At 37.9% G+C, this 72,089-nt stretch overlaps 1 protein-coding gene and 1 long non-coding RNA gene across 6 annotated transcripts; both read right to left on the bottom strand.

Moving 5' to 3' along the window:
- Positions 1–24,348: 24,348 nt before the first annotated feature.
- LOC135113454 (cytochrome c oxidase assembly factor 8-like) lies at positions 24,349–50,164 on the bottom strand. Of its 5 annotated transcripts, none has more exons than XM_064028721.1 (5): positions 50,060–50,164; positions 35,184–35,295; positions 34,461–34,676; positions 33,606–33,833; positions 24,349–24,553 (listed from the first exon to the last, which is right to left on the bottom strand). In XM_064028721.1, the coding sequence occupies exons 2-4, from the start codon at positions 35,292–35,294 to the stop codon at positions 33,609–33,611; spliced, it is 552 nt and encodes a 183-aa protein (XP_063884791.1). In that variant the 5' UTR covers position 35,295; positions 50,060–50,164; the 3' UTR covers positions 24,349–24,553; positions 33,606–33,608. The 5 variants fall into 5 exon arrangements, with proteins under 5 accessions (XP_063884791.1, XP_063884801.1, XP_063884794.1 ...); XM_064028731.1 differs by lacking the exon at positions 50,060–50,164 and adding an exon at positions 44,897–45,458; XM_064028724.1 differs by lacking the exon at positions 50,060–50,164 and adding an exon at positions 44,947–45,405.
- A 6,083-nt stretch (positions 50,165–56,247) lies between these two features.
- Positions 56,248–66,215, bottom strand: LOC135113510 (uncharacterized). Its single transcript, XR_010274854.1, has 2 exons — positions 66,068–66,215; positions 56,248–59,336 (listed from the first exon to the last, which is right to left on the bottom strand). It is a non-coding gene; the product is annotated as an uncharacterized LOC135113510 (long non-coding RNA).
- Positions 66,216–72,089: the final 5,874 nt, after the last annotated feature.

A 72,089-nucleotide genomic window follows, 5' to 3' on the forward strand; every position in this document is an offset into this window, starting at 1 on the left:
TGAAAGTAAATGGAGAATACTAATAGAAGAATGTAAGGAACTTGATGTAGTGGGAGAGTAGAAACAGGATGACACGGGAACAAGATGGCAAGGAGGAGGATGGTTAGGATTAGGAAGAGGAAGAATGATAGGCAAGAAAAAGAGGATGGAGCTGGAATTATCATATGAGAGAAAAGTGATTGACAGGTTGAATAAATACAGCTGAAATAGGATGGTGATTACTTTGGCAGTGGAAAAGGAGACATTATAACAGTGAAAATCACAGAAAAAAAAAAGTTGGTGGATAACAGTCGTATACATGGATGGTGCAGAAAACAGAGATAGAAATAGAAAGAAATACAAGGCCTTAAAAGAAATTAAAGAGATAATAGCACAAGAAAAATTAATAGTAATGGGTGACTTTAATGGTCACATTGGACTTGGAAATGAAGCTGTAAATGTAAATTGGAAAATGTTGCTGGATTACTGTGAAAAGGAATATGACAATCAAGAACTTGGGATCTGAAAATTTAACCACATGGAAAGAAAATGAAGTAGTCAGTAATAGACTATATGTTAATGAAACCGCAGAGAAAGGAAAATAAAGTTTTTGGTCAAATGAAGGCATTGATATATCAGAGCATATAATGATAGGGCTGGCAGAGGCACAGTAAAAATTAAAACACAAGGAAAGAAGAACCAAAAAGAAATCACAATATGGAACCTAATAAAAGCCAAATCGACTCAGTACAGTGAAGACCTTAATGCCACACTGGAGAGTGAACAAAACATAGCAGGCAGAACAATTAGTAGATGGTGTGGTGTTTGTGCAACTTGTTAAACTCGGTTGTGGGTGTTATCGGTATATTTGTTCGGGGTTCCATTGGTTTAGGGTTCAGTGGTTTAGTTGTTGTTTCACTGTATTCGCTCAATATTGTGTGTGAGCTTTACGAAGCTTCGTCGAAGTTTTCCTCATAGTGCTGGACCATCACCGGAGACAGTTAACTCCAGCTGCTCCACCTGTACATAACTTTGGTTTATTGTTAAGTAAAGCCTTGGAAAGAAGTTGGGTATATTTTACATTTTTTTTTTTATATACCTCAATTTACTTAGCAATACACCAGATGGAGAGGCTATTACGACCTGAACGCTTCGAAGGCTCTGAGGACACTACAACTGTGCAGTGGATGCACTGGGTCTGCACCTTCAACAACTACATACAGGCAATCTCACTGCCACCAGACAAACTGAAGTTACTCGTCAACTACATCTCACCTGAGGCTTACTGCCACATCTCCGATTGCACTACATACGACAAAGCCATCCGACTTCTGGAGTGTGTACGTGAAACCAAAGAATATAATCTTCGCTAGACATCAATTAGCTACACGAAGACAACAGCCCAGTGGATCCATCGACGCTTTCATCCACACCCTGAAGCTACTCTCTAAGGACTGCGAATTCAAGCAAATAAGCGCTGACACATACTGAAGAAGCAGTTCGAGATGCATTCATCACTGGTATAGCCTCTCCCATCATACGTCAATGACTACTGGAGAAAGATTCACTGACCTTAAGTGAAGCCTTACAACTAGCTTGAAGCCTCGACACTGCTCAACGCAACGCTGAAATGTACTTGTTGCCATTAGCTCCAGGGAATCTATCTACTGCTGCCTCAGCTGCTGCATTCTCCAGCTCTGCTCCCAAAACCTCCACTTCTATCTCCAAAGTTGGAACTTGCTACTTTTGTGGAGGCAAGCGGCACCATCGGTCTATTTGTCCTGCTCGAACGTCTGTGTTGCAAGTGTGGCACTTTGCTAACGTCTGCAAATCAGGTTACGGGTGGAAATCAGGAGATCTTCTACCTCAGCTGCTGCAGCGTTCACTCCAACTGAATCGATTACTCAACCATGTGATCACAGTGCTGAGAACCCACCTGCTGACACTCCAGTATTGGCTTCTGTAGTTACACCCCAGTGTTCTACCATGCCTGTAAGTGTTAACAGATTCACAGTAAGTGGCCTTGTGAACAGTGGAAGTACCATCAGCTTCATCCACCCTAAACTTGTAAAGAATTTAAACATCTAAGTATACCACCCTTCACGATCAGATGTCACTCTCACAGCTTCTCAAACTTCCACATCCTTGGGTCACTGCTCTGTAAATTTAACAGTGAAAAACCATCTTTACTCTCGTTTCAAATTGGCTGTACTTCCATGGCTATGTTCAAAGATCATATTAGGTCAAGACTTTATGGAAAATCATCAGTCAGTGGAATTCACATTGAATGGCTTGTTACCTAAATTAATTGTATGCGGTGTAGCCTGTATAACCCTTGATCCACCGTCATTGTTCCCTAATCTCGCCCATGATAAGTTTATCTCAATACCAACACGCAAGTTTTCGAAAAGCTATGAAAATTTTATTCATGAAGAGGTGCTCTCTTTATTACGAGATGGAATAATAGAAAACGGCTAATCTCCATGGAAGGCTCAAGTCCTGGTTACCAGTGACGAAAGACACAAACGATGTATGCTTGTAGACTACTCGAGAACCATAAATTGCTTCACGCAACTTGATGCTTACCCAGTACCTAGAATTCATGACTTGGTGCTTAAGATGGCAAAATATAGAATATTCAGTAAGATTTTTTTTTTTTTTATGTAGGAAGGACACTGGCCAAGGGCAACAAAAATCCAATAAAAAAATATGCCCACTGAAATGCCAGTCCCATAAAAGGATTCATCAATGATCTTCTAAATCAAACTTCTTGTACCCATGCCTACATTGATGATACCACCCTGCACTTTTCCACATCATTTCACAGATGTCCAGTCCTTCAGGAAGTAAACACTTCATGCAGGGAAGCCACAGAACACCTGACTTCTGATCTCTCTAAAATATCTGATTGGGGCAGAACAAACTTGGTATTGTTCAATGCCTCAAAGACTCAATTCCTTCATCTATCAGTTCAACACAACCTTCTAGACAACTATCCCCTCTTCAGTGACACTTAACTGTCCCCCTCTTCTACACTGAACATCCTTGGTCTGAGCTTTTCTTATAATCTAAACTGGAGACTTCACATCTCATCTCTAGCTAAACTATGAAGTTAAGCATTCTGAGACATCTCTGTCAGTTTTTGTCATCCCACAGCTACAAAGAAGGGCCTTGTCTGTCCATATATGGAGTATGCTTCACATATCTAGGAGAATTCCACTCATACTGCTCTTTTAAACAGGATGGAATCGAAGGCTTTTTGTCTCATGAGCTCCTCTCCTCTAACTGACTGTCTTCAGCCTCTTTCTCATTGTCGCAATGTTGCATCTCTTGCTATCTTTTGCCGCTATTTACATGCTAACTGTTCTGATTTTGCTAACTATATGCCTCCCCTCCTCCTGCAGCCTTGCTGCACAAGACTTTCTTCTTTCTCTCACCCCTATTCTGTCCACCTCTCAAATGCAAGAGTTAACCAGTATTATCAATCATTCCCTTTCTCTGGTAAACTCTGGAACTCCTTACTTACTATGAAGTTAGGCATTCTGAGACATCTCTGGAACTCTGGAACTCTGGTAAACTCTGGAACTCCTTACTTACTTCTGTATTTCCATCTTCCTATGACTTGAATTCCTTCAAGAGGGAGGTTTCAAGACGCTTAGCCTTCAGTTTTTTACTATTACTTCGGACCCTGTTTGGGGACTGGCATCTCAGTGGGCTTTTTTATTATTAGATTTTTGTTGCCCTTTGCCTGTGTCCCTCCTACATAAAAAAAAAAAAAGCCAAAGATATTGAGAATAGCATCCATGTTTCACTTATACCTAACACTATTATGTTGTAAACGGGGAAAAAAAAAAAAAAAAAAAAAAAAAAAATATATATATATATATATATATATATATATATATATATATATATATATATATATATATATATATATATATATATATATATAACCTTACTGGATAGAGAGTTGACATTTACACATGCAAAGTGAAGAGAGAGAGAGAGTGAAAAGAGGTAGTTAATCTTGAAAACTGCCACTGCTGTTTAAAGGGTCGTTTGTCTGTGAATGTGTTGCATCAGTAGAACCCTTGGTTACATTTGTACCAGTAGTTGCTAGATGGACAGGAGTGGCTTGAGAGTCAGATGAGGCTTGGGTGGCATTATCATTTGTGGTTGTTGTGTGAGTATTTTGGAATGTGGGATTTGATGAACGCCTCTGAAGTAGTTCCTGCCGCTGCTGATAAGTTAGGTTCCTAGAAGTATAAACATGATCAAAAACTGAATTCTTAAGTGACTTTACTGTGCTAAGAAGAGTTTTCCTGTCAGGGTCCTATCAGGGTCTTATTTCTCTTACCTCATCACAGATGGTTATTCTAAGAGCATCACCACTAGGGAGGAGAGAAGAAGCAGAAGCAGGTTTGGAGAATGACTGTACCAGAGAACTTACTGATTGTTGAAGTTTCCATCTGTGTAGTTAGTGTTTTGACAATTGTGCAGAGAGCAAACACCATTTCAGACATCTGTTTAAATGTATTAGTTTTGTCTGGATTGCTTTGATGGTGGCCATCATTAATATGACACTGTAAGCAAACATACAGAATACTGTCACTTTTAAGTCTAATAATGTCAGAAATGGCATGTTCTGGCAGTCATAAGCACATATCTAAAGGGTGGAACTAGCCCTTGCACCTATCACAGCCTATGGCATCATCACCATGTTGAAATTTACTGGTGGCACATGGATCTTGATCAGTGTCATTACTGCCAGGAGCATGATCAGTTACATTCATAGGAGGATTCAGTGGAGCAGGCACAGCTGTGTAGTTGGGAGGGGGAATACGGATGGTAACAGCCACACAATCCTGGCCTTGCTGGCCTCATGAATTACCCTTACCTTGTGGGATGGCAGGACAAGTACAGCCACCAGGCAAATAAATGTGCTAGAATCGTGGCAGTTGTCAGGATCAAGCAAGGATATGCACAGCAGGGGAATATTGGTAAGATTGGTGATGGAAGAATTAGCAACAAGGACTCAAGTGTACTTATGACAGAGCCCAGCATGGAACATCTACTCCATGCTAAATCATTCGCTAGACTTCAGTGTGAATGTAAAGTTAAGGGTCTAGATTATAAGTGCTGGTAGCCACTGAGGTGGCTACCAGTCAGTTGTCATCAAACCAGAAATTGCGATATAAGAAAACAAAGGCGTGTGGCACCCCAGTTATAATATTAGGAAAAATAAGTGAGTCAGCACTTATAATAGAGCCCACTTGTGATACCAGCAGTAGCGATAGCAGCAATAGTAGCCATAGTGGTAGCAGCAGCAGTAGCTGTAGTGAAAACAGGAGAAGCAGCCATAACACCAGCAGCAGCAGTTGCAGTCTCAATACTAACGGTGGCCTCCCCTTCTGCTTCAGTGGCCACACCAGGCTGAGCACCAACGGGGAAGCAGGGAGTGTAGTTGGTAGCCAGTGTAGTGAAGGGCACTAGCTCAAAGATAGCCCAAGCCTTCAGAGGAGCCTTCAGGGCATGAGAACAGCTACAGCAAAGAGGTGTTGTCATGGCAAAGGTTGAGAGCTGTCTGCCAAAGTGGTGCACCAAACCTCCATCATAAGGTATAAGTGAGTACCATCCACAAGGACACAAGGGGGTGGAGGACGCTGGGAGGCAAGCGAACGAGTACTTGATGACAGCTGTTCAGAGCATTGCTTTGCTGGTGGCTCAGGACATTGTTTCTCTGCCTGGTTGAAGTGTAATTCTGCCACCTGCTCAGAGTGTCACTTTGCCAGCTGGGTGTACAAGGTGGTAGTTGTACACACCCACCCCCTGGAGGGGTAGAGGAGCAGCAGGCTGAGGCATGGACCACAAGTGATTATGATGTAATTGTGGTACCCTTACAAAGGGACAGTTTAATGTCATTGAAGAGGAGGGGATAGCTATTTGAAAAGTTGTGTCAAGTTGATTGGAGAAATTGAGTTTTAGAGGCATTGAACAATACTAAGTTTACTTTACCCCAAGCAGAAATTTTAAAGAGATCAGAAATCAGGTGTTCTGTGATTTCCCTGTGTAAGCTGTTGACTTCCTGAAGGATTGGACATCTATGAAAAGACATGGAAAAGTGCAGTGTGTTATCATCAATAGGAGTGGATAGGACAAGAAGTTTGGTTTAGAAAATCATTGATGAATAATAGGAAGAGAGTGTGTGACAGGACAGAACCCTGAGAATACCACTGTTAATAGACTTAGGAGAAGAACACAGACCATCTGCCCCACCAGCAATAGAATGGTCAGAATGGAAACTTGAGATGAATTTACAGAGAGAAGAGTAGAAGCTGTAGTAGGGTAGTTTGGAAATCAAAGCTTTTTTGCCTGAATCAATCAAAAGCTTTTGATATATCTAAGGCAACAGTGAAAGTTTCACCAAAATCCCTAAAAGAGGATAACCAAGACTTGTTAAGGAAAGCCAGAAGATCACCAGTAGAGAGGCCTTGATGGAACCCATACTGGCGATCATATATGAGGTGCCCAGAGCCAGAGTGACATAAGTGACCTCATGGTTGAAATTATTATTTTATTGCATTGTCTTCAGCCTTCCTACCATGATGGGAGAGAGCATGGATGTCAGAAAAATTCTTCCAAATTAAATTATCGATGGAACCTTCTTGTTGCACATGAGTGATAGCTATCAGTTGCTAGAGCCAGAGAGAACTCCCTCACCATAGCAGCATGGGAAGAGCCAGCCAATGATGGCTCATGCTGTGAGTTATGTGTCACACCTTGAGGGGTGGATAGATTTTGAGTGAACTTAGACCTACACTGGGACACCTCCCCATCACCTCACCCACACACTTCACACTCTCCCTCCCTACAGCCTGCTTGCTACCTGTAAATGATAGGCTGCTGTCTTAATTTTGTTTTTACACAGCATGTAATATTATGGCAAACAACAGTGCACCCACTGAGGAACAAGGATCCTCCAGAGGAAGAAAAGTGGAAGAAAAGTATTGCTAAAAAATGAAGAAGCATTGGGGAAGCTTACATGAGCTTGGAAGTATTGGATGATTTTATTTCTTTATATTCTATTATTCTTTATACCAGTATATTTTCTTAACATATATTGGTTCTTTTGTTTTAGTTTCATCCAGTTTAATTTTTTAAGCTTGTATCATTCTCCTTGTTTGTGTTCATCTTAGGAAGCACTTGTACGTTGCTTCCATTTTTGCTTCGTGAAACTGATAAGTTCACTAAAAAGACTTCTTAATGGTTGTGATTTCCTATTAGTACATAGAAAATAAAACAGCTTGATAGAATAAAGGAAAAAACAGTATGCGGGTGCTAGATACAATTTTAATGTAGCTGTGTGATATCCTTAACAAAATTGTATCAAAGAAAAACAGTCACCTATTTATTTTTAATAGTGTAATTTAATTGTAACTTCATAATGTAATTCAACTAAATAAAGGGGCATAAATAAAGTAAAGGGCATAGGTAAATTACTGAGCATTTTGATACCAATCATTGTTTTCTGTCTCAATCCATTGAAGAGATAGAGCATTTTGAAACTCGCAAAACTTTGACAGCGTTTTTCTCCGTTTTTAATTTTTGGCATTTATGTCACTCTGGCTGTAGGTGCCTCATATAAGGTTGTGAAGTGATAGATGTTTAAAGATCTTCCTGTTGAGGATAGATTCAAAACTTCAGAGAGGCAGAAAATTAAAGCAATATGATGGTAGTTTGAGGGATTAGAGCATCACCCTATTTAGGAGCAGGCTGAATGTAAGCAAACTTCCAGCAAGAAGGAAAGGTAGATATTGATAGATGGAGTTGGAAGAGTTTGACTAGGCAAGGTGTAAGCACAGAGGCACAGTTTTTTTGGAGATGAATAGGAGGGACCCCATCAGGTTCATAAGCCTTCCGTGGGTTGAAGCCAGTGAGGGCATGGAAAACCACTACAAAGGATCTTAATTGGTAGCATGAAGTTGTTGGAAGGTGGAGGAGAGGGAGGAACAAGCCCTGAATCATCCAAAGATTTGAGCAAAGAGTTCAGCTTTATAGATAGATGAGATGGCAGTGGTGCCATCAGGTTGAAATAAAGGAGGGAAATATGAAAAAAAATTATTGGAGATGTTTTTGGCTAGGTGCCAGAAGTCACAAGGGGAGTTAGACCTTGAAGGATTTTGATATTTTTATTGATGGAGTTTTTGGCTAGTTGGAGAAAAGACTTGACATGATTCTGGGTTGTGCAGGCAATTTAAATTTTATGTACACAGAATTCACTCTGATTAATCCATCTTCTTGGCTAATGGTGGATGGCAGATTTTTCCATTGTAGTCTGTCTTCAGATAAAGTAAAACAGTACTTAAATAACCTGGATGCTGTTGAGTATGAACACTGATAGTATTTATCAACTTTATTTTAGTCTTGTCAGCCTATCAAGATTGTCCTCTGTATTTGATTTTTAATAAATTCTAAAACACTGGCTCTCCACCATGAAAGATTTCAAATATTGCTCCTATATTTGTGAAAAGTTTATGCTTCAATTCTTAGAATCATGGCCCAGTTAATTACAAAATTATTATAAAACAGCATTTTCAATAGTACCTGGAAGACAACTTGATTCTGTCTGATTCTTGGCTCCAGATCAGGAAGACATGCATAGGCCAATTATTGTTAATTTACAATGGAATTGCAGAATGGGTATATATGGATGCCATTGTTGACTTTATATTGCTACATTTCTCTAAGGCTTTTCTCACTGTTTGTGACTCTTTTACTGATTAACCTCCAGTGTCTGGATGTTTCAGAAATTTTAGATTTTTTTATTTAGAGATTTTGTAATGAGAAGATCATGTAAGAGGCAGTGAACCATCTAGGCTCTCCCAGGATTGTACTGTCCTTCAGGGCCCAGTTTTAGACATTCTTTTCTTTTAATGTATATTTATCACTTGGCTTAACCTTATGCTGTCAATACAAAATCTTTGCAGATGATCTCAAAAAGCAGTAACTCATTGACTGGATTTCAGCATGATGCTGTGGTAGGTTCTGACTATAATCTAAAATTTGAGTTCATTGCAAATCTTCAGCCATGGATCTGATACATTTTTTAACTACACCACCACAAGAAAGTGTTAAATGAAAATTTCTACAACCACAAACTGCAGCTGCAATCCAGTTTCTAAAATTTTTGTTTTAAAAATCTAATGCAAAAACAAGAATAATGGATGCTACAGTAAAACCATTAAGTGGTGGCCTGGATGAGGTCAGGCATGGGTACAGCGATGCCACTTCTAAAATTATACTGCATTACTTTAGTGATATAGAGCAGATGAGAATGAGAAGCTGACAGATATTTCCATAACTAGGGAGATAGTGGAACAGGAGATAGATAGGCTAAAAAAGTTCAAGACACCAGGACCAGATAAAATATATCCCAGAGTACTTAAGGAATGCAAAGAGATTGTTAGTGAGCCATTAATTTCTGTCTTTAGGAAATCACTGGAGTCGGGTGAGGTACCAGTAATGTGGAGGCAGGCTAATGTAGTACCCATCTTTAAGAAAGGAGATAAAACTTTAGCGTCTAATTATAGACCTGTCAGCTTAACTTCAGCTGTAGGTAAAATATTAGAGTCAATAATAGCGAGGAACATTAGGGAACATTTAGACAAACATAACTTGATAAATCAGTCACAGCATGGCTTCACGAAGGGGAAGTCTTGCCTGACAAACTTGTTAAGTTTTTTACAGTAAAGTGTACAAGGCAGTAGATAATGGTGATAGTTATGATATCTTATATCTGGACTTTAGTAAAGCATTTGACAAGGTACCCCATCAAAGGCTCCTTAGAAAGGTTAGGGCACACAGGATAGATGGGAAGGTGTTAGGCTGGTTAGGGTCATGGATTAGTGACAGGTGACAAAGAGTTGTAATAAATGGCTCGAAATCAGTGGGGTCATGTAATTAGTGGGGTGCCACAAGGATCAGTATCAGGGCCATTGTCATTTCTAATATATATCAATGACTTGGATTGTGGAATTAATAATGATGTTAGTAAATTTGCGGATGACACAAAGATAGGTAGATTAATTAGGTCAGAATCGGATGCCATCACCTTGCAGGCAGATTTAGATAGAATGAATGAATGGACGGATAGATGGCAAATGCAATTTGATATCAATAAATGCACAGTACTTAGCATAGGTAGAGGAAACCCACACAGTAGGTACACATTAAACAACCAAACTCTGATAGGTACAGGATATGAGAAAGATTTAGGAGTTATAGTTAGCTCTGAACTTCGTCTAGGGAAACAATGCATAGAAGCCAGAAACGGCAAATAGGGTACTAGGATTAATTTCTAGGAGTGTTAAAAGTAGAAGGCCGGAAGTAATATTAAAGTTATATATACTTGGCACTGGTCAGACCTCATCTAGACTACGCTGTGCAGTTCTGGTTTTACATTACATTACAGGAGAGATATAGGTCTATTAGAATCAGTACAAAGGAGAATTACTAAAAGGATACAGGGGATGAGGAGTATTCCTTACGAGGTGAGATTGAAGTTGTTAAATTTACATTCTTTAGAAAGACGTAGGTTAAGAGAGGACCTGATAGAAGTCTTTAAGTGGTATAAAGGTTATAACAAGGGGGATGTAGGCAAAATTCTTAGGATCAGCAAACAGGGTAGAACAAGAAATAATGGGTTCAAGCTTGAAAAATTTAGGTTTAGGAAGAAGATAGGAAAAAATTGGTTCTCAAATAGAGTGGTAGATGAGTGGAACTGACTCAGTAATTATGTTGTTAGTGCTAGGACACTAGAGAGCTTTAAGAGAAGATTAGACAAGTTTATGGATGGGGATAATAGAGGGAAATAGGTAGGTATATTTCATACAGGGACTGCCACGTGTAAGACTGGTCGCTTCTTGCAGCTTCCTTTATTTCTTATGTTCTTATGTTCTTATATATATAAAAAAAACATTCCAAACAAGATAGATAATAAATATAATGATGAAAATTTTATATACCCCAAAAAGTAAAGTTATATGTAAATATCTATGGCATAAATATTTTACAGTGTTGCAAAGAAAATGTTATTGTCTTTAAACCTTAAGGTAGGCATGTTATGTATAATTGTATTAAGGAGGCGATTTGAGGAAACATAAATAATATGTTATTTACTTATTGAAAAAAATATGTTTACCTTATGGCAACACATCCACTCAGCCTGACAGAGGCCCTGGTGAGGCAGTGACCTCATCCTGACATGTTGCCTTAATAACTGACTATTGCACAAGGATTAGTGTGGAAAACTATGTTATGTTTAGTAATACTTGTAGAGTAATATAAGTAGGAAATATATAATTTAGCAAAAAATAAACAATAATTAAAACAAAATGTCTATGAACTCTTTGTGAACGTCAAAGTACAGGTGACCTCATTCTGACACGAATCGCTCGCTTTTTATCTCCTGGGAGGCAGTGCTGAACCAACACCCTGACACCACTCTAACCACCACTTTGGATTGGTTGCACTATACACTAGTGGACTTTAGGATTAAGAATTAGTGAGTGATGTGTTACAGTCCATACATTCTCGTATACTGAGCAAACAATGCTTCTGACTGGGATGCATGGGAGACCATGTTGTAGCTTGATATTCAAGCATTATGGAGTATGACTTTGCCTGATCAAACTCTTTGAACTCAGTCTATCAACATTGAGTGGTCCCTCTACCTGGGAGTTTACCTACATTCAGCCAATTGCTAAAAAGCTGTAATCTTTAAAACTACTGAAAAAAAAATGTTTGATAGTGTTGGACATAAAACTTTAATTTCCAAACTAATTTCCTATGGCTTCTATCCTTCTCTATGCAATATCATGAGTTTTCTTTCTGACTGTTCTAATGTTGCTGTGGTAGACAGTCACCGTTCTTCTCCTAAGTCTATTAACAGTGGTGTTCCTTATGTTTCTGTCCTGTCACCTACTTTATATTATTCATCAATGATCTAAAGAAAACTTTGTCACATCCACTCTTATACTGATGAAACCACTCTACACTTTTCTGCATCTTTTCCTAAATACCCAACTCTTCAGGAACCAAACAAGTCATGCAGCAGAGCCACAGAATTCCTTACTTCTGATCCTTATATGAATTCTGATTGGAGCAGAGCAAACTTAGTATTGTTCAATGCCTCAAAAATTCAATAACCTTCATCTACCTACTCAACACAACCTTCCAGATTACTGTCCCCTCTTCTTTAATTTCAATGACACTCAGCTGTCCTCTTTTACACTAAGAGTCCCTAATCAAGAACTATTGATATTTAAAATTTGCGGTGCACCTGATAATTGAGGCACTTCGATTTTACTGTACTGAGTGCCATAGTACCTGAAAGTAAGTTAAATATAGTACTGTCTTCCCCAAACATCCCTCTATCTGGTGAACAAGTCAGAGGTACAGAATGCATGATGCAGTAAGGTAAAAATTCCCATTAAGTAAATGTAACTTTAACCCTTTTGTTGCATGGTCTTGAGCTAAGGCCAGAGCTTGAAAGTATAGATTACCAACCACCTCTTTGAAGGGACCATGTGGTGTAGAGAACTTTCAGCCAATGGGAGCTAGCTATACAAGGCATTTAATGCTGTCGAGCACTTCTAGGCCAATGGGAATATGGCAGACATCCCCTCCTGGCCAATCAGCATCCATGATTATGTCACTGGCAGCAGACTCTGCTTACACTCAAGTGGAGATACAAGCATTATCATATCTGCTATTTTACCACCAAAATACAACCAGTAATAATGCAATAAAACCCAGTTTTCCTCTTGTTTCTTTAACTTAATAAACTTTATTAATACTTTTGCTTTCAATCTTAACATTCTCATTATCACAGTATTCAAATTAATTATTATTACTCTTATTTTAATGAATATGTTAGAATGTGATAGCAGAAACATTGCACAACATTTAAATAAAAAAAACAGTGGAATACATGGAGGTCTGTTATACAAGAAACCGATGGTATGAGATGTGTAAGTTGGGGACTATTTTCTTTATATGAGCTCAAAGATCTGATAGAGCTTCAGTCCAAGGTAAGTAAAATTACAAAGTTTAAAATGTGTGCCTTGCTGCACCCTCCTGCTGACACGTCCAGGTTGCATGGTGATATACAATGATTCAGATGTGCAGAGGCAAGTTTGTGAGCGCTCCCTTCCTTGTCCCCTACCTACCATTCATTGCCCCTGCCCGTCCTCTTTTAAACTGAACTCAGTGTCTCTCAGACTACCACCCTTATGGTCTTACTGCTCATTGTTATACTTGTACTATGTTGTCATTTTGCTTGCAAGCATGATTATAATACAGTGCAAGTACAGTGTACAGTGAATGATTGGTACTTACAATGTTACTGCTGGTGTGTTTTTTCATTCACTGTCTTTGGTGTGGTGTGTGTATGTGACTGACCACATGGTGTATAGATTGTGCCTTATTTTGCCCCAAGTGCTAACTATACCTCCTAAGTGGCTAATGAGTTCTGGTGTGAGTCCCAGCAGTAAGGTTAAGTGAGCCAGAGTACCAATAACACTCACAAAAAAGGTAGAAATTCTTGAGGCACAAGAGTGGTGAATGAGTTATCCTTCCTGATACATTAACTACACTACTCAACACCTGCATAAACACACACACACACACAAAAAAAAAAAAAAAGCAAAAGAAGATTGACAAGTTCCTACACCATGGGAGAAGTGGAAATTAAGAAAACCAAAGAAGAAAAAGACTTGGGAATTACAATCAGTGATAATTTATCACCAGTAAAACATGTAAACAAAATAGTTGGGGAAACCTATGAGTTACTAAGAAAGATGAAAGGGACATTTGCTTACATGGACGAAGAGATGAAAAATTTAATGGAATATGTGATTCGATCAAAACTGGAATATGCCACAATTGTTTGATCACCCCATAATAAAAAGGAAATGAGGAAAATAGAAAGGATCCAAAGAGCTGCAACCAAATTGGTACCAAGTTTGAGAGATTTAACCTGTGAAAAAAGATTAAGGAGATTGAAGCTTCCATCATTACAAGAGAGAAGAGAAAGAGGAAACTTGATTGCTATATACAGAGCTTTAAAGGGTAAGGATCAAGTTGACAAAGAAGACTTATTTGTGTGGGACACAAGAGGACATGGAGTAAAATTGAAGAAAACAGGAAGTAGAAGAGATGTCAAGAAATATGGAACAACTTAGATGAAACAGTGGTACAAGCAAAAAATATTAATGAATTTAAAATTAAGCTGGATGCTTATAGATATGGAGACAGGACAGCACAAGCATAGCTCTTTCCCTGTAAAACAACTAGGTAAACACACACACACACACACACACACACACACACACACACACACAATAAATAAAATTAAAGTTATGTATACAAACATAGATGGATTAGTGTCCAGCCTAAGGGAACTAAGAGATTATTTACATGAAAAGAAACCAGAAGTGGCATGCATTACGGAAACAAAACTAACAAGGGAGATTAATGTTGAATTTGAAGAAGGATATAACATATGGAGAAGAGATAGAAAGAATAAGGGAGGAGGAGGAGTGATGATTCTAGTAAGAAAAAACATCTTGATAGAAACAGTGGAATATGGTGAAGGGAGGTCAGAAACATTGAGTGTGGAGATCAAGATCCAAGGACAAGAAAGCAGAAAAATTATTGTTGCATACATGCCTCCAAAGACCAACACTTGGGTGACTGATGATTATAAGCACATGCAAAGCGAGTTCATAAAAAGTATAGATGACATGCTAAAGATAAGAAACAAGGTGTTACTAGTAGGAGATTTTAATAGCAAAGAGATAAACTGGGGGGAGATGGAGGTGACAGGGATTGCCAGTACATGCAGTGAAGAATTTTTACAGACTATGATGGTAAACACGATGGATCAATGGGTGAAAGAAAATACTAGGTACAGAGGGGAAGATGAACCATCGCTACTAGACTTGGTTTTTACAAAAAAGCCAGAAAATGAACCAAGTATAGAATATTTGTGTCCAGTGGGAAAAAGTGATCATGTGAAGATGGAGATAGAGATCAAAGAAGAAGTGCCAAAATTCAATGAGGAATATAAAAATGAGAGAAAAAATTATGCTAAGGCAGACTTTACAGGGTTAAAGAAATTCTACGGAGAGCTTGATTGGAATAATTTATTAAGAGGTATGGAGGTGCAGAAAAAATATGAAGTGTTTTTAAGCAAGTTTAGAGAAGGTGTTGAAAGGTATGTGCCAAGATATAAGGTAAAAGAAAATAAGAAAGTGTGGTTTAATGCAAAGTGTGCAGAGGCAAAAAAGAAAAAGGAGAGGGCATGGAAAAAAATGAGGGAACAATGGAATGAGATAAATAGAGAAGAATACAGGACAGCTAGAAATGATTATGTTAAAATAAGAAGAGAAGAAGAAAGAAATTTTGAAAGAGATGTAGTTGGAAAGTGTAAAGAAGAACCCAAACTTTTCTATAGATATGTAAATGGAAAAATAAAGCATAGAGATACTATTACAAAGCTGAAGGAAAATGGAGAAATTTATGAAACCACACAAGAGATGGCTGAGATACTGAATAAAAGCTTTAAGTCTGTATTTACAAGAGAAACTGCCTTTGCATCACTGGGAGATGAGGAACAACAGAAAGGAATAGCAAACATACAAGTGGAAAGAAAAGAAATTAAAAGACTACTGGAAGAGCTGGATACTAGGAAGGCGATGGGGCCAGACGAAGTAAATGGATGGATATTGAAAGAATGTAGAGAGGAATTGGAAGAACCAATATGGGAGATAATTAACAATTCTTTAAAGGAAGGAAAAGTACCAAAGGAATGGAAGAGAGCAAATATAGTACCGTTATACAAAGGAGGTAATAAAATGGAACCACTGAATTACAGACCAGTCTCACTCACGAGTATTGTAAGTAAACTCTGTGAAATAGTCATTAAAAACAGATGGGTGCAATATCTTGAACAAGAAAATATAATAACAGAAAAACAATTCGGTTTCAGGAAAGAGAGATCTTGCGTAACAAACTTACTGAGCTTTTATACAAGAGTAATAGATAAACTACAAGAGAGAGATGGTTGGGTTGATGCTGTCTATTTAGATCTGAAAAAAGCTTTTGATACAGTTCCACATAAAAGACTCGTATGGAAACTGGAACATCGAGGAGGGCTAAAAGGAAAAATACTTAAGTGGATGAAGGATTATCTCCAAGGTAGGGAAATGAGTACAGTAATCAGAGATAATAAATCAAGTTGGTGCGAAGTAACAAGCGGAGTACCACAAGGGTCTGTGTTGGCACCTATAATGTTTCAGGTCTATATAAATGATATGACGGTGGGTTTAAATAGCTACATTAATATGTTTGCAGATGATGCAAAATTGATGAAAGTAATAAAGAACCAAGAGGATTGTGAGGAACTACAGAGGGATATTGATAGAATTTATGAATGGAGTAAACGATGGAAATTAGAATTCAATATAAAGAAGTGCCATGTAATGGAGATGGGAAGAAGTAAAAGGAGACCTTCATGGGAGTATAAGATGGGAGGTATCACAATACCAAAGAGCAAAGAAGAAAAAGACTTGGGAGTAATAATTCAAGACACGCTTTCACCAGAAAAACACATCAATGGAATATTTGGCTCTACATATAATTTGCTAGCAAATATCAGGGTGGCATTTAATTACCTAGACAAAGAAATGATGAAGAAAATCATAACACACATGATACGTCCCAAACTGGAATACGCAGCAGTGGTATGGTCTCCACACAAAAAGAAAGATATAAGGAAATTGGAAAGAATACAAAGAACAGCTACGAAAATGATACCTGAATTGGAAGACCTAAGTTACGAGGAAAGACTGGAAGAAATTGGATTACCAACACTGCAAGAAAGAAGGGAAAGAGGAGACCTGATAACAATGTTCAAATTAGTAAATGGCATGGAGAAGATAGACAGAGATGACCTAGTTGTAAAAGTGGAGGAAGGAGATAGACGTACAAGGGGACATATGAAGAAATTAAAGAAGAGTCATTGTTTGGGAGATATTAAGAAATACAGCTTTCCGCATCGAACGGTTGAAATATGGAATAACTTAAAAGAAGAGGTAGTTGCGGCAAAGAGTGTGCACATGTTTAAAGAGAAATTGGACAAATCAGGTATGGAGACAGGACTAATTGAGCTTTGGCTCGGACCCTGTATTATACAACTAGGTAAATACACACACACAGGGGTCAGTGTTGAGACTGATAATGTTTGTAATATAAGTGAACGACATAAATGAAGAAATAGATAGTTATATGAACTTATTTGTGGATGATGCTAAGCTGATGAGAAGGGTAGGAAATGTAAATGACTGTATGGTACTGCAAAATTATTTGAATAAGATAAATAGATGGAGTAAATCTTGGCAAATTGAATTTGATTTAAGTAAATGTAAAGTAATGGAGTTTGGTAACAGTAAAAAGAATACAATACCATTATGAGATGGATGGTGTGAAGTTAAAGAAGTCAAAAGAGGAAGTGGATTTGGGAGTAACAGTTTACTGGAAATTTGACTCCAGGCAGACACCTTGATAAAATTACTGGAGAGATGATGAATTTGTTAAAAAGAGTAAGAATGGCATTCTCATATTTGGATGAAGGAATGATAAAAAAAAGTTGTTGATTTCCATGATAAGACCAAGATTGGAATATGTGGCAGTGGTGTGGTCTCCTCATACAAAGAGGAATGTTGTAAAATTAGAAAGAGTACGAAGAGCAGTCTCTAAGGTGATTCCAGAGTTGAGTAAGTCAAAAATTAGAAAGAGTATGAAGAGCAGTCACTAAGGTGGTTCCGGAGTTGAGTAAGTCAACCTATGAAGAGAGATTAAAAATGTTGGAAATTCCTACCCTTGAAAATAGGAGAGAGAGAGAGAGAGAGAGAGAGGAAATTTAATAAACATCTATAGAATGATAAATGGTATGGAAAGTGTGGACAAAAAATGTTTTATAAATTTAGACACAAAGTACAAGGGGACACAGTAAGAAGTTGAAGAAAGTTAATTGTAGAAGAGACATCAAAAAGTATAGTTTTCCTTATAGAAGTGTGAACAAATGGAATGAACTCAGTGAAGACGTTGCCAATGCTGAAACTATCCATGCTTTTAAGACCAAATTGGATAGGGATACTATGAGATTATTCCCCTCCCGTAAACCACAATTAGATAAATACACACACACACTAAAGGGAGCAACATTGAGATGGGAGGGAAATGAGAACAGTAATCAGACACACTAAATCAAGTTGGCATAGAGTGATAAGTGGGGATCTGTGTTGGCACCTATTATGTTTCAGATATATGTAAATGATATAACAGAAGATCTAAATACTTATATAAACCTGTTTGCTGATGATGCAAAAATAATGAAAATAATAAAGGATGGAAATGATTTGCAAGGAGTTACAAAAGAATATTGACAAGATACATGCATGGAGCCAAAGATGGAAACTAGAATTTAACACCAGAAAATGCCACATGTTGGAAATAGGAAAAGTAAAAAGAGACCTTTGTGGAAGTACAAAATGGGAGGAGAAATAATAATGAAAAGTAATGAAGAAAAGATTTAGGAATAATGATTCGGGACACACTATCACCTGAAAGGAATGGGATATTCGGCTCTACATACAGCTTGTCAACAAATATTAGGGTGGTGTTTAACTGTTTACATAAAGAAATAATGAAGAAAATTATAACAAGCATGACATGACTTAAATTGCAATACACTGCAGTAGTTTCAGGTCCACAGAAAAAAAGATATATGGAAACTGGAAAGAATACAGAAGATAGTGACAAAGATGGTACTAGAATTGAAAGACTTAAGCTATGAAGAAGGACTTGGAGAGATGGGATTACCAACACTACAAGAGAGAAAAGAAAGAGGAGACCTGATAACAATGTATAAATTAGCAAATAATATAGAAAAAATAGACAAATTACTTGGTACAACAGATGGAGGAGGGAGAGAGACTGACAAGGGGTTATGGGAAGTAAATAAAGAAGAGTGGATGTTCAAGTGACGTCAAGAAATACAGCTTCCTGTATAGAACTATTGAAATCTGGAATGATTTGAAGGAAGAGGTGGTTGTGGCAAACAGTGTACACGTGTTCAAAGAGAAACGATAAATATGGTTATGGAGACAGGACAAAATTAGCTTTGGCTTGTGCCCTGTACAATACAACTAGGTAAATGCACACATACGCAGTACAATGTTATGCTCATTTTATGTTTAATTTATATGAAATCATGTTCTTTGTATGCTGTTTTCTCTTTCAGGTTGCTTTATTGACATTTCTGTAATATAAAAATGTTTGTTATGTTTGGTATCATAAGTTTTAGCTTGAAAACTTACCTTTGACAGGGGTCATAGAACCTAACCTCTATTTTGCTATTAGTTATGTGTTCTTTATACAAGAATTTGCTATATGAGCAATTAAAATGGAACCTAATTGTTCATATCATCAGGACCTCTCTGTATCTCTTAGTTCTTGAGATATGCATGCTTAAATGTTGCCAAACTTTGGAGGTAATTTGGACATCACAGTTTTCTAAAGTCCTCAGTGGCCAGCCAAAATGTTTGTGGCTTGCAGGGAATCACACCAAGTGGTTATCATTTCATGCACTTACACTTGCAAAGTATCCACAACAGTGTCCATTCCATGTGCTTGTTGTGAAGAGTAAGTGCCCCCCCCTCTCTCTCTCTCTCTCTCTCTCTCTCTCTCTCTCTCTCTCTCTCTCTCTCTCTCTCTCTCTCTCTCTCTCTCTCTCTCTCTCTCTCTCTCTGCAAGAGGGGCACTGACCTAGAGCAAAAAAAAAAAAAAGGCTCACTGAGGTGCTGGTCCCTAAAGAAATGTCAAAAAGGATAATGAAAATCAAGAATATTGAGTGAAAGTTGTGCATGTACTAGGTGCATGTAGATTTGTGTGAAGGAGGAAAGTTGCTTTTAAAGGGCCCCTTGTGTTGTGAGACACAAAGGGAACATTCAGGGAGGTCTCTGTTGAGACATAGATAACTGTGCTCCATGCAGAAATAAACATGCACTGCAGATTATTATTTGTACTATTACTACTGCCTTTTCCTCCACAGCAAGACTGTTAGCATTTTTCTAGCAACTCTCCTCTTGTGATGCAGCATTTCATGAAATCCTATCAAGTCCTCAGGATTGGTGTGGCTGAGCTGTGCAACAGGATTATCATAAGGTGTTGTAAAGCCAAAGCTTTTGTTTATATTGATGGTGCCACAATAGCCACATGGATAGAGTGTATGTAAATCAAGTTCTAAAATGCCTATATATATTTACGGCAAAATTTTTTTTTTATCAAGGTAAAACAAAAATACATATAATGAGCTCTTTGCAAGTAGATTGTGTTTCAGAACTTTTGCTGAGTATGTGGCTTTTGTGGCAGTGATACAATACCACACTGGTGACAAATCATCTGTTATGCCTTTTTATGTAACAGTTAGCAGCTAGGGGAGGGGTAAGTAAAACTGGCAGAGATGACTCAGAACACCTAATTTCATGGAAGTTGTTTTAGCAAGAGAGGAAATATGAAGTTTCCAGTTTAGATTATTAGTAAAGGACAGACCAAGGATGTTCAGTATAGGAGAGGGGGACATGAGTCATCATTCAAGAAGAGGGGATAGTTATCTGGAAGATTGTATCTGGCTGATAGATGGAAAAATTGGATTTTAGCAAAGAAAAGAAGAGGCCTAGTAGAGGAGAGGTGATGATTCACAGACTGAAAATTAGACACTCAAGGTCAGTACCAGGAGAGCTGTCCAACTTGGAGACATTTGTAGTCTCTTGCAGACAGACACTGCAAGGTTGGAATCGCCATTTCAATTTTGAATTTTGAGTGCAGGATGTGTGTGTATTGGGTGCATATAGAGTTGTGTGAAGAGAGAGAGTTGCCTTTAGAGGGCAGGCTGTGACTGCCTACTTGTATTGTGAGACACAAAGGAAAGTCACAGCATGTTCACAGTACCCACCTAAGCCTCTGCTTGTGACACCTTCCTAAGAATAATTATTGTTTTTGCAGGTGACTACTTCTTCCTGTTTTAAAAAGTTATTTAACCTTGAATTTACCTATTTATAAATAAATTTGTGATCCAGTGAAACTTTAGTCATGGTCATTGGTATCACTATTTAGTACAGAATTCAGACTTTTGTGTGTAGGTGGCATCCATGGAATAAAATGTCTGGTTTCTGGAATTAGTTAAAAGTGGTGTACTTTCACAAGCAGAAGTGCCAGACACACATGAAAGATTGTGAAATATGTGATTGCATGGCTGGAAATGAAAATGGGATGTGGGAAGAAGGGGAAGGAAGGGTGTTGTGTTTTGATCTAGATGAGAGAAACAAGGGAAGATAAAAAGAAGAGTGCATGCTCATATCTCAAACACTAGAAAGGAATAGAGGTACATAGGTGGCAAGGATGTAGGATAGTGTGGACATTGGAAAATTAAATAGGGATAGCTAGGTATGGGTGGATCTGTGTTGTGTATGTACCTGGAAATGCAAGTGAGAAAGGAAGAGAGAAGACAAGGAAATTTTGAATGACAAGTGAGTGTGACTGAGAGGGGGTAGGATAGTGTTAGTTGGAGATATGAATGAAAATATTTGAGGTAATGAGGTAGTATATGTAATAGGAAAATAGGAAATAGAATGAATGAGAATGGAGAATACCTAGTGGAATTGAGTTGAAGAGTTATATCCTGTGGTCATGGACCTAGAAAAAATATGATAGGATGGACAGAAAAAACTTTGGCATGTTCTCAGAATTTATGATGCAGGAGGATAGTTCATGGAATAAATTGGGATTTTTCTACAGAGATGCAAGTGAGTGTGTGAGGGTGGAAGAAGAGCAGGTAGAGTTTCATTATAGGAACAGGAATGAGGCAGGAACATGTGATGTTTTGTGGTTGCAATGTTTTCATGGATGGCTGTATGAAAGAAATAAGAGCTAAAGTAGGAAGTGTACATTGAAATGGAATCGAATAGGATGGGCTGTAGTAGTATGTCTGCTTGCCATTGACATTGTCTTATTAGCAGAAGGTGAAGAGAAACTTCTTAGAGTGGTGGACCAATTTCATACGGTATTTGAGATGAAAACTGAAGATAAATGTTGCAAAAAGTAAAGTGATGGTATTTGAGAGGAGAGAAATGGAGATGTGACTTTAGGATACCTTATAGGATAAGACGCAATGCACCAGCTGTTGGTAGGTTTGAGGTGTTTATGTGAGGAGAGAGTGGAGGAAGTGAGTTGAAGTACATCTGTGGGAACAGTGCTAAGTAAACATGGTGAAGTGGATGGAGAGATAAAAAAGTGTTATGAAAAATAGGTGCCATAGAATTATTTGCAAATCATGAAAGAGGAAACATACCTCTGGATGGAAGGAGAGGTTTAAGGAATAGTATTTTCTTGCCAACATTGACATTTGGATCTGAGACCAGGACAGGGATTAGGACACAATTATCAAGAGTGGAAATGAGTTATCTGTGGCATGTGGAATGAACAGATGAAAGTGTATTATTCAGACTACAAAGCACCTTGCCAAGTGTTATGGGACCGAGTGGGTTAATGCAATATCACAGATGTTAAACAACTTCCCATTGCATTGTGTTTTCAAGTGCCAGGTGATATTCATTAACTTAATTGTGCAGTTATCACCACAGTAATTATTCATTTAGATAGCAGAAGGGCAACAAAATGCATCTTGAATTACTTTAGCTCACATTCTTCAGTTAGGATAATGTCCTTTAGACCTATAGGCCCTTCCACACGAAGGGCAAGTGCTTAACAGCCACTTGAAAATGGGTGGAATTCTGTCCCTTTCTAACATTGTTACCAGATCAACCAGTTTCTAGCAGCTATGGGCTGCACTCCACACCTCTGTTGTGCACCACTGAGCAGAGTGCAGTTCAAGATGCCAAGTTGTGGAATTGTTCAGCCTGGCAGCTAGTGCCTCAACAATGGGCAGAGGCATTTCTATGGCTTGCCTGCAGTTTCCTTGTTTCAAATGTCATAGATGACGCTCAACCACAAAATTGGTAACAGCGTCTGTCCGTCAGGCACTTGTCCTTCATGTGGAAGGGCCTTAATAAATACCTCCAGTGTACTTGTGCTCTTGCATGGCTAAGATCCTCATCCTTTGGGAATCACATACCGTGTTGTTGGCATTGGTGATGGTGTGTAATTGGAGGTGGGAGCTGAGATGAATAGTTTGGCTGATCAGCCAATCATAATTTGATTTTTTTTTTTCTGCCTTGATTTTAGAGGGATCATTTGCTTTTCTCTGTCAGGGGGCAAGGGGCTAAGAGAGTAGTATGAATAAGCATGAATGTTGAAGCTGTGTGCCTTGTCTTGGCTACCTCCCCTTTTTTTTAGAAGGAGACAGTCTTGGTACATGTATGTATGTATTAATTCTTCATGTATAACATTAAAGTGATTGTAAAAATGCATATAGGGTTTTTGTTTATGTAAAGAAATGAAGAGTGATGGGTGTTTATAATGGGGTAGGGAGCAGATGTCAGTGGATTTTCAATATCTACAGCAGCCTCTTATCAAAACCTTAAGGTATGAATGTATAGATGATGAATGCCATTAGTAGAGAGTGGAGTCTGAATCAGCTTTGGGAATGTGTATGCGTGTTGGGTGTTATTCACCATCATGATTTTGAGTATCGCGTGTGACTTGTGATCACATGAGTGTATATAATTGTCTTTGGGTTAAGTTGAAATCTTTCTTGGGCCTCACATTCCCTTCCAGTTGCTCAAAGTGTGTGTGTGTATATATATTTATGTATGGGGGTGCTTGTCTCATCAATTTTTTCTTTGTGGAGATATCAGTCTGGTGTAAAGAATGATGCAGTAACTTGTCATTATTCCAGCAGAGGGCTAAGTCTTCATTAGTTACATAATGTAATAGTTGTTTGTATGTGACACAATGATGGTAATTGTTTTTTGGGTTTAATGTTTGGCCTTTTATCCATCCCATCCCCTCTCCAGTCACTGAAGCATTTCTGCATAATTTGTAGGTTTAATTAATTTGAATATAATTAAGATGGGTTATTTGATAGTGAAATTGCAGTGGGAAGGCATCAGCCTGGGGTTACTATGGAAGGATGCTAGAAATACTTTAACATGATGAGAGTAACAACAGTTGGTAATCATTATTTCTGTATCCCCTTTACCAGTGTCTTGAGGAATTGGGGCACATCAGGATAAACTTAAATTTCTGTTAATATTGAGGAAAGTGTTGTAGGACCTAAAACAAATATACTTTTAAAACTTTATTAGTAAAATCTGCAATTATTTGCAGTCTTAAAGTCTAGAAAAAATGTACATGACTGTTGCATATTGCTACTTGTGTAAAGTTTGTGTTGATTTTGCATCACCGGTGCTGCTGTCTTCAATGCCCACAAGGTGTTTCCTGCATCACTGCAGAAGACTAGACATGGAGGCAAGATTTAAGCCACGTAATTCTGGGGATGGGCGGGGAATAAAAAAGGTTAGTGATTTCTTAACTCACAATTAGTCAGCCTATTTCACAACAGACACCAAAAGGAATCTAATGGATAATAACAATCATCATTAGGTGTAGAATTCTCATTATATGTAATCATACTTTCTGAATATTACAATGTAAATTGTTGGAAGATATGGTATATTAACCTTCCTCTGTCTTTTCAAGAAGTCACAACATAGAGTGTGCAAGGACTTTCAGAGCACAGTATAAGAGAGAGAGAGAGAGAGAGAGAGAGAGAGAGAGAGAGAGAGAGAGAGAGAGAGAGAGAGAGAGAGAGAGAGAGAGAGAGAGAGAGAGAGAGAGAGAGAGAGAGAGAGAGAGAGAGAGAGAGAGAGAGAGAGAGAGAGAGAGAGAGATTATGAAAGGCTGTGGTGAGTGATTGGTTTATAAACATATTGTGGGGGGACATCCTGTGGGTCTGTGGCTGAGAGAGAGAGAGAGAGAGAGAGAGAGAGAGAGAGAGAGAGAGAGAGAGAGAGAGAGAGAGAGAGAGAGAGAGAGAGAGAGAGAGAGAGAGAAAGGGGTGGGTGTCTGTGGTGTGTGTGTGTATATTTGTTTACCTAATTGTGATTTACAGGGCCTGAGCTACACTCGTGGTCCTATCCCCATATCTTGTCTAGCTTTTCCTTAAAGTTGTGCACACTCGTTGCCAATACTACATCCTCACTTAGCTTGTTCCAAACTTCTTTATTTCTCTGTGCAGAAACTGTATTTCTTTGTTATTCAAACATCTTCCTTTTCTTAGTTTATTGTTGTGGCCTTGTGTGTATCTGGTATTTTCTACTTCTCTTAGCAGTAATTTCTCATTATCAATTTCTTCCACTCTATTCCACAATTTATAAATTAATATTAAGTCTTCCCTTCCTCTTCTTTATTCCAATGATGGCAGATTCATTTCCTTTAACCTGTCCATGTTAATTCTTCCAGTTCTGGAACCATCTACTTTGCCATCCTTTGTATCCTTTCTAGTTTTTGACATGTTTCTTCTTGTGGGGAGACCAGCTTTGGTCTAATCATAGTGGTAATTATGTTTCTCATCATATCTTTATCCTTGCAGTGGAATGCTGTTACAATGTTTCTCACCATTTTACAAGTATATGTATCTCTGAACAAGTTTTCTACATGTTTCTCTTACTATTGACTATCCTGTATTATCACTCTCAGATCTTTTCTCTTCTTGTACTTTAATTGTTTCTTCATTTCTCATTTTACACGTCCATTTTGGTTGCTCCACTTTTTTCTATTTCTATTACATGACATTTTTTCAAATTAAATTCCATCTCCTGTTTCTTACAGTCCCAGATTTTATTCAAGTCCACCTGTAGAATTTTGCATTCTCTGCAAACCAACTCTTGTAACTCTTTACTCCTTCAAGCATATAATTTATGTAGGCCAGGAAAAGTATTGGTGCCAGCACCAATCCTTATAGTACTCCACTATCTATGTTTCTCCATTTCAATTTTACATCTTTTACTATACCATTCTCACTTCTCTTCCCTTTAAGTAACTTTCCATCCAGTTTTTTTATTTTTCCATTTAGTCTTGTATTTTCTTCTATAGTAACCTGCTGTGAGGAACTTTGTCAAAAGCTTTTTTTAGATCTAAATACACACAGTCTACCCATCCATCCCTCTCCTGTGTTATATTGGTCACTCGAATAGAAGCTCATCAAATTTGTTACACACGAACGCTTTTGTCTAAAGTCATAGTGTTTTTCTGTTATTATATCATGTTTTTTTTTTTTAGAAATTTTGTCCACTGTTTCTTTTTCACTTTTTCACAGATCTTACATATTATGCTGGTCATAGATACTAGTCTATAGTTTAGAGGTTCTTTCTTTCCACTTTTATAAATTGCACGTCTGCTCTCTTCCATTCCTTAGGCACTCTTCCAGTTGATATTGAACACTTCATTATGTCAATTAACTGTTTCCTGCTCTCTTTTTTAAATGAAACCTGATAATCCAACTGATCATGTTGCTTTTTTCTCTTCCAGTTCCAGTGTAAACTTCTTTGATTACTGTAATTTCCCACATTTGATTTCTTGTCTTCTCATCTTGTGGTCTTCTGTGAAAACTTGAAACTTTTTGTTTAGCAGTTCACTCATGTCTTTTAGGTCTTAATTAATATGTTTCATTTCCATCCTTCAACCTTTCTAGTTTTTCTTTTAGTTTAATTTTTCCATTTATGAATCTGTAGAACAATTTTAGTTTGTCCTTGCACTGTTCAACTATATCCTTTCCATATCTTTTCTCTTCCTCTCTCCTTATTTTTACATTAATTTCTTGCTATCTTAAAGTCTTCTTTGGTTTTGATTTCTTTTCATTGTTATTCATGCTTCATCTCTCTTTTTTTTCTTTGCACTTGCACATCTTACATTGAACCACACCTGTTTTCCTTTTCTTTAAGTTTGTATAGTGGCACACTATACACTCCTGTCTCATATAGTTTCATAAAATGTCATACTTATCTTGCACATCATTTGCTCTTTTCAGCTTTTCCCAATCCATTTCTTCATAAAGTTTCTTAAGATCATTTGTTTTCTCATGGTTTCTCCTGTTTTCTTTGTATGATTCATCCTCTACTGACATCATTATCAGTCTCTATTTCTACCATTACATGATCACTTTTTCTTATGAGGCACACACACATCTCAATTCTTTGGTAGGGTTGATTCCTTTCTCCCCATGCAATCTCATTTCCTCCTGCCTAGAATGTTTTCCAGTTTATTTCTTTGCAACTGGTCATCAACCAATAATACTCATAACTTTTGATTAATTTACTCAAGCACTGAATGGTATCTTCTATTATTTTCTTATAGTCTTCCTTGCTCCAAGAATTTGATTTGGGTGGGACATAGGTTGTTATCACTGTTAGTATTTCTCCATTATTATCTTCCAAGTTAACACTATTTCTGCTTTATCTTCCTTATATTTCACTATTTTTGTCTTCACCTCTTTTCTTGTCATTATCATTACACCTCCCTCTCCTTTACCAATTCTGCCTCTTCTCCATATATTGTAGTTATTGTTAATGACTATCTGGTTTTCTTAGTTAAGCTTTATTTCCATTAAACACACCACCTTCAGATTTTTTTCTTTTAAACAGTCTTGTAATTCCATTTTTTTGTGCATTAATCCGTCTATGTTTGTATACATCACATTCAGTCCTTCATTTCTACTTTTTTTTTCTATTTTATTTAAATTTATTTCTTTTCCTTTATGTACCATTTCTTCACTCTGTCTCCCAAAACTATAAAAAATTTAGTATTTTCTTCTGCTCTTGATTAATTTTTCTCTTTAAGCCTCTTCATACATTTTCAATTTTTCTGTTCTTCACTTCTGTTCTTTCTAATGTTATTTTCTACTTCTCTTAGATTGGATGTTCTTTCTAGTATCTCTTCTGCTGCTTCTTGGGATTTTAGTCTTATTTTCATAGGCCTTGTTTTGCCTTCCAGATAAGGTCCCAGTCTAATAACTTCCATTTCTTCCTCAAATTTAGTGTCATCTTCATCATTTAGTTTCTTCAGCAAGTCCTTCACTGTTTTTGTTTCTTCTTTATCTCTCTTCAATTTGTATGTTATATTTTCTCCTTTATTCCATAAACTATAACACTTTTCTTCTTATCTCCTGCATCTCTTACCAGATCTTCATTGTTTTCAGGGCCTTAACTACTTCCTTTTCAACATTTTCATTTTTTTTCTTTCAGTTGCTTTTTAATGATTTCCTTGAAGTCAACATTTGCTTTATCATTTTTGATTTTCCAGCCTATCATTTCATCCATCCTTTCCTCACCTTTCTCTAACTCTGCTTTCAAATCTTTATTTTCTTTCATTACTTTTTCCATGTTTTGAGATTCCTAATTTTTCTTAATATTTTGTTGTTCTCTCACTTTCATCTCCATCAGTTCTGTTGTCAGCTTGGATCCATCTTTTCCTAAATTGCTTTCCAACTTTTCCTGAAGGGATTCTACCACTTCCATCACTGTTTTCATTTCCTTTCTCTGTTGATCTACATCATGTTCTACTTTTCTCAATCTCAAATTCAGAAACCCTGTTTCCCTTTTATTTAAGTCTTGTTCAATAAATCCATCAAAGTTTACTTCTTTCTCTTGGTGAAACTTACTCAGAAATTGAGTTTACATTTGTTGCCAGCTAAGCCACAAATCAGCAACACTCGCTATTCCTCGTCTTTGGGACCACACTCGCTCACTCTGACCCTGTAAACCACATTCCTAGGCCTTCCTAGTAATGCTGCTCTCTTCCAGGTCCAGTTTCTGGTCTAGATTTTCCATAAAATCAACCTTTTTGCGGGGAACAAATCTGCTGTGTGTGAGAGAGTGAAGCTGTGGTGAGGAACTGGTTTATAAACCTTCAATTGGCACCCCTTGACATGATTGCAGTGAGTTGCGTGTTGCCCAGCTACATGACTTTTATTTTGCTCTTGTATCCACCATGTAAATGCTGCACAGGAAAAATCACCCCTCTATGAAAACCTCAGAATTCTTGCCTCTTGCTTTGACAACAATAGTTTTTATTATTGTTGCTTGCTTGGAAAAGCCTGTTGTTACCTCCTCTGCAGCTGTGTTATGCATACATAATATTTCCCTGTGCAAATTTCCCCTGATGTCTGAGCCATGCACAGGTGAGGTTAATAGTGTTGGTGATTGAGAGGTAATATGTTGGCAAACTGGCATAAATCCAGTAACAACATGCAGCCTGGTCTTTAAGTTAAGGCTTCTGTAGGGTGTGAGACATCTGGCTACTAATACTGATGTTCTAGAGAAGCATGGAATTCTGTTCTTTTGGCCATCCTCCAAATGGTACCTTATGAGCCAAAAAATCCTACCACTTATCTTGGGACACCATTCCCCATCATGTGTGTGGCAGTGTATCTCACTCTACTGGCAGCATGTTGTAATTGGCTTTATGTCAGTTTGCTGACATGTTTCCTTAAATCTGGACCTAGATTTGTTGCACTCATTGTTATTACTGGCCTCACTTGTGCATGTCTCAGACAGTGAAATTTGCCCATAGAAGTCACAACATATAAGTCACAGCAGCAGATGGGGTAATGGCAGAGGCACTTGACAAGAAGACCCATTTCATCAAGAAAATGTAATAAAAATTGACCATTATTGTCAATCAAAGCAACAGTAGTATTGATTTTTCCTGTGCAGGTTTTCCATGGTGGATAGTGACAAAATATTAAATGTGCAGGTTGGCAACACACAACTCACCATAATTATGTCAAGTGGCACTGACTGTACTATGGGGAAGACATCTGTGTCTGTGGGCTGTGGTGTGGTGAGGTGAGAGGAGATGAAGAAAGGAAATCACATCTGATGGACCCACAGGACGTCCCCCACAGTATGTTTATAAACTAGTTACAGCCTTTTACATATTTAAGTGTTGGGCTGCTGGACAGTCTACATGGCCTTATTTATGGTTATAATGAAATATTACAGATGTTATGGTTCAAGAATTCTAGTATGATGACTGTATATCAGAGGAATAAAGGAAATACATGCAGGGTACACTGAAATAATGTAAAGTTATAAATTAAATCAGGTTTGTTAAATTCTTTTCAATAAAGTGGTTGTGATGTTTTCAGTATTTTGTTTCTCCTCTCAAATGCTATTTGTATTAAGGTGCTGGAAGCAGAATATCCTATCCAAAGACAATATAAATACATGACATGTGCATCAGGAGGGGATATAGGGAGTGTGTCCAGTGTGAAAATGAAAAGTGAAGATGGAGTTCTAAGTACAGTGGAACCTCAGTTACCAAACACCTCCCTTTTCGAACAAATTGTTTTTCAAACAAAATTGTGAACTCATAATTGATTTGGTTTGAGTACCATGATTTGGTTCTCAAACAAAGTTACTTGATTTCAGATACTAAAAGACCAAGCAAAAACTGCTGTTTATTGGTAATTTATGGTTTCTGTAAGTATTTCTGTTGTTTTTGTGTATTTTGAGAGACACACTGGGTAAGAGAGTAATTCAGTCTTTGAAATAAGATAAATGTGATCTCGTTTGAAGAGCCTCAATATAAACAAAGTTTTTATGACTCAGGAATAATCCTGAGCCAACTGTGGCTTTCTTGATGACCCACAATGCCAACACTACTGCATTTTCCCAGTAACTTTTCCCAGCCGCAAGATGTCTATATGGTATGATTGCCTTAATTTGGCAGTAAGTGTGTTGCTCCTGTCTGTGTCACTGTAAGGCTTCCCTCACTGCATCAGTGAAAAAGAGAATGCTGTAATATCTTGGCTTAAGTCATTTCAAGTTGTCACTGTTGAAGATATGTTGGTTATTCTTGAATATTATATGGAAAAATAAAACTTGCCTTGGGTCATTTTACTCTAGTTCATGTCAGTTGTTAAAGAATATTAGAGATATCAAAACTCTAAAATAACGATAAACACATAAAAAATCATATTTAAACAAATGCAAAAATTATATATATATATATATATATATATATATATATATATATATATATATATATATATATATATATATATATATATATATATATATATATATAATCATCTAAAAATGTTTCCTGCCACCAACCTGTCACTCAGAGTAAACAGTTCACTCTGGTTCAGCTCCATTTTCCCCTTCTATTTTTCTCTTCCACCTCTACTATTAATATCACTTCTATCTTTTTCTATTTAATTATGGAGATGGAAACAACACTGCTGCAACTCCCTATACCACATCTGGCTTATCTTAGTTGTGGAGCTGCTACCTGTGTGTCCTCACAGTTTGGCTGCTCGAGTGTGTGTGTGTGTGTGTGTGTGTGCACACTCATATCTTGGTACTATGGATCTCGCTTTAACAAATTTCGGAAGCAGAGGATAAAATCTGGAGCAGCCAACTCAATTTGAAAGTCCGTGCTACAGATGGAGTTGTGGCAACACTGGACATGTACCACTACTTCAAGAACTAACCACTTGTTGTAGGTGGTCACTTTGTTTACATCAATGTAACAATATGTGTAGCTGATTGCTCCATGGTTTTTGCCCTTTTTATGTGATGTGATTGAATTATCATAATTTTCTATAACCATGCCGTCCCATGGTAACCATGGTCAGTACCCAGGAAAGTAGTAGCAATGATGAGGAAGACATGATGCTGGTGATGTTGCCAAAACTGTTGGAGGTGTGTAGCTGTATGGACACTGTGCTACAATTTGTGGAACACACCAAGAATAGAGGTATTAGTGTTTGTTATGGAAATCTCAGAATTCTTTGAGAAACAATAATTAAAGAACAATTTCAAAGTGGCAAGCAATTAAAATTGGACAGCTTTTTCATACCAGTACAGACTCCACAATCACCTGATGCACCAGCGGTATCAGCCAGCTTTGCTGCTCCAATGATGTACTGCTGGTGGTAGGCTGTTGGTAGTATAGATGTTATCAGTAGTATATAAACAATGTGAGGTAGAGGCTGGTGGTTCTTTATGTGACAGTGAGAGTGGACAGGGTGGTACTGCTGATACATCAGGTGATTGCAGAGTCCGTACTGGTTCAAAAAAGCTAATTTCAACTGCTTGCCACTTTGAAATTGTTCTTTAATTATTGCTTTTCAAACAATTCTGGTATTTCCATAATGAACACTGATATCTCTATTCTTGGTGTATTCCACAAATTGCCCATACAGCTACACACCTCTGATAGTTCAGACAATGTCACCAGCATCTCATCTTCCTCGTCACTACTGCTACTCTCCTGGGTACTGACCATGGTTACCATGGATACCATGGGATGCCATGATGTATTTGATTAAAAGTACAGTACAGTACTGTACTATCTCTTGCAATGTAATTATTGATATTAGCCACTCCTAACGTAGTCTAACGCTTAGTGTTGGTATCTATGGACAATTGGCTTCATTGGACTGATGTAGTACTGAGGTATGAGTGTACTCGTAATGAAAGCTATGTCTACAATGTAACATCCTCCTACACCAGCCCCAACAAGCAATATCAACGGGAACTATCAAGTAAATTTGAAATTGGTTTTACATAATTATTTTTAACTATTTTATCCAGGATACTGTACATACATACTGTATCATAAATACTATAATAGGCAGTAGGGAGTGTTTATTTGTGGTTAAGTAATTTTACAACCTAAGTCATGACATCAGGTGAGGTATACCTGTACCTGCATGGTTTAAACAGTATCTTCTGATGAGTTTCATGTCACTAATTCAATTCAATATGTTCTATCTGGATGAATAATTTCTTGGCTGGAAATGTGGAGTGGCCATCATGGCAGTGGGAGCATCTGTCATAAGCCACAAAGACAGGGTGGACGGGTATTCGAGAACAGATTAATCAATTTTACATTGATTCCTATGGGAAAGATAGTTTCGGTTTCCTGACATTTTGGATTTCAAATAGCATTCAAGAACAAATTAAGTTTGAGAACTAAGGTTCCAGTGTAGATGAAAGAAATCTAGAAAATTGAATTTTCAGACTGAAATGTTAGAGGAAGCAAATGAACTGCATTTTTGAAGTAAGGGAAGGGCTGTGAAAGGTAGGTGAACCCTGGGATTTTTGCAAGGGTTACAAAAGCAAAGAATGATGGTAAATAGAGGCTTACAAAATAGTGTCCTGCAAATCTTGAGTAGCGGACATGAGACTTGAGAACAGTGCATGTGGTGTAGAAATGTGTTATCTGAAAGAGGACAAAATGGGAGGATGAGATAAGCAAATGGAGTGAGATGTGAAAAACTGCACCAGTACAAATGGAGTTGTGAAATGGTGGAATAGGCAAAAAGAAAATGGTATGGCTATATACTGAGAGGATGTAAAGGGTAGAGTTTGTGAAAATGTATGAAAAAACAGTCCTCATGGTAGAGAAAGGCCACTTGAAAGCTGGAATGATAAGGCCACTAGTGTTTTCTGTGGTAGTATTCTACTACGTATAGTCCACATGATGATATTAAACAAGAGAGGAGAAAGCCTGTAAGCCTGATAATCCCTTACTTGTCATCTATTGCTGCTCATTTTTTGCTGCAGCCAAACTCTGGCAGAGAGAAAGAGATTCTTCACATTCCTCTTGTACCATTCCTTGTTGTACTCTCTGTGCATGTCAAGGTGTTTGTCTAGGAAGCTCTTGTAAAACTTGGACATTTCATCAGATGTGAGTGTTTGCTTCCCTGTGCTGTCTCCATATTTTTGTCTTAGGTTGTTCTGGATAAACTCTTGCCTCATCTGCAAACAAAAATAATTTTAAGAAACAAATTCATGCTCATTTTAAACCTTCATTGTTAAGAAATAAAATGACAAAATTAATCATCCTCAGTCCTGAAACCTGATGTATGTTTGAGTCGTGCCAAAGAAATTTCTATATAAAATGACAAAAATTAGTCATCCTCCAGTCCCAAAAACCTGATGTATGTTTGTGTCGTGCCAAAGAAATTTCTACAATAAAGTTTTCACAACAAAATTTCAAGTGGGAGCTTGGGACTTACAGGCAACATGTATTTTGTCCTCACATTTTACTATGTGTTCCATTTCAACAGAATTTCCTTTTCTTGCTTCTTACTTCAAAACCATAACTAATAATTTGTGTTATTTCATTAGCCTCACACATAACCCTCAATTTTACACATCATACTATCCCCTTCTTGATTGCAAGGAAGGACCAGTGAAGGGTCACACATATAAAAGCATCCATACTCAATTTCTCTTGTATGAAAATGGACTATTCTTGCAAGCAAGTATGTCTCTTCCTATATTTCCTGCAGTAAGTAGCTACCTGGATGTAACACCATATTAGTGGTATGCATTTTAAGAGCAGGGAAACAAAAGCTAGAAATAACAAACAAAGAACAGCACCTTCTTGAAGTTAGCATTATGGCTGGCCCAGAATGCCTGATTCCACTCCTGGGTGTGTTGGCGAGCCTTGCGGTACTGGCGCTCCAGGATGGTCTCATCAGGTGGCACATAGAACCTGGTATGCCGCAGGTTGCTTAGAGGATGAGGGGGACCAATGCAGTCACACTTGGCTTCCTCTGGGACTGTGATAGTTGTTGTGTGCTTCTTCACTTTTCTCTGGGGAAGTACAGATCTGTTAGGTCCTGCCTATGTGCCAGGTAAATCAATGAATCAAGTCCTCCTGCCACACACTAAATTTATCAATGTATAGTAATGATTACTTGGTATATTTTACTTTGTATTTCTTTGATATAATAAAATGCACCTATTATTAATTTTGGTCTACATATTTATAAAGCTTAACAAATCACATGAAATAAGAGACTGAAGAGGTTCCTATGGTTTGGTTCAGTACTGCATCACACCCTTATAATGGGAAGTATCACACACACAGGACAGGGTAGAGGAGAGAGAGAGAGAGAGAGAGAGAGAGAGAGAGAGAGAGAGAGAGAGAGAGAGAGAGAGAGAGAGAGAGAGAGAGAGAGAGAGAGAGAGAGAGAGAGAGAGAGAGAGAGAGAGAGAGAGAGAGAGAGAGAGAGAGAGAGAGAGAGAGAGAGAGAGAGAATTTCAAGTCTCATCCTTTCTAAGCTAAAGTGTAAAAAAAGGAACTTGATGGAAATGTACCTTTGGCTTCTGAGAATTCAATGCAGTGGTTGTTGATAGCTGCATGTGGGTTGGAATGGGTCTGATGACTCTACTTTGTAGCATACATAGTTGCCAGTAAAATTGCTGCATCCTGTAAATGCAAAAGGCGTGTTAGCTACCCTTCTACCCAGTGTTCTTGGGGATCTGTGGGAAATCAGGGATTTTTGGTAGGATACATGGAATGAGTAATCTGCACTTGAACTAAGGTTGGCATCAGGCTTATTTTGAAATGCTCTTCACTATTAAAATATACATATGCAGCAATTTACTCATGTTTGTCTCTACCTCACCCAAAACCCATGGTTCTTGGTCTGGCAGCTTGTGTCTCATCATGAAGAGCACTGCACTAACTCCTACAGCTGCCAGTAGCCTCCTTCACAGGTAAAAATGTAGGGATGAAGATGGTGAGGGAAAAAAAAAAAATTAACTGGCAATGTAGCAGAGGACAAAAGATTAAGGAAAGATGTGTTGGATGTCATGGTGAGAGGGATGTTTGATGGGTCAGATCATAATGTGGTAGTAGAGATGAAAATGACAGGAATATGATAGAAATGCTGGTAGAGATAGACTGCAATAGTGACTAAGGAAAGGTTGGACAGGAAGGAGTAAAGACAGGAATATGAGAAGCTGGTATGTGAAAGATTAAAAGAAAGTAGAGCAATATTTGGGAAGGGATCAAGTCTTTAATATATTCATGGATATATGACAATATTCTGAAGCACCTTTGTGCCACACCACTACATTCAAAAGGTTATACTTGAAATTACATTGGTTTTCTGGATATTTTTTTTATCATAACAGATAAATAAGTTTTCTATATAATTAACAGGAGACACTACTAGAAACTTAGATAATGATCTATGTGGCCTTTGGAAATAGTTGTGGTGAGAGAGCAGAGGATTTCAGAATACAAGCCATATTGACTACAATAGCACCTGAAATGGCAGGGAATAAAAAGTTTGGTGGGGGGGATGGAGTAGGAGGTGGACAGCTGGGATCAATAAAAATTTAAAAGAGAAGAAATTGTGAGAAAATGTGCAGAAAAATGCCCCAGATAAAATAAGAATTGAGAGAAGAGCATACTTCTAGGTCTTGGAATAGGAAAGTGAAATAACTCGTTAGAAAAAGCAAAATACTTCTTGGAATAGGAGAGTGAAATAACTCATTAGAGAAAGCAAAAAGAAAAGGGATGAGTTAAGTAGGAAGCATAAAAAGTACAATGAAAATTAGTTGTTTTGGAAGGAAATTAAGAGAGAGTTGAGAAGAATGTGGGAACATGAAAATGAATAAAGAGGATGGAGATCTTCTATATAGCAAGGTAATGGAAGGTGTAAGGAAGAGGCATTTTGACTGTTCAGTTAATGAGAAGACAGAAGGGCAAGCAATAGGATCTAGTGTTATGGAACCTGCTAAAGAATGTTTATGCAGAGATGAACTGGTAAAGAGGAAGTAGAGAAAGTGATAGCTGGGGTAAAGTATGGCCAAGATAATAATAATAATAATAATAATAATAATAATAATAATAATAATAATAATAATAATAATAATAATAATAATAATAATAATAATAATAATAATAATAATAATAATAATAATAATAATAATAATAATAATAATAATAATAATAATAATAATGCTGGCATAGATAGAATAATTGTGGAAATACTGAAATATGACTGTGAAGTGATAGTAGACTGGATGCTTCTACCATGTAAACTGGCATGGAGGCAAGAAGTACCAGATGAATGGAAGGAGGCCATTATTGTACAGAAGTAAAAGTTGTTCATAAAGTCTGCTGCATGTGTCAGAACAATTATATATGAGACTTAGAGACTGGTGGAAGTGGCTGAGGTTAAGGATGGATTCAGTAAAGAGCGCTGTGTGGATCAGATTTTTGCAATTAATGTGATAACAGAGGAGTGTGGTATTTTCTCAAATAAAAGGAATCAATGCATCTAGCAATTTTATTGGGACAAATAATCCTTCTAATATATTGCACAAGTATTTGTGTCAGTGTTCTAGTTTAGGTGATTTTTTTTTTTTCTTATGTCAGAGGGACACTGACCAAGGGCAACAAAAATCCAATAAAAAAAAAAAAGCCCACTGAAATGCCATAAAAGGGTCCAAAGCAGTAGATAAAAATTGAAGGATAAGTGTCTTGAAACCTCCCTCTTAAAGGAATTCAAGTCATAGGAAGGTGAGAGAGCAGATAGATAGATGTTTAAGAATCTTCCTGTTGAGGATAGATTCAAAAACTTTAGATAGGCAGGGAGTTCCAGAGTTTACCAGAGAAAGGGATGAATGATTGAGAATACTGGTTAACTCTTGCGTTAGACAGGTGGACAGAATAGGGGTGAGAGAAAGAAGAAAGTCTTGTGCAGCAAGGCCGCGGGAGGAGGGGAGGCATGCAGTTAGCAAGATCAGAAGAGCAGTTAGCATGAAAATAGTGGTAAAAGACAGCTAGCGATGCAACACTGCGGCGATGAGAGAGAGGCTGAAGACAGTTTTTTTTTTTTTATGTAGGATGGACACTGGCCAAGGGCAACAAAAATCCAATAAAAAAAATAAAAAAAGCCCACTGAAATGCGGACCAGTCCCATAAAAGGGTCCAAAGCGGTAGTCAAAAATTGATGAATAAGTGTCTTGAAACCTCCCTCTTGAAGGAATTCAAGTCATAGGAAGGTGGAAATACAGAAGCAGGCAGGGAGTTCCAGAGTTTACCAGAGAAAGGGATGAATGATTGAGAATACTGGTTAACTCTTGCATTAGAGAGGAGGACAGAATAGGGGTGAGAGAAAGAAGAAAGTCTTGTGCAGCGAGGCCATGGGAGGAGGGGAGGCATGCAGTTAGCAAGATCAGAAGAACAGTTAGCATGAAAATAGCGGTAGAAGACAGCTAGAGATGTAACCCTGCTGCGGTGAGAGAGAGAGGCTGAAGACAATCAGTTAGAGGAGAGCTGATGAGACGAAAAGCTTTTTATTCCACCCTGTCTAGAAGAGCAGTACGAGTGGAACCCCCCCAGACATGTAAAGCATACTCCATACGTGGACGGATAAGGTCCTTGTACAGAGTTAGCAGCTGGGGGGGATGAGAAAAACTGGCGGAGATGTCTCAGAACGCCTACTTCATAGAAGCTGTTTTAGCTAGAGATGAGATGTGAAGTTTCCAGTTCAGATTATAAGTAAAGGACAGACCGAGGATGTTCAGTGTAGAAGAGGGGGACAGTTGAGTGTCATTGAAGAAGAGGGGATAGTTGTCTGGAAGGTTGTGTCTAGTTGATAGATGGAGGAATTGAGTTTTTGAGGCATCGAACAATACCAAGTTTGCTCTGCCCCAATCAGAAATTTTAGAAAGATCAGAAGTCAAGCGTTCTGTGGCTTCCCTGCGTGAAATGTTTACCTCCTGAAGGGTTGGACGTCTATGAAAAGATGTAGAAAAGTGCAGGGTGGTATCATCAGTGTAGGAGTGGATGGGACGAGAAGTTTGGTTTAGAAGATCATTAATGAATAATAAAAAGAGAGTGGGTGACAGGACAGAACCCTGAGAAACACCACTGTTAATAGATTTAGGAGAAGAACAGTGACCATCTACCACAGCAGCAACAGAACGGTCAGAAAGGAAACTTGAGATGAAGTTACAGAGAGAAGGATAGAAGCTGTAGGAGGGTAGTTTGGAAATCAAAGCTTTGTGCCAGACTCTATCAAAAGCTTTTGATATGTCCAAGGCAACAGCAAAAGTTTCACCAAAATCTCTAAAAGAGGATGACCAACACTCAGTAAGGAGAGACAGAAGATCACCAGTAGAACAGCCTTGATGGAACCCATACTGGCGATCAGATAGAAGGTTGTGAAGTGATAGATGTTTAAGAATCTTCCTGTTGAGGATAGATTCAAAAACTTTAGATAGGCAGGAAATTACAGCAATAGGACGGTAGTTTGAGGGATTAGAACGGTCACCCTTTTTAGGAACAGGCTGAATGTAGGCAAACTTCCAGCAGGAAGGAAAGGTAGATGTTGACAGACAGACCTGAAAGAGTTTGACTAGGCAAGGTGCAAGCACGGAGGCACAGTTTCAGAGAACAATAGGAGGGACCCCATCAGATCCATAAGCCTTCTGAGGGTTTAGGCCAGCAAGGGCATGGAAAACATCATTGTGAAAAATTTTAATAGGTGGCATGAAGTAGTCAGAGGGTGGAGGAGAGGTAGGAACAAGCCCAGAATCGTCCAAGGTAGAGTTTTTAGCAAAGGTTTGAGCAAAGAGTTCAGCTTTAGAAATAGATGTGATAGCAGTGGTGCCATCTGATTGAAATAAAGGAGGGAAAGAAGAAGAAGCAAAGTTATTGGAGATTTTTTTTGGCTAGATGCCAGAAATCATGAGGGGAATTAGATCTTGAAAGGTTTTGACACTTTCTATTTATGAAGGAGTTTTTGGCTAGCTGGAGAACAGACTTCGCATGGTTCCCGGCAGAAATATAAAGTGCATGAGATTCTGCTGATGGAAGGGCCACCTCTGTATCATGTATAGTATGAGAACAAGCTGTGTTAAACCAAGGTTTGGAAGGTTTAGGTTGAGAAAAAGAGTGAGGAATGTATGCCTCCATGCCAGACACTATCACCTCTGTTATGCGCTCAGCACACAAAGACGGGTCTCTGATACGGAAGCAGTAGTCATTCCAAGGAAAATTGGCAATATACCTCCTCAGGTCCCCCCAACTAACAGAAGCAAAATGCCAGAGGCACCTTCACTTAGGGGGATCCTGAGGAGGGATTGGAGTGATAGGACAACATACATATGGTGATGGAAGGCTTAAGTACCTTTTGTGGGCCACCTCTCTATCATGTATAGCACGAGAACAAGCTGTGTTAAACTAAGGTTTAGAAGGTTTAGGACGAGAAAAAGAGTGAGGAATGTACGCCTCCATGCCAGACACTATCACCTCTGTTATGCACTCAGCACACAAAGATGGGTCTCTGACACAGAAGTAGTAATCATTCCAAGGAAAATCAGCAAAATACCTACTCAGGTCCCCCCAACTAGCAGAGGCAAAACGCCAGAGGCACCTTCGCTTAGGGGGATCCTGAGGAGGGATTGGAGCGATAGGACAAGATACAGATATGAGATTGTGATCGGAGGAGCCCAACGGAGAAGAAAGGGTGACAGCATAAGCAGAAGGATTATAGGTCAGGAAAAGGTCAAGAATGTTGGGTGTATCTCCAAGACAGTCAGGAATACGAGTAGGGTGTTGCACCAATTGCTCTAGGTCATGGAGGATGGCAAAGTTGAAGGCTAGTTCACCAGGATGGTCAGTGAAGGGAGAGGAAAGCCAAAGCTGGTGGTGAACAATGAAGTGTCCAAGAATGGAGGTCTCTGCAAAAGGGAAGAGGGTCAGAATGTGCTCCACTTTGGAAGTTAAGTAGTCAAAGAATTTCTTATAGTTAGAGGAGTTGGGTGAGAGGTATACAGCACAGATAAATTTAGTTTGAGAGTGACTCTGTAGTCGTAGCCAGATGGTGGAAAACTCGGAAGATTCAAGAGCGTGGGCACAAGAGCAGGTTAAGTCATTGGGCACATAAACGCAACATCCAGCTTTGGATTGAAAATGAGGATAGAGAAAGCAGGAGGGAACAGAAAAGGGGCTACTGTCAGTTGCCTCAGACACCTGAGTTTCATTGAGGAAAAGAAGATGAGGTTTAGAAGAGGAGAGCTGGTGTTCTACAGATTGAAAATCAGATCTTAGACTGCGAATGTTGCAGAAGTTAATGAAGAAAAAGTTGATGGGGGTGTCAAGACACTTAGGGTTGTCGACAGAAAGGCAGTCCGACCTGGGAACATTTATGGTCCCCTCCCCAGATGGGGGACTCTGAGGCTGGTGTAGGAGTCGCCATAATAATTTTGAAATTTTTGAGTGAAGGGTGTGTGTGTTATTAGGTGCTTGTAGTTTTGTGTGGAGGAAGAGAGTTGTCTTTAGAGGGCAGGCTGTGACTGCCCCCTTGTGTTGTGAGACACAAAGGGAAACATTCAGTGAGGTCACAGCTGGGTTTAATGATAAGTTCATAGCACCCCCTGAACAGTGCTTTACACCTCACTTGGAGTAATTATTGTTTTGGCAGGTGTCTACTGCCTCCTCCTTGTACATTCTGTATATAATCAATTTAAAGAGTGATACAATATTTTTATCATGTCTATTTGTATCTATCACAATAATTATATACTAGGATTAGATTCACCAATCAGAACTACACCTGAAAGCCTTCACATTACTTGCTTCTCCTGAACTCATTGCTATATAATCAACAAAGCTATTTCATTTGCCATCACAGCTTCTGTTCATAAACATCACTGCCTTCACATGAGACCATTTCTTATAGGGATAGAGTTCAGCAGAAGGGCAACTCAGGAGTGAACTTCAGAAGGTAGATAATTATTTACCTTTCCATATATATATATATATATATATATATATATATATATATATATATATATTATCTATCTATCTATCTATCTATCTATCTATCTATCTATCTATATATATATATATATATATATATATATATATATATATATATATATATATATATATATATATATATATATATATATATATATATATATATATATATAATTTCCACAAGGAGTACTTAGGTGAGAAAGAAAATCTGTGTGTAGCATTTAAGAAACAAGAAAATGCATACGACAAGGTTGATATGGGAGGTTACGATAGGGAGAGAGTGCAGGAGTGCAGCTGTTAGCAAGAAATAAAAGTTTCTATAGGGATGCAAATGCATGTGAGTGTGGAAAGAGAGCTTGCAGTTTTCCTATAGGAACAGGAGTGAGATGTGGTATCCCTACAGTTGTTTAATATTTTCATGAATGGCTATGTGAAGATGATTAAAGCTAAAGAAGGAAATGTTGGTCCAAGGTTCAAATGGAATGGAGAGTGATAGATTGTATTACCATATCTGTTTGTTAAATTATACAATCTTACTAACAGAGTGAAATGGCACTCCTGAAGGTGGTGGATCAATTTCATAAGTTGTGTGAGTGAGATGAAAACTGAGGGTGAATATTAGGAAAAGTAAAGTTATCATGTTTGAGAGAGAACTGGAGGCATAAGATTTTAAGATACTTTACAGGGTGAGTGTGCTAGCTGTAGGCAGGTATGAGGTGGTTGTGTGTGGAGAGTGAATGAAGGAACAGTTCTTGGTAAACATGGGGTGATGAATGGAGAAGTAAGAGAGAGGGTTGTGAAAGGTAGGCATGCCATAGAATCACTTGCAAGTCATGAAAGGGAGAAAAGTGTGTGAGGATGTAGAGGGATTTAAGGAATAGTATTCTCCTGCCAACATTGATGTATGGATCATAGAGCTGATGTGGAATAGGGTACAACAGTGTGCTGTGAAATTATCTGAGAGGGGGAATATGATATGGAGTGAGTGAGCTGAGAGGGTTAGAGCAATGTAAATGTATATGAAAGATTCAGTATGAATACTTGTAAATGAAACAAAACACATTAAGATGTTATGGCTATAATGAGGGAATGAAGAGTATGTAAATAAAGTGTAAGTGTGCAAAGTTGGTGCTAATATGAAAGAAAGGCACATGTGCTCTACATAATCAACCCTAACTATTTTGTCATGTAGAATTTGTTTTTTCTGAGTATTCTGGTTGTTGAACTGGACTGGCAGATAAAAAATGTTTCTGAAATTTACTTATTTTTTATATTCGCCATGCCAAGGCCTGGGCCTGCATGACCATATGATCATGAAAGACAGGAGGTAACTGATAACCTTCCTGCCCCACCAATGACAAATCAATTGACAGACTGAATTTTGCTTTAAGGGAAAATGCTAAACAATGAAAGAGCAGCAAGTCCAAATGAATTTTACTTTAAGGGAAACTGCTAAACAATGAGAGAGCAGCAAGTCCAAAGGAGAAGATAGTATGTGAGACTTTAAAACGCTAAGGTAATGTTTTCTGAACTCTGTATGTGGCTAATATAGAATATTCCATGCATAATTTGATGGTTGAGCATAGGTCTGTATTATGTATGTAGTTAACATTGTTTTATAACTTATTGTCAACAGTACTTTCATATCTTTTTAGTCTCAGAGAATAACTTCAACTATCTGGCCACTGTGGGCAGTCAGCAGACTGTATGTGACATGCTGTACTGGATATCAGAATAAAAATACTGAAATTAGTGTGATGTGTTGCCAAATAATAATAATTATATAATATATGTATTTTTAAGGTTTTAATATGCATTGATTTATAGCCTCTCTCATTCAGGCCATTCAGTTTTTAGTTCATATGCACCCACACAACACAGTGGCTGGTTTGGGATTTCTATACTAGTGCTCCAGATTCTTGACAAAAATTTACACCATCAGTTCCAACAAGCTTGGGAACAAGTGGGAATGTGGGGTTTTGAATGGGAGAATACAAAACCTAACTGCTGGGGTGCACCTCCTCCCCCCACTGGATCCCCCTTCAGACATTAACTTAACCTGAATTTCTCTATCGATATTTAGCAAGGCTAAAGAAATGACATGATGTGGGAACATTGCGTTGTATTTTGAGTGTCTGGAAAGGCTGCAGAGAACAGGGGCACCATGACTTTTCTTTGATTATTGTGGGTTTTGTAAACCAGAGCACTCACCAATACCCAAGCCTACGGTAAGTACACATACTGTGTTATGTTAAAATATACAGATCAGCTTGGGCAGTAATTGTAAAGATCAACTGATGGTTAAGTTTTGTCTAAATGGAGGGAGTTGCCTGGATGACCCCTGGATTCACAACGTATTGCAATCTGAGGGCTGATCGATGAAATGGCAGGCAAACAGCAGGCTTTCACTGTTGCTGGAATAGACTGACATGACCACCTGTCATACTCAAAATGTTGGTCAGAAAAATAGTAAAATAATAAATAAATAAATAAATAAATAAAATAAAGTAAAACAAAATAAATAAAAAAATGAAAAAAATAATAAAAAATAAATAAGTCAAAATAACAATTTATGTTCCACTAAATGACCACAAATTTCTTCCATTATTACCAAAACACTACATGCACAATTTAAGGAAACGTATGAAATGGATTACAGGTTCACACACACACACACACACACACACACACACACACACACACACACACACAAGGAGAAATATTATAAAACTGGAAGGAATACAAAGAGCAGTCCTTAAGATGGTTCCAGAGTGGAGTAATTCGACCCATGAATTCCCTTAAAAATAGGAGAGAGCTAGAGAGGAGGTTTAATAAACATCTATTGAATGATAAATGATATGGAAAATGTGGACAAAGAATGTTTTATAAATTCAGACACACAGAGTACAACGGGATACAGCAAGAAGTTAAAGAAAGTTAACTGTAGAAGAGACATCAAGAAGTGTAGTTTTCCTCAGTTGTGAACAAATTGAATGAACTCTGTGAAGACACTGTCAATGCCGAAACTGTCCATGTTTTTAAGACCAAACTGGATAGATATAGAGACGAGATACTATAAGATTACTCCATTCCCGTAAACCACAACTAGGTAAATACACCCAAGTCCCTGCCTGCTTCACCTTCCCTACCCTTCACTCCACAGGGCAAAATATAGTAACAGGAACTAATATGTACATGACATGCACTTTATAGCAACCCTCACAACTCCACATTGCTGCCACACCTGCGTTACGTGAGGAGAGGCGAAAGCACACAGCCAACCCGTCCACCTGCCTCGGTCAGCTGATACTCCTTTCTTTCCTGTGGCCGCCTTGATTTTGGCTCATTTTCCTCTTCCTTCTTCATTAACTTATACTGTGGCACATTTTCACTTTTTATACATCACTTAAATACATCCTTTATATTTAACATAATTTTATCATCTTCCTTCGTGTCATCCCTCATTCGCTCCTTCGATCCTCCTTTATGTAATTTACTACAGCTCTTCTCTTTTTCCCACGTTTTTATTTCACATTATATCTTACATTTTTTTTTTTGTTTCATGTATTTTATGCAAGCTTCTTTACTTTCAGTGGGGAAAAAGTGCATTGCAAACATAACGTGGCGTTATATTTATAGTTCAATATCACCCATTATAAAATAACGTGGCGTTGTATTTAGTTCAATATCACACACTGCATCATATTACATAATCTAGTTACTATGCTCGAGTTCATTTCTACTGCTTTCTCATTGTAGTTGATACACAACACACACCTGTGATGCTCATAGCAGCCAGCACTTCACGTTTCACCACTTGTTATGGATTATTATATGCACTTCCAATGTTCTCGTAATATTTCTTTTTTTTTCTTTGATGATGGTCTAGCCTGTCACTAGTATCGGTTGTATCATGAAACCATTGTTAAGAAAAAAAAATGTACAACGATAAAGAAATACTGGAAGGCTGGCTAATTCAGATGCACCAAAGCAAAACTAAAAGGAAACAGCAGAATTCATAGACTAAAATATTATCTAGAAAACTTTACACCCTACTTTTAGAAGATTGCTTCTTTTACCATGACACTTTATTGAAACAGATACAAGACACATGACTATTTTTTTCTCTGCTTCCTCCAAGTGCTCCTCGTCTAACATGTGTCACCTATCATCATTTCCCAGTAAATGATCCTCAGGTCCTGCAACCCATCCCAATCTGACAGCAGTCTCATGTATATACTCTGCATCGTTTATGTTGTCCTAGAAAACATAGCTTTCCAGCACCAGTGACACAAGAGCATGGCTTCTAGGCTCTGCGAACTGGCCTTTTATCCAATTATGAATTTTGCAGTTACAAGTTGTAATGGCCTCTTCGGCACTCCATAGAAGCACTGAGAACTTGACTGAATGCGAGATAAATCTTGAACCAAGAGAGTCCAAACCTGGATATTGAACCACTCAACAAAGGAACAAAAGACAGTGCCCTTGCTGTTAGTACCATAATAACTGTTAGGTTCTTCCCTCCATATATATATATATATATATATATATATATATATATATATATATATATATATATATATATATATATATATATATATATATATATATATATATATATATATATATATATATATATATATATAAACACCACATACATTACTTAATAGACATCTTTACTGCTGCCGCAAATGTAATTGTTTTCTTGGGTACTGTGAACACTTAAGAAATTGACTTGGTCAAGATAAATCCTTAAATATGATAGGTCTTACCCAGGGAGCACAAGAACAAAATACAGTGCCATAGATGTTGGGGCCATAACAATTTCCAGGTCCAAAAATAAAATTTGGTATGTTTGTACCCCTAGTCACTACAAAGTAATCTTTACCTTAGGATTTCTCATGCTTCTTATTAGTCCTCTGACACTAACAATTTCAACTGAATATGTAACATTCTCAACTAACTGAATGTGTACACTAAGGGATGCACTACTTCACTCATCTCAGGTTTCTCCAAGTGAGCCTCCTTGGTAAAATATGTACCAAACAAATTTCAGTAGACCTGTGATCAACCTGTTTCAGCTACTTTGAATGTCATGGATACCACTGTCTGGACTGACTTAAGAAATAAGCAGTATAGCTAGTTTGGATCCGGGTGTTATCACCACCTTCAAAGCATACTACCAGTGCTGCACAATGAAACAACTCATAATGGGGAGCTTTCAGAACTAGTGGTTGTCACCAGGTGGTAGCAAAGACACATACAAGCAATATCAGACATACCTACAGTGTTATTCTATTTACATGAAGATGCAATATAATATATTTTTCTATGTAATCCATTCTAAGTAGTAGCACAAGTATAATCAAACTCTTTTCATGAACAAATGTATATAAGTTGATTTTCTAGTGAATCGGCATTTAGATTTATTCGGTCATCTTGAGATTTCCAAATGAATACACTCTTGATTGGAAACGTCTTAATCTAGACGACAGTAAACATAAAGGCAACGTGACAGTCAAAAGTCCAAATTACATAGATCTCCTTCATAGTTTATGGAAACGGCAATTTTTAATAAAAAAAGATTGGCAACTCGAGTGTCCTGGCAATAGTAATGCAGTATCTCGAACCAAAACAAAACCTTGACTCGGCCGCGCTGGTTGAACTTAGAAACACGTTGTTGGGCAAGACGTTGAATGTTGCTGCGGTGCCCATCTCCACTACATCCTAAGCAATATATTAAGGTAGCTGGACTCTACAGCAGCAGCAGGATCGCCTGAGAGGTTTTTGTTTTGGTTCTCGAATACTTTGCCTTGTCGCTCGCTTCGTGAGAGAGATGAAAAAAAAAAAAAAAAAATAGAGCCATATATCACAATATTACTGAGTAGGTTGGGTCATACTGTATAGTAGTGTGATTTTTTTTTTTCATTGTCCAAATCAATAGTTTTTATACTTGTAATATGTTTTATTTAAGATAATGCTAGCAGTTTACTCGATAATCACACACACACAAAAAAAAGAAAGGAAAAAAAAAAAAGAAAAGAATTGACCACATTCTCTCAATATTATCCATACCTGATATTGAAAAGTCGATACATCATTTCAATAGTATCATGATGATCAATGTTCTATGCATCTTTACGCACTTGGGATTTACTACAACAATATTTTAGCTCTTTCCTACAGTTAGATGAGCAGTAGCGACATCTAGCGGTTTACTTCCGAAAACTCCCCATTGAAGGGTCCCATGCCAGAAGGGCGCAACCCAGAAATACAAATTTTGAGTAACTGAGATTTAAAGTTATGTAATGATAACTTCCATGTATTTGTACAGAAAGCATTATTATTAAAAATGAAAGTAATCAGCCAGTCTAGGTCTACTATCTTATGCATAATTTAAGTAAATTAGGGCAAAGGGTCCTCCAGCCCCAGAGTGGGAGTGGGAGGACACTATAGTGAGAGTAAGTACAAAAATAATTTTTACTTTTATTTTATTGCTTTATTCTTGTGTTTATTTTTATGTAATGTGTTTTATTGCTTTAGGCAATAACTATTTACATGTATTTCGTGGTTTTTATGGGTTTTACGAGGCATTAAGGCACATACATACGGGTCTTGGAACGCATCCCTATTTTTTCTATTCATTCTTAACTTCATACAATCGTTCGCTATACAATTACATTTTCAGGAACCTAACTCACCTGCATAGCGGGGAGTACCTGTGTGTGTGTGTGTGTGTGTGTATATATATATATATATATATATATATATATATATATATATATATATATATATATATATATATATATATATATTATTGTTATGAGCTGCGCAAAAAAAGTAGAGTGAGGGAGGAAGAAACGTAGAAAGATCAAGAGAAGAAAGGAGAGAGAGCAAGAGACGCACCAGAAATTACTGTAAAACTTATAGTAATGAGAGGTTGATCTTCCCCACCTGATTTCCCCCATTTTTCTTTGCTTCTTATAAGTTAAACTGAGTAGATCATGTAGCAGAGAGATTGCTCTTTCCAGTAGTGTAGTTTGTTCCCACCGAGACATCCAATCGAGTCCCTAGAATTTTTTGTAAGACAGTGTTCTGTTTGAGGGAGAGATGCGTGGCAATAGATGAGCCTCTCACCCCAGTTCTCCACCCCCTTTCTCTCTACTTCTGTCACATGATCCAGCCTGTGATCCCCAGAGTGGCGTGGGTGTCTTTATTTAGTGGCCGGTAAGATTTGAGAGAGGAGTGTGCTGTTTAGAGAGTTCAGGCGAAGTCATAATTAGGGAGGGTTGTTCCTTTATAATTAAGGATGGGTTTGCTGTATAATGCCTTTTATTATTATTAGTGTTTACCATATAATACCCTATGGGAGGCAAGAATCTGAAGGAAGCCTGATATTTGACGAGAGCATTTGTGACTCAAATTCTGGCTGCTCCCGTGATGGAAGGCAAGTTTATGGCACAGTATTGCATTTTTGTGTTGTATCTATTATTTGGACGGGAACAGGCTCGTCCTCTTCCCCACTTTTTTTTCTTCCGAAGTGCAGTGTCTGGTTGTGGCTGTCACGTGTTTATCAAATGCTACTTATGTTCGGGCTTGTGGCTGTGTTGGCCTGGAATTAGAGGATTATATCATAATTTGCACTAGGCTATTGTTGTCTATATTCCTCCTGGATTTCCACCAATTTTATAGGAGGTGGGAGTCTGTCTTTTGCAAGATAGATATATTGTTGCCTTTACTAGATGTGGGCAATTTGTTACTGTGGGTGATTGTCCAATGAGGTATTATACCTCAATCTGTGTGCATACATTGTCTGTACCGTCTGTCCCCTAGAAAGTGGATTATTGGTTCTTTCCAGCTCAGAGGATTAAGTTAGTGTTTGTTATACTTCCTTCTTGGTCGGTGAGTGAAATAGTGGCAGCCTCAGAGATTTGGTAGTTGTAGATGACCAGCAAGTGTCTGGATTCGTCATATTTGTGCCCTGCACTAAGCTCATGTAGGAGGTGGCTTAGGTAGGCTGGCCCGAGTTAGTGGCAACCGTGAGAAGGGATGAACCTGGTCGTATATATATATATATATATATATATATATATATATATATATATATATATATATATATATATATATATATATATATATATATATATATATATATATATCGTATTTGATAGCTCATAAGACGCACCTTTTCTCAGAAAAAAAAAAAAAAAAGCCTCAGGAAATGAGCATGCGTCCTATGAGGCCAAGGTTCAGCACTGAGGCAGTGGTTGGTGTTAAGTCTATGGCAACAGAAGCTCTAAAATCAAACCCTACACATCTTCGCTCATGTAAACAAAGTGATGATTGATACTACACCACAAAACAACTCTTTCTTTCAAGGTAACAATATATAATAGGTCATACTTACCGATAATTCACACAGAATGACACCAGTCAGGAAGAATTTGCTAAAGTGACCATGCACCATGCATTGCATGTACCAAAACAAACATGCGGTCGGTTACACGCGCCCCCGGTGACACAGGCAAGCTTCACTGCGTTCTTTACGGTGTGATGCCGTTACTTCTTGAGGTAAGACACACTTTCATACAATTAAAATTGCACCTGTCTTTTAACATTCTTATGAACAAACTCTCTTACCCTTGTAGTATATATATATATATATATATATATATATATATATATATATATATATATATATATATATATATATATATATATATATATATATAATACACACACACACACACACACACACACAGTTGAACCTCAGTTTTCGAACTTCAGTTCCTTCCTGAATGCAGTTTGAAATCCGAAATGTTTGAAAACCGAAACTATTTTCCAAAAGGAATCAATGTAAAATTGATTAATCCGTTCTCAGGCACCAGTCCACCATGTCTTAGTGGGTAATGACTGATGCTCCCACTGCTAAGATGGCAGCTCCACAACATCTCCAGCTTAATTTTTTTTTTTTTTTAATTCAGAAAGGATGTATTGAATGAATTTAGTGACAGAACTCATCAAAAGATATTGTTTAGGCCATGAAGGCATTCTCTTTGTCACCGATCAAGTGAGGTTAAACCTTACAGAGTGACAGAGAAAGGAGCAACCCACTCATCGCCAAAATAAAGGTGATCATAACACTTAGACATCTTGCTGCTGGAAAAAGCTACTGGGAAAATGCAGTAGTGATGACATTGTGGGTCACTGAGAGAGCCACAGGAGGCTCGGGATTACTCCTGAGCGCCAAATCTTATTTGATTCTTCAATGGGATCATATCTTATTTCAAAGATTGAATTAGTCTTACCATTTGTGTCTCTCCTCCAAATGTATAAAAATGAAGTTAATATTTATAGAAACTATAAATTAGCAATAAATGGCAGCTTTTGGTTTGTCTTGTAATATTTGAAAACAAATAACTGTTTGAAAACCGAATTATGGTATGGCAACCGAAACAATTACGAGTAGAAAATTGTTAAAAACTGATTTGTTCGGAAAGGGAGACATTTTGTAACCAAGGTCCCACTGTATATATATATATATATATATATATATATATATATATATATATATATATATATATATATATATATATATATATATATATATATATATATATATATATATATATAATTAATGAAAAAAAATATCATATTTGGTGTATGATTCCACTCTTGAGATCCCATGATTAGTACACAATTGTAAAGCCATCCACATGCACTCTGAAATCTGTTATCAAATGAAGTACAGGCCGCAATTTTCTTTTTGCATGAAAAGAAAGTGAAATTTTTTCCTGTCTTCTATTTCATATTAAGATATTTGGGCAGTCTGCCTTTATCCATACTCTTTACAAGTACAATGTCCCCAAAAAATTGACAATTTTGTAGCAATGAAAATGCATTTTGTTTTAAAATATGATCACACTTAAATAAGAGTGTGCAGCATGCACTTTCAACGCAGTTCAATAAAAAAAAATGCACCAGCTGGAAAGCAGATTTGGACATGCACAAAAATATGAAAAAGGGAGGCTGTCTGTGCAGGGTAAAGGAATCTGATGATCAACTTGGTGTGTTGTGTCACAAGCAGTGCACATACTGTATTGAAAATTTGTGAAGTTTTGTGAAATCAATTATAAACTCTATATCTTTTAAATATCTTGTTCAAATTTTGGTAAAGAAATCTTTTATTTTTCAATAAGAAGTCTATTTAATTTTGTTTACCTAAGACATGTACTTACTCAGATATTCACATTTCAAATGGGCAGTTTTTTGGAATACCCTGCACATGTCATATATCCCAGGGTAGTCTACTTACCATTACTAAATGAGGTGTCCCACATCAGAAGGGCCACTTGCTGTACCCCAGCCAAAACTGAGATAACTGTGTATAGCACTCTACTGAGGTCTTAACTTTCACCTGGGAGTGGATGAGTGTCCTGTCAGTAAGGTCGAAAATCTATACAAGGAAAGAATAACTTTGATGTCTAGTTGACCATCAATGCAGGCGTAACACACTGCTGAGCAATATTCCGTGTTAGAAAGGCTGCCCATCCAGGATGAGAAGCCATTACAATTTTGGAAAATTTACTCTGGCAAATTCTGTATAAGATGGGTGGCTCACTCCAGTGCAGGAAGGGCATCAGCCAATTAGAGCCCTCCCCTGTGATAACATGATGCTCTTGGCCAATGGGAGGCCAATTGCATTCACCCACCATTAGTTCCTTTTGTGTTGGTGTCTTGGTTGAGACAAAATGGATGCTCCTGGCTTTTCTGCTGTGTATGTGTGTATTAGAGTGCTACACTCACCAAACTTTCTGAAACCATAACACAATTTGCAAAAAATTATGCAAAAACTAGGTAGTGAATGTCATATCTTGATAATTTTTTGAGATCATCAGGATTCTGATTGTCTATTGGTCATTTTGAGACCGAGTTCATTGTCATAGTATATACTATAAGAAAGTTATGGCTATCGGAAGTTTGCCAAACTGAGCGCATTTTTCTCATTTTTTTTATTTTGGTGTGAGCAGCTCCTCTAATGCAGGACACCTTAATTGTTCAGCCCAGTAATTCACATCTAAACCCAAACACCTATTTCTATTATATAAAGCACTACCCTGTAACTACACTCTTCTATTTATCCAAGAACAACCATCTATTTCTAAGATTATTTCAAAAATTCTCTTCACTTATCATCAAGATCTCACAAACACATACCAATGGTCTAAAAGATTCCTTGAATCTCTCCATAAAAAAAAAAAAAAAAAGTGATCAAGATCCTTGTATATATGAAATAAAATTTCATTACATTTAATAGTCTTAATGTATTATATGGGCATAATGTATATAAATCTATACAAATATTCAACAGGATTCATATAAATAAGCAACTAGTAATAGTAATTATGTATACAGATGGAAAGGGATGAGCAAGATGTGTTTAGAAATAGAGTTGGTCAATCACAGATATCAGGTTAAAAAGTTAGTCTCTCTCTGTCCATCTATTGGTCTTCTTATCTGTATGTTTACTAGTCACCAAATAGTGCTGGGTATTACAGGTCTTATTCTGGAATGCCTTGGGCTCTCATTAAGACTATCTTTGAATCTCAATGAAATAATTATTCAGATTCTCATGACCTTTTTATCAGATACAATATCCTTGTCAAACTATCATTAGAATCACAAAAAACACTATAGAAAATCCTAAATCCTAGTCTTTAATCTAAATAAACAAAACATTGTATGACTGATAATACAGACCTATGGGCAAAATCTCTACCTTTCCATGAACACACACACACATTATTCTCTGCAGCTAAACTCAGAGTATTACATTCTACACACTCAACCACAATGCCTATCCTTAAGAAATCATGACATATTCATCAGAATCACATTTTCAAAATTAGAAGTTATATAGCTTGGGTAAGGTGTCTGACAGTGTGAAAAAGTTGCTGTCACAGGTTCTGATTGATCTCAAGCCTATGAGTACTGTAGCTACTCAATTTAGGGTAGGCTTCAATGATACCCACTTGCCTTGAAGGCCTTGCATGCAGTCAGGTCACTGGAGATTTCAATGCTTACCAGGGATTAATTTGAGATGACTTTTACTCACAACTGCAGGTTGACAGCTAAAGCATTTTTCCCTCAAGCACTTGCAGGCTGTTAGTTTATCTCTACCAACATAAGAACATATGAAAATAAGGACAGCTATAAGAACTCATCAGGCCTTCACATGGCAGTCCCTGTATAAGACATACCTACCTTTTTCCACCCATTATCCCCATCCATAAATTTTTTCTAATTTTCTTTGAAAGCTTCCAACTTCATTACTGAGTCTATTCCATTCATCTGCCACTCTACTTCAACCAATTTCTTCCAATTTCTTGTCATATATGGACTACTGATTTTGTTTTTTACACTTGCTATATCTCTTATACCAATTAAAGACTTCTATCAGATTCCTTTTTAATAATCCTTACCTCTATAAGAAATGTAAATTAAAAATCTTCAATCCTTCATAAGGAATACTTTTCATCCCATCTATCTTTCTAGTCATTCTCCTCTGTACTGACTAACAGGCCTGTATACTTCCTGTAATAGTGGGACCAGAACTGCACAGTATAATCTAAATGAGGTCTGCCCAGTACCAAATATAATTTTAATACTACTTTGGGACTTCTACTTTCAACACTCACAAAGATGAACACTAATATATGATTTGCTTTATTTGTGGCCTCTCTCTGCATTGTTATAACTCAAATCTTTCCTATTCTCTGATTTTACCAGTGCCTCATTCTTTATTGTGTATCTGTTATGTGGGTTTCCTCTATCTATGTTAAGAACTTTTCAACTATTAATATGAAATTACATTTCCGATCTATCTGTCTATTTGTTCATCTTATTAAGCCAGTATGCATAACCATCACCTTATCCAACCTAAAACTTTCATTATTCCATGCGTCCTAAGGTCTTTCAGCAGCCTTCAGTGCGGTACCTTATCTAATGCCTCACCAGTCCCCATGATCTGCTGCCACACAAACTTCACTATAAAAGTCTATTCTATCCATTAATTTCTTGTATGTACAAACTTATTTTCAGTCATGTATAGGTACAGTAAACCATTGTTATATCAGACTTCTAAACCAAATTTCTTATTCTAAACCAAACTTCTTGTCCTATCCACTCCTATGCTGATGATACCACCCTGCACTTTTCCACGTCTTTTCATAGATGTCCAACCCTTCAGGAGGTAAACATATCACGCAGGGAAGCCACAGAATGTTTGACTTCTGATCTTTCTAAAATTTCTGATTGGGGCAGAGCAAACTTGGTATTGTTCAATGCCTCAAAAACTCAATTCCTCCATCTATCAACTCAACACAACCTTCCAGACAACTATCCCCTCTTCTTCATTGACACTCAACTGTCCCCCTCTTCTACACTGAACATCCTTGGTCTGTCCTTTACTTATAATCTGAACTGGAAACTTCACATCTCATCTCTAGCTAAAACAGCTTCTATGAAGTTAGGTGTTCTGAGACATCTCCGCCAGTTTTTCTCACCCCCCCGGCTGCTAACTCTGTACAAGGGCTTTATCCGTCCATGTATGGAGTACGCTTCACATGTCTGAGGGGGTTCCACTCATACTGCTCTTCTAGACAGGGTGGAATCAAAAGCTTTTTGTCTCATCGATTCCTCTCCTCTAACTGACTGTCTTCAGCCTCTCGCTCACTGCTGCAATGTTGCATATCTAGCTGTCTTTTACTGCTATTTTCATGCTAACTGCTCTTCTGATCTTGCTAACTGCATGCCTCCCCTCCTTCCGCGGCCTCGCTGCACAAGACTTTCTTCTTTCTCTCACCCCTATTCTGTCCACCACTCTAACGCAAGAGTTAACCAGTATTCTCAATCATTCATCCCTTTCTCTGGTAAACTCTGGAACTCCCTGCCTGCTTCTGTATTTCCACCTTCCTATGACTTGAATTCCTTCAAGAGGGAGGTTTCAAGACACATTCATCAATTTTTGACCACTGCTTTGACCCTTTTATGGGACTGGCATTTCAGTGGGCATATTTTTTTATTGGATTTTTGTTGCCCTTGGCCAGTGTCCTTCCTACATAAAAAAAGACTAACTGGGAGGAAGCCACTGATGATAAAGACAAAGATCTGATAAAAGCAGTGATGCCATTTTGATCAAGATGAGTGAGTGATCAGGAGTGCCACAACCTCTAACAACAACTGCCACTGTGAGACTGACAGGGTGACCAGTAACAAATGTCAAATTTCCCAAAATTAACTCTGAAAAAAAAAATCCATGATCGGTCAGAAATTCCCAAGACTGAGAAACAAAAAATAATTAACATAAATTTGTTTGGAATAGGATGGAATCTTATCTTTCACTATTACTGCAGACATACACAACTAAGGGGTTCATCTTCTTCACCCTCAATGGCATCCTTCACAGTTGGATGCAGTATTGCCACCCTCTCCTCTCTGCCTTCCCGTTCTCATTCATCACACCTTAGGTATAGCACTGACCACCTTTCACATCTCTGATGGGTGATGTTAAGGATTGCCATTGATAACATAGTATTTACATCATCCATTTAATCTCCAAAGCAACTTCCACTGAATCCATCCTCCCCCCACAACTTCAGCAGTTCCTCTGCTGTAAGTGTCACCCTACTACCCATACTTCATAAGGACCATAACTCCATCCTCAATCAACCAGAGCAGAGGAACCTGGCAGCCCAATGCTCAGTTTGTTATTGCAATTTGAAGGTCTTGCTCATGACCTCTACAGACATGCTACATTACTACATCACACTGGTTAAAAAACCCTTAAGAAATAATCTTTTCCTGTCTACTTATTTTGCCATTCCCACAGGAATCCTTTCAATGAAATCTTTCACACCATGTATAGCTACCTTCCCAGCAGCTACAAACAAGACACCATAGTAATTAGCTTCAACCTTTATATATTTGAATATGATGCTATCCTTGGAAGCAGAGTGAACTTTTGTACAGTGGAACCTCAGTTACTGAATGTCTCCCTTTTCAAACAAGTAGATTTTTGAACAAAATTTTGAACTCATTAGTGCTTTAGTTGCAGTACCATAATTCTGTTCTAGAACAAAGTTACTTGATTTCAAATATTAAAAGACATAGCAAAAGCTGCCGTTTACTGCTAATTTATAATTTCTATAAATATTTACTTCATTTTTATATATTTAGAGGAGAGACACAGAGTGTAAGACAGTAATTCAATCCCTGAAATAAGGTAAATGTGATCCCGTTGATAAACCTTGATGTAAACAAACAGTTTTGGCACTCAGGAGTAATGCCGAGCCACCTGTGGCTCTCTCAGTGACCCCCAACACCATCACTACTGCACAACTGCATTTTTCCAGTAGCTTTTCCCAGCAGCAAGATGTCTGAGTGTTATGATCATCTTCATCTTGGTTGTAAGTGGGTTGCTCCTCTCTGTGTCCCTCTAAGGCTTTCCTTACTAGATCTGTGACAAAGAGAATACCTGCATGGTCTAAAAGTATCTTCTGATGAGTTCTGTGCCACTAAGTTCATTCAATACATCCTTTCTGGATTAATAATTTGTGAGCTGATGTTGTGAAGCAGCCATCTTGGCTGAGGGAGTGTCTGTCATAAGCTGCTAAGACAGGTAGACTGGTGTCTGGGAATGGATTAATCCATTTTACATTGATTCTTATGGGGAAAATAGTTTCAGTTTTTGAACATTTTGGATTTTGAATGGTATTCAGGAACTAATTAAGTTCTAGAACTGATGTTCCACTGTATCTTACTTAGTGCATAAAAACAACAATATTTCATCTATGTCTCTATCACTCATTCTTTCATACTTGAATTTGGACTCTCAATATTGTACTACAACATATTTTATGTCAAATACTGGATTAGATGACTTTATGGCATCAGTATGATATTTTCAACTAGGAAAATATTAAACTCTAGTCTTACTAAATGCTGTTTTGGATGTATGTATAGGTTTTACTGTGATTAGTGTGGATGGCAGTCTGCATCATGTTGTAACCACTATTAGGTATTGTTTAGAGTTCCTTATTTCCATCTCTCCTTCTTGACACTTCCTATAATGGGCAGATTTGCATCTGGTGATTTATGCTATTCACACACTTAACTCCTCATTATGTCCCACATTTGCTTCATCTCTTTTGAATACTGTAATCTCCCATCACTGGTGCTTTTTGTTAATGAAGAACAAGAAAGAGATGAAAGAATTTAGGACTTGAAATGCAAGAATTTAAAAGTAGTGTTTGAATGACAAGAAGTTAGGCATGTGAATGCATCTTATAGTAATGCAGTGGCTGTATACAAGCCAGATAGTATTTCAGTATCTCAAGTTTTCATGCTAAATTACACAATTTCAGGAATGTTTAAATACATAACCTTTTTGCAAGTATAAGTCCCTCTTTATGAAACTCTTCCTGGTAAGTACTGATGAATTTTTTGTAAAATCTTTGATACATTTTAAATTGTTTACTTGTTCATTAGCTTACTAACTAATCACTTATGAGTCACATCACCATTGAGCCAATCTGCAACAACTGTAGGTTAACAACTGTTCATTTCTTAATTTGATTCCTATGAAAAACTCAATTACCTCTTACTTATGATTGTTTTACCAAGGTTACTGAAATCCATGTTATAGCGGTAGGCAAGATGACAACAGCTGGGGTAATAGGAAGTTGATACTGTATGAGTTGCCTTACTCATGTTTTTTTTTCTCACAAGCATTAATCCCTTTGTTGTAGAACCCAAACAGTAATGGTTTATATTATCTTTGACTAAAAGGTTGAATCGTAACTTAGAATCATAATTTTCAATTACAATTCCTTAAATAATAAGTACCACACTGTGTTTCAATCTTTACTTTTGTATTTCTTTTGTCCTCCATGAGAAAAGCTCATGTGCTCTGAAAGGTCTTGCTTGTGAAAAAACCCTGTGCCACACTTAGTGCATTTGTATTTGAACGTTTGACGATGAACATTCCTCAGGTGTTTTGTGAGGTCCCCCTTCCACTTAAACTTGCCGCCACACTCTTCACACATAAATGCTCTCTTAGTATGGACCCTAAGGTGCTGAGTCAGGCTCTTTCTTGAATAGAACTCTTTTCCACAATGCTTACATTCGTAATCAGATACTCCATTATGCATATTTTTATGTGCTATTAAACTATTCTGGTGAAGGAGGCATTTCCCACATTCATCACAGTCATAAGTCTTGGTGGCAGAGGAGTGCAAGGTTGCTGTGTGTTGGTCCAGCTGGCTCACACTGAGGAACACTTCTTCACACTCCTCACAGCAAAACACAGTTGCTCCTCGGTGGGACAGCAGGTGCTGGATAAGCCTGCTGTTGCTGGTCACTACCTCCCCACATTCTTCGCACTCAAAAGTCCTGATCTGCTCCATCTTGACCTGTGTTTCCATACTATGCAGAGCACTATGGCTTCCCAACACTGTTCATGTGGTAGTCAGCAGACTATGGCTTTCTAACACTGCAAACACATTCCTTCACAAAACACACACTGTGCAGAAAACTCTTGCAGATTCATTGAAGGGTTACTGGTCTTGCAGCAACTGCTACTACTGAGACCACCTGTCTCCCTCCAGTCATCAAGTGTTTGCATGCTGCCATGAAAAGAGTAAAGTTAGGATGAAACTGCACTGAGAGAGGTCAGTCCTAGTCACTTTTCCATTACAGACTGATGCAAAGAAGCTTTGCATATCTAATGCCTTAAAATCCTAAATTATTTAACTTATGATTGCCATGAGTGGGAGAGGCTGGGGTGATCATACACAATTTGTTATCAATTGAGCAATGATGATTGCTATGGCAGGAAAGGAGCTTGGTCAGCCTTGAATCCCCTGAAACTACACTCCACAATTTGCCTAGTACCTAATGCAACAGAAGCATGGTCAGTCAGTGCCAGTGCCAGTAACAGAGTTTCTAAAAGTGCCAAAATTTGTGGCTCAAATGTCATGCAAAATGTTGAAGAAATATCTACATCCTTGCTTTTAATGTTTACATTGCTAAAACTTCCATGTACAAAGGAAGCAAATAGAGGGCTCAATTGATAATATCTATCCCTTGTTTTCATGTATTTTAGATCTGAATCACATCTGGATTTCAACATCAGATCTGGTATTCACCACTTATGTCTACTGACTTGACCAATGGCTTCCTGATGCACTAGGGAAAACTCTCATGCCTAGATTCCATGAGGTTTTGCAGCAAATCAAGCTAGCATTGCTTTACATATCACAATTTGAGAATGAATTACAGAAGCAAAGAGGTTATCCTTGTACTAGTCAGCTTCCTCTGATTCTTTTTTAATAAAGATTTCTAAGCAAATGTGAGTGTGACTGGAATTTGCTGTCTCTCTTATTCTGTATCTAGAGGTGTCCCTCAGTCAGTTGTAGCAACTTCCATTGTAAGCAAATCATCTACCTTGAAATGTACTCAGCAAATTTGTTATTTACTGATAATGATGAAATATCATGAACCAATCTGCCAATCCATTGCAAGTGATATCCTTTAGAGTTCTCACAAAGAGCCAGAGAAATCTTGACAAAAATGCAATATGAGGTCATGAGGTCTGAAAATGAAAATGTTGATAAATGTGCAGCACCAATAGTGCGAGACTACTCTAGGTCAGTGGTTCTTAACATTTCCTCCATATAATCCTTGTATCAATGAATGAAATTTCCTCCCAGATTTTACAAAGTAATGTTTTTTTTATTTTTTTTTTTTATTGAGTATAAATAGGCACTAGTAAGCTACCTGGCACTGCTTAGCTACTAGATCTTGAATATGTGGTTGAATGCATGCCAGGGAGTGCACAGTTTGTCCCCATCAATGTTCAGCTTTTTTCTGTATTTGGTCTTGACAGCAGCAAGCATGGGAAAGGCAGCTTCACAAAGATATGTGGATCTGAACATAGTTAGAATCTGAAGAGCCCAGTTTGAGATCAAAGGGTAAACAGGAAGGTACTTAACCTAGAATATCTCAAGATCCAGTTCTTGAGAATTTGCACTTTATTTGAAACATCAGCTACTTCACACTGAAAATTAATGAAAAGTTACAAATAACAAACCAAGCAAAATACATGTGTTCACCATTTATCAGTAAATTTATGGCTGGTTACTGTTTTTAAGTTAATATAACAACTGAGATAAAGCAAACCTCAACAGCCTTAACTAATTGAATGTGAGATTGTCAAAGATGTGTGTAGAAGACTTGGAGAGAAAGGGGTTCACTAGTCACCAACAAACAGTATGCATACAAGTATAGGGCAAGTTAAAAGATCTCTCTCCAATGAGATTTGAGGAATATGGATGAGGTCAGTAAGTACAAGAAATGGTGAACAGCCCTAAGACTACTTTAAGTAGTGAACAATAGAAAACTTAAATCATAAGGCACTACATTTCAATTTTATTTTTTTTACTTTTCCACTTACAGTACTTTTTCTAGAAAAGGTGGAATCAAAAGCATTTCATCTTATCAACTCCTCTCCTCTAACTGACTGTCTTCAACCTCTCTTTTATCACTACAATATTGCAATTTTGCTATTGTCTACCACAATTTTCACGTTAACTGCTCTTTTGACCTTGCTAACTGCATGCCTCCCCTCCTTCTGTAGCCTTGGTGCCTCGCAACACAAGACTTTCTACTTTCTCTCACCTCTCTAATGCAAGAGTTAACCATTATTCTCAGTCATTCATTCCTTTTTTGGTAAACACTGGAACTCCCTGCCTGCTTCTGCATATCTTCCTTCCTATGACTTGAACTCAACTCTTTTAAGAGGGAGGTTTCTTTTGAGACTAGCACCTCTATGGACCATTTTTTTTTTTTTTTGTTCTTTTTGCTGCCCTTGGTCAGTACTCTTCTTACAGAAAAAAAGTAACAAATATAATTCTGAGAACTTTGTGCTTTTTTTCAAAGGGATTGCACCCCCATTGAAAACTACTGACATCACCCAAGGGGGATGAGCTCCACAGATTAAGAACCACTGCTCTAGATATTTAATTTACTATGTACTTTGTATGATGTGTCAATCTGGTTTACAGGTGTATATGATAATTAAGATATAATAGTTAATTAAATCCTTAACCTACATAGTGCTGAACTCATATATATACAGTAAAATCCCTCTCATCCGGCATTCGAGTATCTGGCAGCTTCAAGTATCCGGCACATTTTTCCCTGAGCCTTAAAATCAATAAAAAATCAATGTGTACTCATAAAATCGATTAAAATTCTCGCGCGAGGCATACTTTGTCCCCTCGCCACCAGAGCGCACTGCTTCGCGCCACCCGTGGCCCACTGCACTGTGTTTACTAAGTGACTCAGTCCCGCGTGTGCACTGTTTATCGCCTGACGCCTTCATCATGCCTAAAGTTGTAGAAAAGAGGAAGCGTGTCGTGCTTACACTTAAGTAGAAGGTAGACATTTGTCGACGATTAGAGAGAGGTGAAAGCAGACAGCAACTAATGGCGGAATATGGTGTGGGCTCATCAACTATTTATGACATTAAATCCCAAACAAAAAAGTTGCGGGATTACATGAAAGCCACCGACATCCTATTCAAGTATCTGGCAACTTCTGGTATCCGGCATGTCGGCGGTCCCGTTGATGCTGGATAAGAGGGATTTTACTATATATATATATATATATATATATATATATATATATATATATATATATATATATATATATATATATATATATATATATATATATATATATGGGTTGACCGTAATCCATGTGTAGTGCTGAGCCCATACACATGCAGGCCGACAGTAATCTGTGTGTAGTGCTGAGCCTGTACATATATGGGCTGGCAGTAATCCACGTGTAATGCTGAGCCTGGACATATATGGGCTGACAGTAATCTGTGCATAGTGGTGAGCCTGTATATATATATATATATATATATATATATATATATATATATATATATATATATATATATATATATATATATATATATATATATATATATATATATATATATATATATATATATATATATGATTGATAGAAAAAGTTAATCAATTCCATACTTCTCATCAAAAGCCTGCAGCATTATATTAGAATACATCATCAGTATTATTAGTAAAGTAAATGAGAAGGAACTAGAATGGTTTAGTTTTATACCAAGCAAGAATAGGTTATCTTGTTTGTTACTTGTTATAAAATGTCATTATAATCAATATTATATTTCGTAAAATAAGTCAGAAGAAATTAGAAATATTGTTTTGTACCCTGTGGCATAATAAATATATAGGATATTTTGTATGTGTTATTGTAAAAGGTAGTTGCAATCAATATCATCAGTAAAGTAAGTCATCAGAAATTTTTGTAGTTTAGTTTCACATGATACAGCCAGATATATATATATATTATTTTGTTTGTTATTTTAAAAGTAAGTTATAATCAGCACTAGTAGTAAAGTAACACAGAAGAAAGTAGAATTGTTTAGTTTTATACACTGAAGCCTAACAAATACCATGTTTTGGTTGTTACCGTGAAACGAATACTATTGTATTATTCGAAGGTGAATATTGTGCTACTGGGATGGAACGGAATGACAAACTGAAGAGGTGTGTGAAGTGTAAATAGGCATTTCAAAAGTGACAATGATCAATGACTCATGGTGTGCTGCAGAGAGAGAGAGAGAGAGAGAGAGAGAGAGAGAGAGAGAGAGAGAGAGAGAGAGAGAGAGAGAGAGAGAGAGAGAGAGAGAGAGAGAGAGAGAGAGAGAGAGAGAGAGAGAGAGAGAGAGAGAGAGAGAGAGAGAGAGAGAGAGAGAGAGAGAGAGAGAGAGAGAGAGAGAGAGAGAGAGAGAGAGAGAGAGAGAGAGAGAGAGAGAGAGAGAGAGAGAGAGAGAGAGAGAGAGAGAGAGAGAGAGAGAGAGAGAGAGAGAGAGAGAGAGAGAGAGAGAGAGAGTGTGTGTGTGTGTGTGTGTGTGTGTGTGTGTGTGTGTGTGTGTGTGTGTGTGTGTGTGTGTGTGTGTGTGTGTGTGTGTGTGTGTGTGTGTGTGTGTGTGTGTGTGTGTGTGTGTGTGTGTGTGTGTGTGTGTGTGTGTGTGTGTGTGTGTGTGTGTGTGTGTGTGTGTGTGTGTGTGTGTGTGTGTGTGTGTGTGTGTGTGTGTTTTCGCTCCCTTCACTGACTCCCGACTTTAGTGACATGTGGTGGCTGGATTAGCTATGACAGGGATTCTCAACCTTTTGCAAGCTGGCCCCCCCTCCTCCCTGCAACATCCACTCAACCCCCTCCCTAACTATGCCACCATAGATAGATAGAAACTGATGGATAGATAGATAGATAGATAGATAGATAGATAGATAGCGCTTGGGTAGGCTATTATTGCATTGGCCCACACTATTATTATTGTTACTATTATCATTATTATTTTCTTCCCTTCTGTCCTGTGCTCGTCCCCCCTCCTTCCCTGGAGAGAGTCGTGCCCTCAAAGGGGGGCGTGCCTCCCAGGTTGAGAACCACTGAGCTATGATATACCAAACAATCACTGCTATACTTTCTAGAGATTACCATCTCTAAAATCAATATTGCTAAGATATGACACATTCAAACAAATCTATGTACCTGACCAGTGAGAAAGAAAAGCCTTATTAACTACCAATTTAAAATTCACTATTTTGCAGTTCTCAGATCAACTTTTTATTAGTAATGTTTTCAGATGAAATAAAATTGATTTAGCAAAAGAGAGAGAGAGAGAGAGAGAAAAAAAAAAAAAAAAAGGCTGGCTCTGGGGTGGGTCAGGAGTTATAAACAAGCTGGCACTATTGAGGTTAAACAATTCCATTAAACCTAAAAACTGCCTTACCATTTAAAAGGTCTCCATTATTTTTGCCACACATAAAAAGGTCAAAGCGGAGGACAAAGTGGGTGCTGTGATGGAAAAGGCCTTAAAAGCAGAAACACAAGAACAAAAGGCAGGTGTCCTTACAGTTTCTTCACAGGTATTCATACTTGAGACTGATGGATAAATTCGAAAACTCAATCCTCAAGATGTAATAATTCTTTCTACTACTGACATACCTTAGGGCAAACTCTACAAGACACTAACTAAACTCAAAGGCAACAAATCTGGACCAGACAAAATCCATCCAAGGATATTGAAGAAGTGATGGATGAAGTTCTTGATTCTATAGGCATTATTTAGTTAATTTCAAAAAGGGAAAACTCAAGATGGCTGGCAGTCCACATAAGTGAAAGCTTTATACAAGAAAAGATGGAGCCATTTGTAAGCTTGACCAGTGTGATACGCAAGATTATGAAATGTTTGATAAGAGAAGCAATAACAGATAAAGAAAATAACCTATCTAGTAGGAAACAGTTTGGAGTTTATCTCAAGTTCAACTGTGTTATAGTTGATTGAAGTACAGGACAGTTGCCCTGGTGATATAGATTCCAATAAACCTACAGACATGCTTCACTGAAATCTTGTTAAAGCCTTTGACAGTATAACTCATAAAAGCCTTCTTAAAAAGGGGCAAGTTGCAAGATCAAAGGCAACTATCCTAGATGGATCAAAATCTTTATCTGCAGAAGACAGAAATATATTGTGAGTCATATCACCAATGAGGTACCACAAAGATTTGTGTTAGGGCACCCATCATTAGTCTTATTCATAAATGACCCAGATATTGTAAGGATGATAGCAAAATCTACTTCTATGCCAGTGATACAAAAATCTTTTTGGAAATAGAGAACAAGGAAAACTACAACAAATAAAAAAGAACATAGCCTAGAGGTGCTGACAGATGATGAACAAGTTTTCTTATCACAGAGGTGAAAAATCAACAACACAAACAAGATCGTTAGGGTGGAAACAGCTGAAATAGCCTATGCTAGTCAGATATATGGACCACATCTAGCACCTTAGGATGTTTGAAGAAGTGCCACTAATATGGTACGATGCGAGAAGCGCTACCTTTTATGACTGATATTTAAATCCAGTGGAGATATGAATGACACCTTCAATATAAGATAGATTTGGTAAATGTGAGGAAGACAGTACGCACGGGCCATTCCAGCTGAAACAGTAGCACGAAACAACAGTAAAGAATATGCAAGAACAGAGCAAAACTGGACCTAAGGAGATATTCATTCCGACATTTGGGAACAAATAACTGGAGTGATTCACAGGAGAGGGTGGTGGGGCATGCATGATAAGGAAACGTAGCATGTCTGGACAAATTCTGGAATATCAGACGCTAAAAATCAAGTTGAAAAGAGGGATATCCATCGCCCGCAACCACTTATGGTTTATCCGCAACCACTTACGGTTTATAAGTCTTTAAGTACATATATTACAATTGCAGTCCTTTACCCTGAGCAGCAGCGGACGACGATCAGTAATGACAACAGGGTACGTGCCCGATGTAAACAAACTGTATTTCATCGATATTCTTAAGGTTTGTATCTTAAGAGTTCCCTCCAATGTTTTTAAAGAAATTAAAATAAGAAATACATGTGAATTATATGTCATACCTCTTTTGCACGTAGATATTATGTGGGAGAATGTGGTACTCGTGGAAAGTAGAATGATGGGTGAGAAGAGTGAGAGGCGGGTGTCATCTTGCCGAGACCGACATAACATAAGAAATAGTTTCTATAAAGTTTTCAACTGACCCAGTGACAATTAAATCAGAAAAAAGCTGAATCAATGACAACTACCTAAACCAGCGACAATGAACCTGTGACATCAATGAAGCTACATGTTGCACTGCTACGATGACCATAATAGAAATAATGATAATAATGAGAATAATGATGATGATGATGATAATAATAATAATAATAATAATAATAATAATAATAATGATGATGATGATGATGATGATGATGATGATGATGATGATGATGATGATGATGATGATGATGATGATGATGATGATGATGATGATAATATAATTTATTAAAGAATGACATTTATATTAGAATGTAATAATGCGCAGTACCTACCAGAGTTAATACTGCGTACGAGAGACGATTGCACCAGTGAACATTATTTTGTATTAAGTAATTTGCCTGCTTACTCCTTCATGGTCGTCAGTCAGTGTCCCGCCTTCACTGCAGTCACTACTCTACAATATGTCTTTCCGGTTTGGGGAGCGAGGGCACCGAGCACCACCACCAGAAGAAGAATTAGAAAAAGAGAAGCATTACCACCACCATCAGAGGAAGAAGAAGCAGCAGCACCACCATCGAAAGAAGAAGCAGCAACACCACCACCATCGAAAGGAGAAGCAACACCACCATCATCATTATCAGGAGGAGCAGAGGAAGAAGATGCAACACCACCACCAACAGAAGAAGAAGAAGAAGAAGAAGAAGAAGAAGAAGAAGAAGAAGAAGAAGGAGAAGAAGAAGAAGAAGAAGGAGGAGGAGGAGGAGGAGAAGGAGAAGGAGAAGGAGACGAAGAATAAGATGGAGAAGGACACGAAGAAGAAAATGGAGAAGGAGACGAGGAAGAAGAAGAAGGAGAAGGTGAAGAAGAAGAAGAAGAAGAAGAAGAAGACAGCACCACTACCATCATCAGAGGAAAATGAGACAGCAACACCACCACCACCACCACCAGCGGAGGAAGAATCACCACCACCACCAGCAAAGGAAGCAGCAGCAGCAGATGATGATGAAGCAACATCAGACGAAGAAGATACAGCATCAGATTAACACATACGCCTTTGGTAAGAGTAAGATGCACTGGCCTGTCCCCAAAGAAAATCAGTAAAAAAAACTCTTCATAAATTTTTAATACTGAGTGAAGGATGTGCGTGAATTAATAGGTGGACGCAGAGTTGTGAGGTGGAAGAGTAGTGAGGGAGGTCGCAGTCACAGCACCGCGTCCAGTGCTAGTAAGGCCTCGAGTAATTACCGGCAGGTGTCTATTGCTTCCTTCCTTCCATAATCCCTCTCCCACCGTCCTTTCTTCACTTTCTTCCTTTTTGCTGATAAGTAAATCCCGTATGAAGAACAAGTGAATGCTTTAAGCTGCAGTTTTTTTTTTTTTTTTCCGATGGCAGCACCATCATCCCATTTTTTTTTCTTATGTAGGAGGAACACCGGCCAAGGGCAACAAAAATCTTCCCCTCCCCCCCCCCAAAAAAAAGCCCACTGAGATGCCGGTCTCCGAATAGGATCCGAAGCGGTACTAAAAAATTGAAGGATAAGTGTCTTGAAACCTTACTCTTGAAGGAATTCAAGTCATAGGAAGGTGGAAGTACATCAGCAGACAGGGAGTTCCAGAGTTTACCAGAGAAAGGGATGAATGATTGAGAATACTGGTTAACTCTTGCATTAGAGAGGTGGACAAAGTAGGGGTGAGAGAAAGAAGAAAATCTTCTGCAGCGAGGCTGCAGGAGGAGGGGATGCATGCAGTTAGCAAGATCAGAGGAGCAGTTACCATGAAAGTAGCGTAGAAGATAGCTAGAGATGCAACATTGCGGTGATGAGAAAGAGGCTGAAGACAGTCAGTTAGAGGAGAGGAGTTGATGAGACGAAAGGCTTTTGATTCCACCCTGTCTAAAAGAGCGTTATAAGTGGAACCCCCTTAGACATGTGAAGAATACTCCATACATGGACGGATAAGACCCTTGTACAGAGTTAGTAGCTGAGGGGGGTGCGGTTAGAAAAACAGTCGGAGACGTCTCAGAGCGCTAACTTCACAGAAGCTGTTTTAGCTGGAGATGAGATGTGAAGTTTCCAGTTTAGATGATAAGAAAAGGACAGACCGAAGATGTTCAGTGTAGAAGAAGGGGGACAGTTGAGTGTCATTCAAGAAGAGGAGATAGTTGTCTGGAAAGTTGTGTCGAGTTGACAGATGGAGGAATTGAGTTTTTGAGGCACTGAACAATATCAATTTTGCTCTGCCCCAATCAGAAATTTTAAAGAGATCAGAAGTCAGGCGTTCTGTGGCTTCCCTGCGAGAATTGTTAACTTCCTGAAGAGTTGGACGTCTGTGAAAAGACATGGAAAAGTGCAGGGTGGTATCATTAGCGCAGGAGTGGACAGGACAAGAAGTTTAGTTTAGAAGATCATTGATGAATAATAGGAAGAGAGTGGGTGACAGGACAGAACTCTGAGGAACACCACTGTTAATAGATTTAGGAGAAGAACAGTGACCGTCTACCACAGCAGCAATAGAACAGTCAGAAAGGAAGCTTGAGATGAAGTTACAGAGAAAAAGGTAGAAGCCGTAGAAGGTTAGTTTGGAAATGAAAGCTTTGTGCCAGACTCTATCAAAAGATTCTGATATGTCTATGGCAACAGCAAAAGTTGCACCAAAATCTCTAAAAGAGAATGACCAAGACTCAGTAAGGAAAGGCAGATCACCATTGGAGCGGCCTTGATGGAACACATACTGGCGATCAGACAGAGGGTTGTGAAAGTGACATGTTTAAGAATCTTTCTGTTGAGGATAGATTAAAAAAAAACTTGAGATAGGCAGGAAATTAAAGTAACAAGACAGTAGTTTGAAGGATTAGAACGGTTACCCTTTTTAGGAACAGGCTGAATGTAGGCAAACTTCCAGCAAAAAAGGAAAGGTAGATGTTGACAGACAGAGCTGAAAGAGTCTGACTAGGCAAGGTGCAAGCACGGAGGCGCAGTTTCGAAGAACAATGGGAGGGACTCCATCGGGTCCATAAGCCTTCTGAAGGTTTAGGCCAGTGGGGGCATGGAAAACATCAATGCGAAGAATATTAATAAGTAGCATGAAGTAGTCAGAGGGTGGAGGAGAGGCAGGAACAAACCCTGAATCGTCCAAGGAAGAGTTTTTTAGCAAAGGTTTGACCGAAGAATTCAGCTTCAGAGAGAGATGTGATAGCAGTGGTGCCATGTGGTTGAAATAAAGAAAGGAAAGAAGAAGAAGCAAAGTTATTGGAAATGTTATTGGCTAGATGCCAGAAGTCACGAGGGGAGTTAGATCTTGAAAGATCTTGAAAATTTCTATTTTGGCTAGTTGGCATGGTTCCGGGCAGAAATATAAAGTGTATGAGATTCTGGTGATGGAAGGCTCAAGTACCTTTTGTGGGCCACCTCTCATCATGTATAGCACGAGAACAGGCTGTGTTAAACGAATGTTTGGAAGGTTTAGGTCGAGAAAAGGAGTGAGGAATGTATACCTCCATGCCAGACACTATCACCTCTGTTATGTGCTCGGCACACAAAGAGGGATCTCTGACACGGAAGCAATAGTCATTCCAAGGAAAGTACCCTCTCAAGTCAACTAACAGAGGCAAAACACCAGAGGCACCTCCGCTTAGGGGGATCCTGAGGAAGGTTTAGAGCGATAGGACAAGATACATATATGAGATTGTGATCGGAGGAGTCTAACAGAGAAGAGAGGGTAACAACATAAGCAGGATAAGAGGTTAGGAAAAGGTAAAAAAATGTTGGGCGTATTTCCAAGACGGTCAGGAATACGAGTAGATCGTTGCACCAATTGCTCCAGGTCGTGTAGGATAGCAAAGCTGAAGGCTAGCTCACTAGGATGATCAGTGAAGAGAGAGGAAAGCCAAAGCTGGTGGTGAACATTGAAGTCTTCAAGAATGGAGATCTCTGCAAAGAATGTGCTCCACTTTGAAAGTTAAGCACTCAAAGAATTTCTCATAGTCAGAGGAGTTAGGTGAGAGGTATACAGCACAGATAAATTTAGTTTGAGAGTGACTGTAGTTGTAGCCAGATGGTGGAAAACTTGGAAGATTCAAGAGTGTGGGTACAAGAGCAGGTTAAGTCGTTGCGCACATAAACGCAACATCCAGCTTTGGATTGAAAATGAGGATAGAGAAAGTAGAAGGGAATAGAAAAGGGGCTACTGTCATTTGCCTAATCTTTCTACGTACGTGCCCATTTCAAATGAATCCATTTCACAGCACCCACTCCAGAATGTTGTGCCACATTCTATAGCAAAGCCATTGATGTTAATGTTAGCAACAGTACAATAATATTAATTCTTCCATGAACAATAATTACTCCTTTTGCTTACCGATGTAAGCTGTTTTTAAGGCACACCTACCTTACATCTCGCTCTTTTTCTATAATATACTTAATTTTCATAACTCCATAACTGTATAAATAACAAATGATATATTCTTTGTACAGTATAGTAGACACTAATAAGGCTTCAGCTCTCCGGGCCGTGTCAGGACTGGTAGAATGCACTCATTACCTATGCACTTTATATTGAAAGTGGGAGATTACTCTTCGTTACATTGCTTGGTTTCCCAGAGGCACTCCATCCTCTTCATAGCCTTCTGTTGATTCCTTTTTCATGGTCTGGGCTCACTTTTTTTTTTCTCTTTAAATAAATACTATATATTCCTGAACATTCTATAACCTCTTTCTCGATTCTAATTTCTTTGGTATAAAGCTGTTGAACACTTTTGTTTGTCTTCATATTCATCCTTAACCCTATCTCTGCATCTCTCTATAACTGTAAAATCATCTCCTGAAGCTCATCTGTAGGTTTGCTGAACACAAGTCATGATGTCATCCATAAATTAAAGGTACCTCTGTGAATATTGTATTTGTCTTGTGTAACCTCTTAACTCATTCCTGACACAGTATCCAGCGATACTTAAATCATCGAGAAGACCGTATCATTGCTTGCTTGCTTAATCATTACCATGCAGACTTAATCACAAGGCTGGATCAGAAGTCATAAGTAATGGTATTGTGGCTTTAGTCAGCATTCATAGGCTCACCACATGTGATCTGGAATTCATACCTTGTCCTAAATCTACTACCTATAATATGTTTATCATAATACTTAAACATACTGCTAAGATATTTGTGCAGAGTGGACTTGAATGCTGGCGTAATAGGCGAGGTAACACACTATATGGCAGGTACAGTACATGAAAACTTATGAGCTGGATTCAAGAAATGACCACAAGTAGCTCGGCCACAGTGCCATATAGCCATTAGGCCATAGCTGAGCGCGATAACGCAAAAAAAAAAAAAAAAAAAAGAAAAAGAAAAAACGATAACTGATAAATCGATAACGATAACCTTATCGGCGATAACCGATAATCGATTACTGGCGATACAATTATCGTCCGATAACCAATAAATCGATAAATCTAAAATTCCAGTACTAGCGATAACGATATTGATATTTTAAATAAAAAAAAGCCGCGAAATCCAGATCTTTATTTTTTTATCTTTATATTAGGAAACTTAGAATAATCTTAGGAAAAAAAAAAAACTTTTAACTCAATGTTTATCCTGTGTCTGCCTTCGCGTAGCGACTAGTCTCGCTTCCTTGGCTCGCCGATTGGAGTGGATTGTCTTCCTATTATACAGATATTCATATCCCTCTTTGACCTCAAGATCAACAGTAAGGAAGA

This window comes from Scylla paramamosain, chromosome 2 (genome assembly GCF_035594125.1).
Source record: "Scylla paramamosain isolate STU-SP2022 chromosome 2, ASM3559412v1, whole genome shotgun sequence".
Lineage (NCBI taxonomy): Eukaryota > Metazoa > Arthropoda > Malacostraca > Decapoda > Portunidae > Scylla > Scylla paramamosain.

Coding starts and splice junctions, on each gene's coding strand:
- LOC135113454 (XM_064028715.1), bottom strand. Junction 34,677..35,183: donor TGAATTCTCAGAAGCCAAAG/GTACATTTCCAT, acceptor GTACTTCCCCAG/AGAAAAGTGAAGAAGCACAC. Junction 33,834..34,460: donor ATAATGCTAACTTCAAGAAG/GTGCTGTTCTTT, acceptor TTTTGTTTGCAG/ATGAGGCAAGAGTTTATCCA.